Below are 72,089 nucleotides of genomic sequence, written 5' to 3' on the forward strand. Positions count from 1 at the left end.
AAATAAAAACTTGAAATATCAAATCAATAAGTTTACTTGCTTGCAAGGAAACAGCTGCAGCGATCTAGAAGTTGAGATAAGTAAATTAAGAACTAAGAATGGCAGAGTAAATGCATATTACCAGACGATGAGGTCTGAGAATCAGAAGCTATCAATTCTGGTGAATACATGGAACAAGCCTTCTGTTTCATTAGAGAAGATGCAAGAATTACATAAGCAATCTGGAGACAGGAGTGGTATTGGATTCAGTAATGATGAAAGCACTTCTGAAATAAGTACAAAGCCAAAACTGGATACGAGCAAAGGCAAATACATTCACTTTGTTAAATCCAATGTGGTACATGAACCATTAGTACCAAATGTTCAAGTTGAAAGGTTTGTAAATCAGACGAACAGAAGTAAGCATCATGCTCTGGTTATGTTGAACCTAAGAGAATAGTCCATCAGAGTGCTCGATCCAGTAGAGGATTCAACTCAGGAGGACAACCTTCTATGAAGGTTAGAAACTACCAGTAGTATAACTGCAGATCATTTCAGAAGAGATACAGACCAGACGATTAAAACAGAAGGAAAGAACAACATCCTAAAATGCATTCTGTTAGAAATAACATATCCTCTGTTGCACACACCTCTAGGGATACCCGAAGTACAAGGTCACCTAGAATTGTACAAATGTGGATTCCTAAAGGAGTGATAAGGCTTGGAACCAAATAGATTGGGTACCAGTTACTAAAACTTATGCTTACAGAAACAGGAGAAGAATGCCAAGATAAGCAGCTCTACATGGTATCTGGACAGTGGATGTTCTAGACAAAAGAGTCTACTTTCAGAAATAATGAGTTGTACTGGACCAAAGATAACTTTTGGGGACAACTCAAAAGTAAAACCGTGGGTAAGGGTAAGATTATCCATGGTAATATCACTATAAATGATGCGCTCTTCGTTGAAAATCTCTGTTACAATTTAATTAGTATTAGTCAACTGTGTGATAATGGTTACTCAGTAGCTTTTCAGAAGCACACCTGCACAGTTAAAGATGCCAATGAGTCTATAGTCTTAACCGGAAAAAGAGAAGGCAACATCTACAAAGTATCATGGAACAAAGATCATGTTAATGTTCCTACATGTTTAGTTGCCTCTCTTAGTGATAAACATTGGCAATGGCACAAGAGATTGAATCACCTTAACTTCAAGTCTATCAATAATCTCAAGAAGCAGAACATAGTTGATGGTTTACCTGATATTAATTTCGTTAAGAATCATGTATGTTCTGCATGTCAACTTGGCAAACAAGTAAGATCTAGCTTCAAGAATAAAGGTAGTAAATTAACATCAAGATGTTTGGAATTATTGCATATTGATTTGTTTGGTCCAATCCCTATCATGAGCTTAGGGGGAATGAAATGTACTCTTGTTGTTGTTGATGACTTTTCTAGATTTACTTGGGTAATATTTTTTGCTGGAAAATATCAAACCAGTAGCCTCCTGATCAAGCTTCTGATAAAGATTCAAACTGAAAAATCAATTTCTGTCATTAAAATCAGAAGTAATCGGGCACTGAATTTACTAACAAAATTCTTAGAGTTATATTTTGATGAATAGGGTATTCATCATGAAAATTTAGATGCCCGAACGCCCCAACAAAATGGAGTAGGTGAGAGGATAAACATAACTCTTAAGGAAGCTGCTAGAACAATGCTAGCAGATGCAGACATCTCTCACCGCTTCTGGGCAGAAGCAATCAACACAGCGTGTTATACACAAAATAGAACCATGATCAACAAGAGGCATAATCAGACTCCATATGAGATATGGAAAGGGAGTAAGCCTAATGTATTATATTTTCATGTGTTTGATTGCAGATGTTTCGTGCATAACAATGGTAAAAATTATTTGTCTGCATTTGATTCAAAATCAAATGCCGAACTTTTCTTGGATATTCAGTAGTAAACAAAGAATATATAATTTTAAATAATAGAACTCTTAATGTTGAAGAATCTATTAATTTTGTTTTTTTATGAAGATATTAGTGCTCCTGGGATTTCTAACATGTCAAATCTAAGTAACATATTAGACAGAATTCATCTGGAATTGGATAGTGAAGATGATGCAGTACCAAGTGTCAAAGATGCTCAATATCCAAAAACAGACATTCTTCTGGTAGAACCAGTTGTTCAGACATAGGACATACCAGAAGCTAACATTCTAGAACTTGCTACTGCTTTAGATGAGCATGATCCGAATCCATTAAATCAGCAAGAAATCCCTCTAAAGCCTTTTGTTTGGAGAAAATGTCACCCTCCATCTTTGGTTCTTGGAAACCCAGCGACTCCATTAAGAACCAGAAGGCAAATGATAAATGAATATATGCATACTGCTTTTATTTCTCAGTATGAACCCAAGAAGATTGAAGAAGCTATTCTTGATCCCAGTTGAATTGAAGATATGCAAGAAGAATTGGATCAATTTAAAAGACATGAACTGTGGTTTCTTGTACCTAGACTATCTCATCAAGCACTTATTGGAACTCGGTGGGTATTTAGAAACAAGCTAAATGAAGAAGTTACTGTTGTTAGAAATAAAAAAAGATTGGTGGCTCAAAGTTTCAGACAAGAAGAAGGAATAGACTCTGATAAGACCTATGCACCAGTAGCAAGGCTTGAAGCAATCAGAATATTCTTAGCCTTTGCTGCTTTCAAGAACTTCAAAGTTTATCAGATGGATTTAAAAAGTGCCTTCCTAAATGGTCTACTACAAAAAGAAGTTTACGTTGAACATACTCCAGGTTTTATTGATAATTTCTTACCACATCATGCCTTTAAATTACACAAAGCCCTGTGTGGTTTGAAACAGACACCTAGAGCTTGGTATGACAAACTCTCACAATTTCTTGCCAATCATGATTTTACAATCGGCACAGTAGACAAGACTTTATTCACTTTAGTTAAAAATAAGCACATTCTATTAGTACAGATTTATGTTGATGACATTATCTTTGGGTCAACTAACCCCAAATTGTGTGAAAAGTTTGGTAAGATTATGCAGTAACAATTCGAAATAAGCATGATGGGAGAATTGACATTCTTCCTAGGACTGCAGATCAAGCAACTCAATACATGAATCTTCATAAATTAGGCTAAGTACACTAAGGAACTACTGAAAAAGTTTAGCATGGAAACATGCTCTGCTGCTTCCACTCCAATGAGTTCGTCTACTAAGCTTGATAAAGATGAAAATGGAATTTCAGTAGAGGTAACTAAGTATCGTGGTCTAATTGGTTCATTGTTATATCTTACTGCCAGTAGACCTGATATTCTATTTGCTGTTTGTATTTGTGCGAGATTTCAGTCTAACCCTAAGCAATCGCATTATATTGCTGCTAAACGAATTCTGAAATACTAAAAAGGTACTCAAAATGTCGACCTATGGTATCCCAATGATTCATCTTTCAATCTTATTGGATATTCAGATGCTGACTATGCATGTTGCAAACTTGATAGAAAAAGCAGTAGTGGTTTTTTTCAATTTCTTGGTGATAGGTTGATCTCCTGGTTCAGTAAAAAGCAGACTTCTATAGACACATCTACTATAGAAGCAGATTACCTTGCTGCTGGAAGTTGCTGCTCTCGATTACTTTGGATGCAACCACAACTTAAGGACTATGGAGTTCAAGCCTCTGAATCACTTATTTTCTGTGACAATACCAGTGCTATAGCAATTACACACAATCTAGTATTCATTCCAGAACGAAGCTCATTGACATCAGACATCATTTTATTAGAGATCATTTTTAGAAGAAGGACATTCTTCTAGAATATGTCCCTACTGATTAACAAGCAGCAGATATATTTACAAAGCCTCTACATGAGAATAAGTATTCTTATTCTCGTAATTTTCTCGGTTTTATTGATTTATCGTAACTACTGATTACTATCTTATGTTTTTTTATGCATTAAGTAAAAACAGTAGATAACTTATGTTTTTTTATGCATTAAGTAAAAACAGTAGATAAAAAGAAGTAAGACAAAATGAAATATTTCATTCATAAAATCAGATGCGTTACAATAGATAAGCTATTACGATTGTTGATATCAGCATTACTGATATTTACAGAGTAAACCCTAACTAAGACCTACTGGAATCACCCCTTCTCTTCGCATGATCGTGGTTGTTGAAGGGGATGATTCTGCAGCTTAGATTTAATTATATAGAATAATCTAACGATTATTCAGATTACATGTCAAGGAATTTCTTCCAAGTCTTCAACTCTTGGAGAACGATGTCTTCAAACATCTTCTTACTATACGTCGGGAGTTGCATTTGGAAATCCTCTGCTGCATCTGACTCAGGAGAAGACTCAGATGAATTACTTGCAATATCCATTTGTTAAGAGACTAAAATGATTTCACGTGTGTGTTTGCAGGTATTTATATTCATCCTCGGGGAAGTCGAAGAGTTAAGTGACTACTCACCTCCTGCACGAATATCAAGAGTCATATGTCATTCTCTCGGATCTCGAATATTCGCTTTTAATATTTATTTATTTGCATTAATTTAGGGGAAATATTTTTATTGAATAATATTTCTGTGCTTTGTCAAAAACAGAAGGAGAGTTGTCTTTTGGACAAAACAATATGTCTACTGGTTTTTATCAAGGTGCTGGATATATTTCAGTACTTTATGATTTCCAGTAGATATTATCATAAAACGACAAATCCTCTTCTGATTTCTTTCAGTAACCGCTTGGACAGACCGCTCTTTTCATTGATTTTTAAAAGTTTTAAAAACATTGATGCACCTGACACTCACTGTTTAACTTTGCAAAACTCAACCGTAAACATATTGACATGTGTCCCTATGTTTTCACTGACGACTGTACATTTTGAATATTAACCGCCTCTTCTCTCTCATTTAAACTTTTTACAATTGTAGACTATTGTATAGTAGCTACTGCTTTCTCTCGCATTTCTCTACTATAGAATCTACTTCGAATCCATCTTATTCGCAGAAATGACTGGAGCTTCTACACTCAATGCTTACCAAGTCAACTTTTCATAAGTTATGACCATCAAGGATGAAAACCTTGTTAAGATGTTCAAGGCCATTGAAAAATCTGGTCTCAGAAGATTTCTGGAAGCACCCGCTATCATCTACAAGACTACCCTCTTTGATTTCTATGCTAAAGCGATCGTTGAGGATGGGAAGATCATTTACTCACAAGGAGATGCATCCGTAAACATTGATACTGCACTACTGGGGCCAACTTTCTTTCTTCCATTCTCAGGTACTTTTGAATGTTCAGTTGTTTCTAAAGAGGAGATGTCTTCTACACTTACCACATTCTCAGCTTCTGGAGAAAAACTCTCTCCCTCTTGCTTCAGGAAGCTTCTGAAGATGAAGTACCAAGTACTCGCCGATATTTTGGCAAAGGTGCTTGTAGAACCCGTAAATTAGACTACGTATAAGCCATGCATAATTCTAGTATTTAAATTAAAATGATTTTATTGCTTAAGTATTTAAATTCTTCCTTTAAATTTAATTATTTTATGCAGTAGTTTAACTATTGTCTTTCAGTTAATTAAGTGAGGCCGGACTGGAGTTGGAGTTTTGAGATAAAATTTAATATTAAGAAAGCATTCCCAGAATTTATTTTAGCTAACTAATAAGTTGATTTAAGTTAAAAGAAGGTTTAAGAAATTATTTAAGTAACTTGAAGTAAGTAGGAAATAAGTTCATTTAGGTTCTATAATTAATGTGTTAATTCACTAAATTATTTAAAGGATAGGTAAGGCTCTAAAGGTTTAAAATACACTAACTAAGCAATATTTTCCCTCCACTTAATAGCATGATCCGGCCACCTCATCGATGACTTAGCAATTCTTTGACAACTCACCACCTTTGACCCTTTCCTTATTATTTCTTGGCATGATAATCCTTTCACTTTTAATCACCATTAATTATTAATAATAAATCATTATCCTAGCCTTGAAATTACATGATGAATCGGTCATTGCACCTCCTATATCCCTCCAAGAATATTTGATATCAAACTATTTCAAATTCAAAAGGGAGCAAGACTTGGTCATGCCATTTGAATCCCTTTTATATTGCAACTCCCCTCCATCTCTCCTAACCATCATTCCCCTTCCTCACCACCAAAATTCAGAGAGGATTTAGAGCTAAAATCGTGAGCCTCATAGCAAGAACAAGAGAGAAATCGATTAGAAGCAAGAACAGGAAGAACACTCCGTCTCCTCCGCGCCGCGTCGTCATATTCGTTCGTTTTCTTTTCAAAACGAAACCAAGGCATGTATATGTTTTTATTTTCTCTTCAATCAAGCCATACTAGTATTTTAAACAACATACTCATGATTTTATTCAAGCAAAAACCGAAATTTTTCCATGCTATTTTCGAAACATGAAGTGCAGATTTCTTCGGCCCTCTTGTTCTTCACGGTTTGATTGTTTCTTTGAGTACAGGTGGTTGGCTCGTGTCCAGGCTCCCAAGGCTGCATCTAGACATGTACTAGGACATGTTAGGATCATATTGGTCCATTCTTTCAAGCCCCATAACCGCTGGAAACCAGAAATGACAGCAACTCCCCAAACATGTCCCATTTGCATTCGATTTTCTTGATTGCTGTCAAAGATTGATGGATCTGATCTTGGCTGCCCTAAGGGCTATAGCCATGGTTAGAACATCTCCTAATCATGTCTAAGACGTGACCAAGTCGCCCTTTTGTGGCTTGGTCCATGGTGTAATCGGTTTTTAACCAAAACAAACAAGAACAGCCCCTCGGCCCCTTTCCCCTTATTGCATGTAATGTTTCGGTTTTGTGGAGTGGTGTGGATCTTGTTTGGCCTCTGGTCCTTAGCCACGGTTCATACCATACCTCTTGATGTCTAAATCGTGCCATGGTCAATCAAATGACCACTGGAACGACACAAGACAGCAAGCGAAGCAATACACCTAACGCACGCAAGGGTGCTCTCGGGTGGGACTTCTCGGCTGGTTTCATGGTGTGGTTCGAATTATGGCTGCCTAGGGCCCTTAGCCATTGTTCAAATCATTCTTTAGGACGTTGGTAAGAGGTTCTGGTCCGTGGTTCAAGCCCCAATGGCCGGTAGTCTCGAAAAAAATGCAAGTAATCAAAGGCGCTGCTGCTGTATTTTGACAGCAAATGACGTCGCGGTTCAGAGGCGTGCTCCGGGTACTTGGTTGGCTTTTAGCCTATTGCCTTGGACTGGAAAGTGCCTCATCAAGTTAGGAAGGTCATGTTTTTGGCCGTTTGTGATTCGGATCATTTTAGAGGTCGTACGAGAAATTACGGTGCGATGTGCCAAATTGACTCTCGAAAGAGCTTTTCATGTTTTGGCCTCCATTCACCAAAATTTCGGCCCTTATCATTTTAGGAGCATTATTTCATCATTTTAAGTGTATTTTAATCATGATTAAATGATGGTTTGGTGTTGGTTCGGGTTGGCACGGAGTCATGATTAAATACAAAGTCGTTGGGCGTAATTGTCTCGTTTTTAGATTCAATTACAAAGTTTAATCAAGAAAATCATTTGCATATTTTTCATGTTAAATTTAGGTCGCAGCGAGCCTGGGAACGATCCAATCCATGTGGTAAAATAATACAGGATATTTAATTATGCCATTTAATTATATTACGTGCATAAAAAATATAAAATATTCATCTTTGAGATTTATGCGATATTGCTTGTGGCCATTTCACTATCATGGGATTATTGTATCATCCGGTGGTCACTTACCGGTTCAGTTCAGTTCCACCCTGTATACTGTGGCATTAGTCTGATCAGACGATCATTACTTCACCCGGTTGTCACTTACCGGTCAGTTCAGTTCAGTGCAGGGGCCACTTGCGTAGACCATAATCTCACCGGAAAATTGTTACAAGCTATTTCATTATAGGGCTCCAAGGAGCAAACATTTTCACTATTATTCTCAGTTCAGTTATGCACGTATTATAATTGCTCATGATAAGTTATTTTCACGTTATGCCTCATGACATGATATTTTTAATCTCATGCAACTTTATTATATTATTTACTCGTTATTTACGATATATGCATGCTGAGTCTTTAGACTCACTAGACTTGATTGTTGTAGGTACTGATGAGGTCGGGACCGAGGGCGGGGACCAGTGAGCTAGCTTGGGTCAGCAGTAGTGGAACCCGAGGACCTCATTTACAGCATTTACCATTTTTATGCTCAAACATTTTTATCAGTTGTTGGATTACTTTAACTTGTTATTTTGCGAACAATAATTTCTTCCGCTGCTATTTTGAACATTAAACTTTATTTATCAGTTTATTTTATGAATGAGGCATTTTAATTACTTTAAAAAGAAAATTTTAAATTTTTCCGCAAATTTTCAAACACGAATTTTCGGACCATTATAGCGCTTCTAGTCAAGGCTAGTACTTTTGATAATCTGACCAAAGAAAAAGTTCAAATGATGATAGTCCTCACTTCTGAAGCCAAAGTGGATTGAAGTCGTTTTCTGTTCAAAATAATGAAGGATATGATTGTGAGAAAAGGTACTGGTTTTGCTGTTCAGATCAGCATGATGTTGAAAAATGCTGGTTTTCCAGTGACTTCTGAACATGTTGGTTCTTATGTCACAATGGCCGATGCTGATAATGTACTTGCTTTAAGGCCAAAGCCAACTGTGGCTGAATTTGTCGCCCTCAAGAAGGAGATTGGCGATGCTCAAACTGAGGCTTAAGCACCTCAGAAGAAAATCAAGAGGAAGAGAGTAGTTGTCGTGACTGATTCAGACAAGACCATATCTGAGAGTCTGTTGTTCCAACCAAAGCCTCACTCCCAACCACCCAAGAAAAAAGAAACCCAGAACCACCATTTGTATCAAGAAAACATTAGCCATTGCTGACCTTGATATTGTCCCGCTGAGACAAGTTTCTCCAGAAGTTACCTCATCAAAACCAGAATCTGTCCCCTCCTCAAAACCAGCAGCCACCTCTACTGCAACAACTTCAACTTATTTTTCGACTCTCAGACCAACGTCTGGAGTTGTTTTAGAGAAACACTCGTAGGGTCTTCTGCTTTTAGACTCGTGTTGTCTGCATCATCAGACAAAGGCAAGGGAAAAATCAATGAAGAACCACAAATTCATGGGGCCAAGTCATTTGTTCATACTACTATTGATCTTCACTTGGACAAAATTGATAAATATTCCGGTGAAGATATTATCTTCTTCGATGATTGTCTTTAGGTTAGAGTTTTCCACCCAATTACATATCTAACAACACCAGGTGCCTACGCAAAAATGGTGAAGAATGAAAAGCGGGTTTTTGTTTCTCCTGAGACCAAAAATGTGATTGAGGCTATCAAGAGAAGGAGTTACATTCTTGATCAGCTAAAGCGTCAAAAGTAGGATTCGGTTTTAAGAACTTTAAAGTCAAATTTGGATCTAATGAATCATAATACTGTCCAAGATCTGAATGTGATTAAAATTCTAACTGACCGATTGTGAGTGATGAATGAGCAACTTCTTTCTCAAGAACAGGCTTTTGCGGAGCCTTTGCAGTACCAAGTAGGTTTTGTCCCAGACATTCTTCAGCTTAAGCCAATTGAGGAAAGGACTGAACTCCTTCAGAAGCTAAGGTTTCCAGTACTCCTGCATCCCCGACATTGCCTACTCAGTCATCATCTCTTATTTCTGAAAGGGATCGATTTTAGGTGTCCGAATGCGCAACGGAAGTTTCAAAATTTGTTTTTCAAGATGAAAAATTCGAACACCTCATACTAGATGTGTAGCAAATACAAAACACCAAAAATGTCATACATAGGGTGTTTATAGAAATGTACCTATCAATCTTAAAAGATTGATGATGACTCCAACTAAGGTGTAAACACATTAGCTCTTGAATGGCAAGACAATCTTCAAGCTTTCCTTTGAGCCCACCTTGCTCAAATATTAAGCCCACCACCAACAAGCTAGAACCACTCTAATTTTGCACTAGAAAAATTAGAGCATTTTTCTTGGAGAAGTGTTTTCTTTCCTCAACTATTGAAGAAGAAAAATGAGAGAAAAACTTGGAGAATCCTCTATGCAAGTTTCGGCCATGCCCCTTCAAAAATAGGAGGAGAGAAGACTAGTCTTGTTTGTGAGAAAAGGTGTGAATTCCAAAGGCATGCCATGCCTTGGATGTTGCAAAAGTTGTCTCCCAACTTTTCACCTCCCATGCATGCAAGTCTTATTTGATTTTTAACAATTAAAAATCCATTGACTTATTTTAATTATCTCAAACATATTTGAGACTAATTAAACATTACTTGAATTCACTCAAGTCACTAGTTGAATAATTATTTCTAATTGGGCTCTACAAGGCCCAATATTGTTTAACTAATCCAACACTTGAATTAATTTAATTATTTGGTCTCTACTAGGTCCACTAGTGTTTAATTAATTCAACACTTGAATTAATTTAATTTAGTCCATAATAATGTTTATGAAAATCACAATTTTCAAATACATTATTTACTTGGCCAACTTTTAATTTAGGAACACATTCATAAATTAAAAGTTACATTTTTCTCATAGAAGTCATACTTCTATTTTTCTTTATGCCTATAAACTCATTTACAAGCCGTTCAACACATTGAACAATTTTACTTCTCAACGGGATCTAGAAAGCTAGTACTTGTGTGGCCCTCAATGGTTCATTGATACAATTAGCCGTGGATTCACATCTCCATGTGATTCGGACTAAACATGTCCTTATATGAGCATACCCCAATTGCTCCATTCTTAATTATCAACTCTTTGATAATAAGAACGTCAGAACTCAAGTCTGATAGTACCCAACGTATCATGTTAAACGCCTAGCAGCATCGCTTACATGATTCCCTAGGTATCAAATGATAGTGCTTGCAAGAACCATTCAATTATGGTTAGCGTACAGTACGGTCCCTTCAACTCATATATCTCGACCGATTCGACAACCATTGGTTTATCGAGAGTTTTCAATGAATCGATACTATGTGTCATGTCGTAGTTGCATCGATGGTGTAATCTATGAAACCCTTTTCATAATTACCACCATACTCTGATCAGATATTTCAACCTACATACACATGAGAACACATAGGATATCCATACCCGAAGGTAAGCGGTGAATCCCCGACTACAATGCATCGACTCCTATATGTTTCGACAGAACACCCAACCTTGCCACCTGATGACCCCATGAGAGTCGGTAAACAAGTCAAAGTGTAATTCTAGCACATAGAGTCTCAATGTTGTCCCGGGTCATAAGGACAAATGGTGTACAACCATAAACTAGGACGTTTCCACTCGATAAGTGAGAACCACTTGGAAAGTCCTTTATGGAGGGTTGTTCAGTGCATTCTACCAGGAGCACGTATCTGCATGCTCGGACATCACAATGTCCCCTACCAATGAAACATGGTACTCACATCGCAGATACTAGTCTCTAACTCGAGCGGCCTATATCCTTCTTAGCGGCGGCTGAATCGACTAGGAACTGTTTAGAATATACAGTATTCCAAATATGAGTTTCATGATACTCATCATATGAGCATCTCATATTCTTTCTACTATTTGTATATTCAAGGGCTTTATCTATGCAACTAGCATGTGTATTCAGATAAAGATGTGCCAATAATAATTTCAAATATTATTAAAATAAAGATTGTTTATACATAGAGTTTCATTGTGAACACTCGACCAACACTTGGCTGGACGGGCACCTACTCTAACAATCTCCCACTTGCACTAGAGCCAACTACCCATATGCTTCAAACCCATCAATTCGCGATGCTACTCGAATAATGGTCCAGGTAAAGGCTTAGTTAGTGGATCAGCAACATTATCTGCGGAGCTGACTTTGTCAATCGAGACATCTCCTCTTTCCACGATCTCTCGGAGGATGTGGTACTTTCATAATACATGTTTGGACTTCTGATGAGACCTTGGCTCCTTTGCTTGAGCTATAGCTCCCGTGTTGTCACACAACACCGGGACTGGAGCAACTCTATTAGGAATGACGTCCAACTCTTGGACGAAATTCTTTATCCAAACAGCCTCCTTTGCTGCATCTGATGCAGCAATATATTCGGTCTCATTGGTGGAATCCGCTGTACTGTCTTGCTTGGAACTCTTCCAAGAGACAGCAGCACCATTGAGCATGAATATGAACCCAGAGGTTGAATTCGAGTCATCGATATCGCTTTGGAAGCTAGAGTCGGTATAGCCTTCCAATTTCAGTTCTCCACCCCCATAGACCAAGAACAACTTATTGGTCCTTCTCAAATACTTGAGGATGTCTTTTACAGCTTTCCAATGTGGAAGACCAGGGTTCGATTGATATCTACTCACTACACTTAGCGTGAAAGCCACGTCATGACGTGTAGGTATTATCCCATACATGATGCGACCAATCGCAGATGCATAAGGAATGCTTGTCATCGCCGCTATCTCTGCATCAGTCTTGGGAGACATAGACTTGGATAGGGACACGCCATGACACATTGGTAGATGTCCTCTCTTGGACTCATCCATCGAGAACAGCTTCACGATGGTATCAATGTATGTGGATTGGGTGAGACCAAGCAATCTTCTTGATCTATCTCTATAGATATGTATTCTCAATACAAAAGATGCTTCACCCAAGTCCTGTATCGAGAACTTACTTGCTAACCATATCTAAGTTGATTGCAACATTCCTACATCATTCCCAATGATTAGAATGTCATCAATATAAGACACCAGGAATGTCACAACACCCCCACTGACCTTCTTATACACACAGGGTTCCACAGGATTCTTAGCAAAACCAAACTCTTTGATTGTACTGTCGAATCTGAGGTTCCAACTCCTAGATGCCTGCTTTAGACCATAAATAGATCTTTGAAGTTTGCATACCATATGCTCACTTCCGATAGATGTAAACCCTCCAGGTTTGAGACATGTAAATCTCTTCCTTAATATCCCCATTAAGAAAGGTTGTCTTGACATCCATCTGCCATATCTCATAGTCATACCATGCAGCTATGGCTAGCAAAAACTTTATAGACTTGAACATTGCAACTGGAGAAAAGGTTTCCTCAAAGTCAACTCCTTGTCTTTGAGTATATCCTTTTGCCACCAATCGCGCCTTGAAGTTCAATACCTTCCCATCCGCCCCAAGTTTTCTCTTGTAAATCCATTTACACCCTATGGGAACAATTCCCTCAGGTGGATCCACGAGATTCCACACTTGGTTCGAATGCATGGAATTCATCTCAGATTCCATAGCTTCAAGCCATTGAAGGTCCTTGGATCACATTCAAGGATAGGCTCATCATGGCCCTCTTCAAGAAGCAGACCATACCTCATAGGTGGTCTCGAGACTCTCTCGGATCTTCTAGGAGCTTGTATCTCCTCTCTTGGCTCCTCGGGTGTGGGTTCTACAACTGTGGGTGTCTCTCGAACCTCTTCGAGTTCTATCATCTCGCCTTTTCTATCTAATAGAAATTTCTTTTCCAAAAAAGTTGCATTCCTAGAAACAAACACATTTGTTTCTTGGGGATGATAGAAATGATATCCAACTGAATTCCTTGGATATCCCACAAAGTAACATAAAATGGATCGACAATCCAATTCATCTCCCACTACCTGCTTCACATAAGCAGGGCACCCCCATATTCTAAGACAAGAATATTTGGGTGGCTTACCCATCCATATCTCATATGGTGTCTTGTCAACTGCCTTTGAATGGACATTGTTCAACAACAGTGCCGCTGTCTCAAGCGCATATCCCCAAAAGGATGGCGGCAACTCCGTGAACCCCATCATAGACCGAACCATGTCCATCAAAGTCTGGTTACGACGCTCCGAAACACCAATCAACTGTGGTGTAGCGGGCGGAGTCCACTGCGAGAGAATCTCATTCTCCCTAAGATACTCTTGGAACTCGGCACTCAAGGACTCACCACCTCGATCCGATCGAAGTGTCTTGATGCTTCGTCCCAACTATTTCTCTACTTCACTTCTGAATTCTTTGAACCTTTCAAAGGCTTCAGGCTTGTATTTCATCAAATACACATACCCGTACCTCAAAAAGTCAGCGGTAAAGGTGATGAAGTAGGCATGTCCATGCTTAGTGGTGATGCTAAGCGGACCGCACACATCGGTATGGATCAAATCCAATAACCCTTTGGCTCGCTCCACGTGGCCCTTAAAGGGAATTTTGGTCATCTTTCCTTTTATACAGGATTCACAAGTCGTGAGAGCATTAATATCAGACATATCAAACATGCCTACTCCCACTAGCTTGTTCATCCTTCTTAGGGAAAATATGTCCTAATCGAGCATGTCATAATTGTGCCGAATTTAGAGTATCTTGTTTTCGCTTGTTTGTTGTTGTTATTGCTTGGACATTGTTTAGCGGAATATCTTTCAATTTTAGGGTGTAGATATCGTTTTCAAGTTCTCCAGTACCAATTAAACATTCATTCTTGTAAATATTGCAAACACCTTTGCTAAATAAACAAGAAAATCCATCTTTATCAAGCATAGAAATGGAAATAATGTTTTTCTCCAAGTCTAGTACAAACAAAACATCTCTTAAAACAAACTTAAAATCATTGTTCAAATGCAAGTAAACATCTCCTACAGCCTTGGCAGCAACCCTTGCTCCATTGCCCATCCTCAAGAAGGCCTCACCTTCCCTAAGTCTCCTACTTCTTCCCATCCTCTGTAAATCATTACAGAGATGTGAGCCACAGCCGGTATCCAATACCCAAAAAGTAGAGTTAATTGAAATGTTTACTTCAATATAGAACATACCGTTTCCAGAACTCTTCTGGGCCAGATAGTCCCTGCAATTACGCATCCAATGTCCAGGCTTCTTGCAGTGATGACATATGTCAACAGTCTTGTCAGCCTTTACTGGTATGGCTGCCACAGCGGGACTCGAAGATTGCCTCTTCAAGGGCACGTTCTTCTTGGGACGTTGGAAAGAACGCTTCTTTCCCTTCCCACGTGGATCGGTCTTCGTACCAGATGAAGAACCCACATAAAGAACCGACTTCTCATTTTTCATAGAAGCCTGCATATAACACTTGGCTTTTCAAGTCATGGTCACACCATTCCTTGTAAGTCTGCAATTCATCAAGACTGCAGTCAGTCGGAGCCTCAACAGGGGACGACTCAGTAAGTGTATACGCTATACTTTCCGAATTCAAGACGTTTTTCAAATTTCTTAGCCAATTGAGGTAATTAGGTCCGGTTAATACGTGTTTGTCGAGTATTACAGATAGCGGATTGCGAATCGAAGACATTGTCAAATTTTTACTGAAAAGTAAGAACAGATAAACGTTGATGACTATTTTAAAATATTTAGTAAGATATAAAGTATGGACTTTTACTTTATAAATGTTTACTCCCACTGTTTTGACATCTTTTACTACCCTCTAGTGAAAACGAGAAACTCCTTTCCTCAGTAGGTACGTAAGGTCCAATTAGCGAATTATGATCCCGAATAATATCAGCCAATCACAATTTCTTAAGGTAGTTTCCAATTGCATCACAATGCAACCCTCTACGTAAACTTTTGTCTCACGTTTGATTAGGACCCAATAATATGACGTCGTTCATGTTCACGTGTCAAGCCTTACCCATCGATGTTGAACCTTAATGGACGGTCGCCATGAGTTCCCACAATAATATGAGCCGAAATCATGGGAGTTCCATGTAGTTCACATCACCATGTCAATGGATGTCACAGCTTTCCGGCACCCAGGGCCCCCCCAATAATATGAGCCGAGCCCCTTGTACGGGTAGCGTTCATCATGCACCCATTGTCGATGGAAGACATGGAAATTATAAACAAATTTATAATTCCCCTTTTCGGGCTTGATATTAATTTTGAATCTTATTCAAAATGAGGGTTTTTAATTTTGAAAGGTCTCATCATTAATTTTATTTAAAAACTCGCCATGTTTGATCGTATATTTGCCGGATTCATGCAACTTTGTTATTATCATAATAATAATGCACATACTCATTATTTATAACATATCATGCATATATTATAAACAGTAAACAAAACAAGGATGATCAATCGCCCCAATACTAATGGCCCGTGTGAGCTAAGCACGGGCCTAGGTCCAATCCTAGGGAAATGCAAGGGATGCAAATGCAACTATTACATTAGCTTCCAATATTTACATGTCTTCGATCTTCATAATCATCATGGCCACCATCTTCCAATCTTGATCTTTCACTATACTAATATTTACAAATAAATATCCATGGCAAATAGGGATACATCTCATGGGGTGGGAACGGGCCATAAACCAAGCCCACTTTATAAATTGATAATTATTACAATCATTCAACACAAAATATCCTAGCATACACCTAGCAAATTGAGCTTGGGCTTTTGATCATCCTTCATTCATAATATCACATATCATACACCATCAATTAATTATCACAATAATTAATTGATCCAATATTATATATCTTGATCCAATCACTAACCGCCACGATTATAAACTAAATTAACAAATTATACAAACACCTTTGCCTACTTTCTAATTAATTTATTTATAACCGAATTTCTTGTAAATCACCATTTACTATAAATAATTAAAGTCCAGTTTCAATTATTTATTTCATGAGAAAATATTTGCAACTTTTGTAATTTTAAACTTAAAGGCCCAAAAACTCATTTTTCACCAAAAACATTTTGGCCCATTTAAAATTCACAAATATGTTAGTCATCCAATGGCCCAACAACTAAATGCCCATGACACTTAGATATTTCAAAACACCTTTTGAAAACCCTAGTCGTCATCGTCGTCGTCGGAGCTCCCTCGCCGGATTCCGGCCAACTGTGCACAAAAAAAAAAATTTATTAAAATAGGGGGGCTGTTCGGGCAGCCCCTTTGGCTGCCCTTGCTGCCCGTTTCGGGCAGCCCTCGGACATCCCAAGCTGCCCGAAATGGGCAGCAACTTGCTGCCCAAAAGCCGCCCCAAATCCGGCCTTGAATCGTTGCAACAAATCATCTCATGCAGTTAGAAATCGACCTCAATATAATATCATGTAAATGCTACACAAAATAGTATCCATAGCTTTGATACCACTTGAAAGGGATCGATTTTAGGTGCCCGAATGCGCAACGGAAGTTTCAAAATTTGTTTTTCAAGATGAAAAATTCGAACACCTCATACTAGATGTGTAGCAAATACAAAACACCAAAAATGTCATACATAGGGTGTTTATAGAAATGTACCTATCAATCTTAAAAGATTGATGATGGCTCCAACTAAGGTGTAAACACCTTAGCTCTTGAATGGCAAGACAATCTTCAAACTTTCCTTTGAGCCCACCTTGCTCAAATATTAAGCCCACCACCAACAAGCTAGAACCAATCTAATTTTGCACTAGAAAAATTAGAGCATTTTTCTTTGAGAAGTGTTTTCTTTCCTCAACTATTGAAGAAGAAAAATGAGAGAAAAACTTGGAGAATCCTCTATGCAAGTTTCGGCCATGCCCCTTCAAAAATAGGAGGAGAGAAGACTAGTCTTGTTTGTGGGAAAAGGTGTGAATTCCAAAGGCATGCCATGCCTTGGATGTTGCAAAAGTTGTCTCCCAACTTTTCACCTCCCATGCATGCAAGTCTTATTTGATTTTTAACAATTAAAAATCCATGGACTTATTTTAATTATCTCAAACATATTTGAGACTAATTAAACATTACTTGAATTCACTCAAGTCACTAGTTGAATAATTATTTCTAATTGGGCTCTACAAGGCCCAATATTGTTTAACTAATCCAACACTTGAGTTAATTTAATTATTTGGACTCTACTAGGTCCACTAGTGTTTAATTAATTCAATACTTGAATTAATTTAATTTAGTCCATAATAATGTTTATGAAAATCACAATTTTCAAATACATTATTTATTTGGCCAACTTTTAATCTAGGAACACTTCCACAAATTAAAAGTCACATTTCTCTCATAGAAGTCATACTTCTATTTTATTTATGCTTATAAACTCATTTACAAGCCGTTCAACACATTGAACAATTTTACTTCTCAACGGGATCTAGAAAGCTAGTACTTGTGTGGCCCTCAATGGTTCATTGATACAACTAGCCGTGGGTTCACATCTCCATGTGATTCGGACTAAACATGTCCTTATATCAGCATACCCCAATTGCTCCATTCTTAATTATCAACTCTTTGATAATAAGAACGTCAGAACTCAAGTCTGATAGTACCCAACGAATCATGTTAAACGCCTAGCAGCATCGCTTACATGATTCCCTAGGTATCAAATGATAGTGCCTGCAAGAACCATTCAATTATGGTTAGCGTACAGTACGGTCCCTTCAACTCATATATCCCGATCGATTCGACAACCATTGGTTTATCGAGAGTTGTCAATGAATCGATACTATGTGTCATGTAGAACCCGTAACTTAGACTACGTATAAACCATGCATAGTTCTAGTATTTAAATTAAAATGATTTTGTAGCATGAGTATTTAAAGTGCCTTTCTTTAAAGTTAATTATTTCATTTCAGTAGTTTTAATTTTATTCTTTCAGTTATTTCAGTGAGGCCGGACTGGAGTTGGAGCTTTGAGATAGAATTTAAGATTGAGAAAACATTTCCGAAATTTATTTTAGCTAGCAAGTAAGTTCATTTAAGTTAAAAAGAAAGTTTGAGGATTTAATTTAATTACTTGAGGTGAGTAGGAAAATAAGCTCATTTGAGTTACTTAATTAATGGATTAATTCAATAAATTAATTAAGGGATAGATAAGGCTCTTAAGGTATTAATATTTAGTAACTAAACAATTTCTCCCCTTCATTTTATTGTATTTTCGGCCCCTTAATAGATTAAGCATTACCATGCCAACTCATCACCCTTTTGACCCATTCTTTTTGGTGTTAACATGCTAATCTTTTTTTTATGATTAGTCCACCTTAATTAATTAATTATTGAGCATTATCCTAGTCTAGAAAGCTTAAGATTTCTGCCCCCACCTTCTAGAGCCATCCATCAACTCATTTGATATCAAACAACAATTCAAAATTCAAAATGAGGGAGACTTGGTCTTGAGTTGCCCCTTATATTTTGCACCCACTTCCCTCACTCCCCTAACCATCTTCCCCTCTCCCTAAGCTCGAAATTCAGAGTCATTTTAGAGGCAAAAATCGTGAGGTGCTAAGGGAAAACAAGAGAGAAAAATTCAGAATCAAGCTAAGTAGCAAAGCGCTCCACCTCTTCCGCGCCGGATCGTCTCTTCTTTTCGTTTTTCTTTCAAACGAAACCAGGCATGCATATATTCTTCCTTGACTCTTCAATCAAGTCATACTATCATTATTTTTATGTTTTATGATCATCATTTCATGTATGAACCGAAATACATCAAAGAATTTTCAGAAAACATCACATGCAGATTTCGGTTTTCTTGTGCAGTTCACGGCTTCCTCTTGTTTTGTGGTTTCAGGTGGATGGTTCGACTCAAGGCTCCCAATGCTGCATCTAGACATGTACTAGGACATGTTAGGATCATAATGGTCCATTCATTCAAGCCCCTCACCTGCTGGAAACGAAAATTGACAGCAACCCCCATTTCTGCCCAAGTGTGTTCGAAAAATTCAGTTTGCTGTCATGAGGGGAAAGGATCTGATCTTGGCTGCCCCAAGGGCCTATAGCCATGGTTAGATCACTTCCCTAGCATTTCTAAGACGTGACTAAGTTGCCCTTTTGGTGGCTCGGTCCATGGTGCATCGGTTTTTAAATCAAACGCAAGAACAGCCCCTTTCCCCATTTCGGCCCTTCCTTGGTACAGCATATGAGTTTCGGTTTTGGGTGGTTTGGTGTGGATCTTGGTTGGCCTATGGCCCTTAGCCACGTTTCATACCATACCCCTAGATGTCTAGGTTGTGCCATGGTCAATCAAATGGCCACTGGAACGACACGAGACAGCAAGCAAAGCTAAACACCACACGCGGATGAAAAGGTGCTCTCGGGTGAATCTTGTCGATTATTACTGGAATATTCCAAATTGTGGCTGGTTTAAAGCCCTTAGCCATGGTTTTAATCATTCCTTGGGATATTGGTAAGAGGTTCTGGTCGGTGGTTCAAGCCTGAATAGCCATCAGCCTCGCAAACGACGCAAGCAAACCAAGCACGGTTGCTGTATTTTTGGGACAGCAACTTGCTGTGACGGTTCAGTGGCTTGTTCGAGTTCTCGGTAGGATTTTAGCCTATGGTCATGGACTGTACAATGCCTCATTGAGTTAGGAAGGTCATGGTTTTGACCGTTCGTCATTCGGATCATTTTTGAGGTCGTACGAGAATTTACGGTGCGATGTGCCAAATTGACTCTCGAAAGAGCGTTTCTTGTTTTGGCCTCCATTCACCTAGATTTCGGCCCTCACCATTTTAGGAGCATTATTTTATCATTTTAGGCGTATTTTAATCATGACTACATGACGGTTCAGTGTTGGTTCGGGTTGGTTCGGAGTCATGATTAAATACGAAGTCGGTAGGCGTAATTGTCACATTTTAGAATGTTATTGCATAGTTTGGTCCCATAAATCTATTGCATATTTTTCATGACGTATTTAGGTTGCAGCGAGCCTGGGAGCGATCCAATCCATGCAGTAAATTATTACAGGATATTTAATTGTGCCATTTAATTATATTACGTGCATAAATATATAAAATGTTCATTTTTTTGATATTATGCGATATTGCTTGTGGCCATTTCACTATCATGGGATTATTGCTAAATCTGGTCGCCAGTTACCGGTCCGGTCGCCAGTTACCGGTCAGTTGAGTTTGTTTCACCCAGTATACTGGGGCTACAGTCTGATCAGACGTTTACTATTTTATCCGGTCGCCAGTTACCGGTCATGGGAGCATTTTATTATCCGGTCGCCAGTTACCGGTCAGTTTCAGTGCAGGGGCCACTTGCGTATACCATAATCTCACCAGGAAAATTATTACAGACTATTTCAGTACAGGGCTCCAAGGAGCAAGCATTTTTACCATGATATTTTCAGTTCAGTTATGCACGTATTATAATTAATCATGACACGACCCTTTTACGATATGCCTCATGACACGACATTTTTATTCCATGAAATTTTACTATAGTATTTACTCGTTATTTACGATATATGCATGTTGAGTCTTTAGACTCACTAGACTTGATTGTTGTAGGTTCTGATGATGCCGGGGCCGAGGGCGGGGACCAGTGAGCACGCTCGAGTCGGCAGTAGTAGGACCCGAGAACCTCAGTTCAGCATTTATTTTTAATTGATGGCTCAAACGTTTTAATTATTGTTGGAAAAACTTTTTACTGTTATTTCAAAAATGTTAATTCTTCCGCTGCCACATTGAACATCAAACTTTATTTATAAGTTCATTTATGAAGGAGGCAATTTTAATTATTTAAAAAGAAAAATTTTAAATTTTCCGCAAATTTCCAAGTAAGGATTTTAGGCCCGTTACAGATGGTATCAGAGCGGTGGTTCTTTATAGGGTTGTACTACTACTGACCACAAGAAGCTCATGAAGTCACGTCTTCGGTCTGTAAGTTTATATTTACGCATTTTCTTTAAAGCATGAATTATTTTCTTAACAGCATGATTTCATGAAGCATTGTATGTCCAGATTCATTTTATTTTTTCAGTATTTAAATTTAAATAAATTATGGAATTATGCATGTTAGTTACGTATGGGTTATGTATGGAACAGTATGCCCCCTAGACGCATCCTTGAGCGCCCTACTGAGGATGAGCCTCGCCGAGAGGGCAGAGAGGAGCCGAGGCAGGATAGAGACTTACCACCTCCACCTCCACCGGACATGAATGCCCAGATGTTAGCTGGGATGACTCAGTTCTTCGCACAGTTTGCGGGGAACAATGCTGTGGCGACCAGGCCGACAGGGCCCGAGGCAGTCTATGAAAGATTCAAGAAGATGCGTTCGAAAGAGTTTTCTGGGACGTCTGACCCCATGATTGCCGAGGGCTGGATCAAGTCCCTCGAGGTTATTTTTGATTTTCATGGAGCTTGGCGATGCGGATCGAGTTCGTTGTGCCTCTTATCTTTTCGGAGGAGACGCCCGCTTAAGGTGGGAAGGAGCTTCAGTAGCCCTTGACTTGGCTACCCTGACTTGGGCACGTTTCACGGAGGTGTTCTACTCCAAATAATTTGCTAAGGAAGTGCACACCAGGTTGACCACTGAGTTTATGAGCTTGAGGCAAGGAGATATGACTGTTACGGAGTTCATCCGTAAGTTCGAGAGGGGTTGTCATTTTGTACCCTTGATCGCAAACGATGCTAGAGCCAAGATGATACATTTTCTGGTGGGTCTACGGCCGATCTTGTGCCGTGATGTTAGGGTGTCTGACTCTACTTCTTATGAGGTCGCTGTCTCCAAAGCCTTAGCCGCAGAGCAAGATCAGCGTGATATCGAGAGAGATCGCTTGGGAAAGCGACCAGCCCAGGTACCGCACCGCCCTCCTCCTCAACAGCATCAGCAGCAGAACAAGAGGCCTTTTCACGGGCCGCCTAGAAACAGAGGCCAGCAGCAGCAGCAGCAGCAGCGGGGACGCCCAGCCCCGAGGGCTCCTGAGCGCCCCGTCTGTCCTAAGTGTTCACGTCACCATCCTGGAGCATGTTTGTACGGCTCAGGAAAGTGTTATAGGTGTGTTAGTCCAGACCACTTATTTCTGCAGTGCCCTCAAAGGAACCTGCCTACCCAGGGCAGAGTGTTTGCTCTCCATGCGACGGAGACGAACCCCGATACTATGCTGATGACAGGTACCTTAAGCTTTGAGTCTGCATTTGGAACTTAATGTTTTGGGTTAATATTTTGAACATAGAATTGCGTTAGGATTGCATGCTCTACTTTGTAATATTTTGGAAATTTAAGTTAGAAGAACTTCAACCTTTGCATGTCTATAAGTTTAGTCTTTGTAACTATTGGGTTCAACTTAGAGTTCCGATCTTTCAGGGAGAATTTTTATATTCGGTTTCGCTACAAGGACTTGATAGATTCAGGGGCCACTCACTCATTCATTTCAGAGGTCTTTGCTAATTTCCTCAAAGTTAAGACCATTGGGCTAGATATAGCCTATTCCGTAGTACTGCCGTCTGGCGAGGAGATGGCAGCCTCCAGTGTGATCCGAGACATAGATCTTGAGCTCCATGGCAAACTTTTTTATGCGGATCTGATCGTACTGCCGATGCCAGAGTTTGACATTATACTAGGGATGGATTGGCTACTGCGGAACAGAGTTTTGATTGACTTCCAGTGGAGATCTGTTCTAGTCCGACCGCCTGGAATGACGCAGTTCTTATTTGAGCCAGACAGGTACTTTCCTCTACCACGTATTATTCCATATGTTTAGGCTAGGAAGCTCATGCATAGAGGGTGTCGGGCGTTTCTAGCAACCTTTGTATCTGTCCCCGAGGCACCCAGTCAGTCAATCTCAGATGTTCCGATTGTTAGAGACTTCTTAGACGTTTTTCCTGAGGACGTCTCTGGTATGCCACCTGAGAGAGAGCTGGAGTTTTCCATAGAGCTTATGCCAGGTACGGCTCCGATCTCAAAAGCACCGTACCGACTTGCACCGAAAGAGATGGCAGAGCTTAAGAAGCAGATTCAGGAACTTCTTGACAAGGAGTTCATTCGCCCTAGTTTCTCACCTTGGGGCGTGCCAGTCTTGTTTGTTAAGAAGAAAGATGGCACGATGAGGCTTTGTATTGACTATCGAGAGTTGAACAGGGTTATAGTGAAGAATAAATACCCACTTCCGAGGATTGAGGATCTGTTTGACCAGTTGCAGGGAGCTTCGATTTTCTCTAAGATAGATCTGCGTTCCGGTTATCACCAGTTGAAGGTGAGAGATGCTGATGTTTCAAAGACAGCTTTCAGGACTCGTTATGGTCACTACGAGTTTCTTGTGATGCCGTTCGGTTTGACGAATCCGCCAGCGATCTTCATGGATCTCATGAATCGCGTATTTCAGCCATACCTCGACCAGTTTGTGATAGTATTCATAGATGACATTGTCGTCTACTCCAAGAATCGGGAGGATCACAGCAGGCATCTGGCCACAGTGTTGCAGACATTGCAAAAGCACAAATTATTCGCAAAGTTCAGTAAATGCGAATTCTGGTTAGAGAAAGTGGCGTTCTTAGGCCACATTGTATCTAGCAGTGGTATTGAGGTAGACCCAGCGAAAGTTACAGCAGTCAGAGATTGGGTTGTGCCGCAAAATGCATCAGAGATCCGCAGTTTTCTTGGCTTAGCAGGATATTATCGGAAGTTCATTAAGGGATTCTCTTCGATTGCAGTTCCACTCACAGCACTGACCAAGAAGAATGTGAAATTTGTTTGGAGCGAGGAGTGTCAAAAGAGCTTCGATACTTTGAAGCAAGCTCTTATCTCAGCACCAGTTTTGGCCGTGCCGTCAGGGTCCGGTGAGTTTGTTCTGTATACCGATGCTTCGAAGCTCGGTCTTGGCGCAGTATTGATGCAGCATGGGACGGTGATAGCTTATGCTTCTAGACTGTTGAAGACTCATGAGAAGAACTACCCTACCCATGATCTAGAGTTGGCCGCAATAGTTTTTGCCTTGAAGATTTAAAGGCATTATCTGTATGGAGAGAAGTGCCAGATCTTTACCGACCACAAGAGCCTCAAGTATTTCTTTACGCAGAAGGAGCTGAACATGCGTCAGAGGCGCTGGTTGGAGCTTGTGAAGGATTATGACTGTGACATTAGCTACCACCCAGGTAAAGCTAATGTAGTTGCAGATGCATTGAGCAGAAAAGTCGCAGTGATGGCTCATTTGACAGTGTCGAGACCTCTTCAGATTGAGATGCAGAGGTTTGATCTTGAGACTTATCCTCAAGGTAGAGTTCCCCGTCTATCTACCTTGACCATTCAGTCTTCTCTTCTGGACCGTATTCGCAGTGGTCAGTCATCAGATGAGCAGTTAGCAAAGTGGAAGAAGAGGGATGAGGCCAAGGGCAGTGTCTTGTATTCAGTCAGTGATGGTATTGTGAGATACCGAGACAGGATATGGGTTCCTAGCAGTGATTCTATCCGAGCAGATATCTTATCAGAAGCCCATACGTCGCCGTACTCTATTCATCCAAGGAGTACGAAGATGTACAAGGATCTGCAGCTATTGTATTGGTGGCCAGGGATGAAGAAGGATATCAGGCGATTTGTGTCCGAGTGTCTGACTTGCCAATTAGTGAAAGCGGAGCATCAGAGACAAGCAGGTTTGCTCAAGCCTCTCCCTATTCCCGAGTGGAAGTGGGAGAATGTTACCATGGACTTTGTGACCGGATTGCCGAGGTCAGCCAGAGGATCGAATGATATCTGGGTGATTGTAGATCGTCTTACCAAGTCAGCGCACTTCTTGCCTATTCAGTATACAGAGCTGTATATCCGAGAGATAGTCCAACTCCATGGTATTCCAGTTTCTATCGTATCTGACAGAGATCCTAGATTCACTTCCTCATTTCGGAAGAGTTTGCATTCGACTATGGGTACGAAGTTGCTGTTTAGCATAGCCTTCCATCCGCAGACAGATGGGCAGTCAGAGCGAGTCATTTAGATTTTAGAGGATCTTCTCCGTGCTTGCGTCATTGATTTCTCAGGGAGTTGGGAGTCGAACTTGCCATTGGTTGAGTTCACCTACAACAACAGCTTTAAGTCTTCCATTGGTATGGCTCCGTATGAAGCACTATATGGCCGCAAATGTAGATCTCCTGTTCATTGGGATGAAGTAGGAGAGAGAGCAGATTTGGGTCCAGATATTATTCAGCAGACTGTCAATGTAGTAGCCCGGATCCGTGATAGAATGAGGACTGCTCTGAGTCGACAGAAGAGTTATGCCGATCAGCGGAGGAGAGATTTAGAGTTTGCTGTCGGCGACCATGTCTTTGTGAAGGTGGCACCTATGAAGGGTGTCATGAGATTTGGCAAGAAAGGGAAGCTCAGTCCGAGATTCATTGGACCATTTGAGATCCTCGACAGAGTTGGGACGCTAGCTTATCGTGTGGCTCTTCCGCCGAATCTGGCCGGAGTACATAACGTGTTCCACGTCTCCATGCTGAGGAAGTACATGGCGAACCCTTCGCATGTCCTGAACTTTGAGCCGTTGCAGCTTACTCCGAACCTATCTTATGAGGAGAGGCCAGTGCAGATCCTAGACAGGCAGAAGAAGAAGCTTCGAAACAAGCTGGTTAAGCGAGTCAAAGTCAGATGGCTCAACCATTCAGAGGAGGAAGCTACATGGGAGTCTAAGTCGGAGATGAGAGATCGTTACCCCGAGTTATTCGGTGAGTTTTAATTTCGAGGACGAAATTTTTTTTAAGGGGGGAAGGATTGTAGAACCCGTAACTTAGACTACGTATAAACCATGCATAGTTCTAGTATTTAAATTAAAATGATTTTGTTGCATGAGTATTTAAAGTGTCTTTCTTTAAAGTTAATTATTTCATTTCAGTAGTTTTAATTTTATTCTTTCAGTTATTTCAGTGAGGCCGGACTGGAGTTGGAGCTTTGAGATAGAATTTAAGATTTAGAAAACATTTTCGGAATTTATTTTAGCTAGCAAGTAAGTTCATTTAAGTTAAAAAGGAAGTTTGGGGATTTAATTTAATTACTTGAGGTGAGTAGGAAAATAAGCTCATTTGAGTTACTTAATTAATGGATTAATTCAATAAATTAATTAAGGGATAGATAAGGCTCTTAAGGTATTAATATTTAGTAACTAAACAATTTCTCCCCTTCATTTTATTGTATTTTCGGCCCCTTAATAGATTAAGCATTACCATGCCAACTCATCACCCTTTTGACCCATTCTTTTTGGTGTTAACATGCTAATCTTTCTTTTATGATTAGTCCACCTTAATTAATTAATTATTGAGCATTATCCTAGTCTAGAAAGCTTAAGATTTCGGCCCCCACCTTCTAGAGCCATCCATCAACTCATTTGATATCAAACAACAATTCAAAATTCAAAATGAGGGAGACTTGGTCTTGAGTTGCCCCTTATATTTTGCACCCACTTCCCTCACTCCCCTAACCATCTTCCCCTCTCCCTAAACTCGAAATTCAGAGTCATTTTAGAGGCAAAAATCGTGAGGTGCTAAGGGAAAACAAGAGAGAAAAATTCAGAATCAAGCTAAGTAGCAAAGCGCTCCACCTCCTCCGCGCCGGATCGTCTCTTCTTTTCGTTTTTCTTTCAAACGAAACCAGGCATGCATATATTCTTCCTTGACTCTTCAATCAAGTCATACTATCATTATTTTTATGTTTTATGATCATCATTTCATGTATGAACCGAAATACATCAAAGAATTTTCAGAAAACATCACATGCAGATTTCGGTTTTCTTGTGCAGTTCACGGCTTCCTCTTGTTTTGTGGTTTCAGGTGGATGGTTCGACTCAAGGCTCCCAATGTTGCATCTAGACATGTACTAGGACATTTTAGGATCATAATGGTCCATTCATTCAAGCTCCTCACCTGCTGGAAACGAAAATTGACAGCAACCCCCATTTCTGCCCAAGTGTGTTCGAAAAATTCAGTTTGCTGTCATGAGGGGAAAGGATCTGATTTTGGCTGCCCCAAGGGCCTATAGCCATGGTTAGATCACTTCCCTAGCATGTCTAAGACGTGACTAAGTCGCCCTTTTGGTGGCTCGGTCCATGGTGCATCGGTTTATAAATCAAACGCAAGAACAGCCCCTTTCCCCATTTCGGCCCTTCCTTGGTACAGCATATGAGTTTCGGTTTTGGGTGGTTTGGTGTGGATCTTGGTTGGCCTATGGCCCTTAGCCACGGTTCATACCATACCCCTAGATGTCTAGGTCGTGCCATGGTCAATCAAATGGCCACTGGAACGACACGAGACAGCAAGCAAAGCTAAACACCACACGCGGATGCAAAGGTGCTCTCGGGTGAATCTTGTCGATTATTGCTGGAATATTCCAAATTGTGGCTGGTTTAAAGCCCTTATCCATGGTTTAAAACATTACTTGGGATGTTGGTAAGAGGTTCTGGTCGGTGGTTCAAACCCCAATGGCCATTAGCCTCGCAAACGACGCAAGCAAACCAAGCACGGTTGCTGTATTTTTGGGACAGCAACTTGCTGTGACGGTTCAGTGGCTCATTCGAGTTCTCGGTCGGCTTTTAGCCTATTTCCTTGGACTGGACAGTGCCTCATTGAGTTAGGAAGGTCATGTTTTCGACCGTTCATCATTCGGATCATTTTTGAGGTCGTACGAGAATTTACGGTGCGATGTGCCAAATTGACTCTCGAAAGAGCGTTTCTTGTTTTGGCCTCCATTCACCTAGATTTCGGCCCTCACCATTTTAGGAGCATTATTTTATCATTTTAGGCGTATTTTAATCATGACTTCATGACGGTTCAGTGTTGGTTCGGAGTCATGATTAAATACGAAGTCGGTAGGCGTAATTGTCACATTTTAGAATGTTATTGCATAGTTTGGTCCCATAAATCTATTGCATATTTTTCATGACGTATTTAGGTTGCAGCGAGCCTGGGAGCGATCCAATCCATGCAGTAAATTATTACAGGATATTTAATTGTGCCATTTAATTATATTACGTGCATAAATATATAAAATGTTCATTTTTTTGAGATTATGCGATATTGCTTGTGGCCATTTCACTATCATGGGATTATTGCTAAATCCGGTTGCCAGTTACCGGTCCGGTCGCCAGTTACCGGTCAGTTGAGTTTGTTTCACCCAGTATACTGTGGCTATAGTCTGATCAGACGTTTACTATTTTATCCGGTCGTCAGTTACCGGTCATGGGGGCATTTTATTATCCGGTCGTCAGTTACCGGTCAGTTTCAGTGCAGGGGCCACTTGCGTATACCATAATCTCACCAGGAAAATTATTACAGGCTATTTCAGTACAGGGCTCCAAGGAGCAAACATTTTTACCATTATATTTTCAGTTCAGTTATGCACGTATTATAAATAATCATGACACGACCCTTTTACGATATGCCTCATGACACGACATTTTTATTCCCTGAAATTTTACTATAGTATTTACTCGTTATTTACGATATATGCATGTTGAGTCTTTAGACTCACTAGACTTGATTGTTGTAGGTTCTGATGATGCCGGGGCCGAGGGCGGGGACCAGGGAGCACGCTCGAGTCGGCAGTAGTAGGACCCGAGGACCTCAGTTCAGCATTTATTTTTAATTGATGGCTCAAACGTTTTAATTATTGTTGGAAAAACTTTTTACTGTTATTTCAAAAATGTTAATTCTTCCGCTGTCACATTGAACATCAAACTTTATTTATAAGTTCATTTATGAAGGAGGCAATTTTAATTATTTAAAAAGAAAAATTTTTAAATTTTCCGCAAATTTCCAAGTAAGGATTTTAGGCCCGTTACATGTCATGTCGTAGTTGCATCGATGGTGTAATCTATGAAACCCCTTTCATAATTACCACCATACTCTGATCAGATATTTCAACCTACATACACATGAGAACACATAGGATACCCATACCTGAAGGTAAGCGGTGAATCCCCGACTACAATGCATCGACTCCTATATGTTTCGACATAACACCCAACCTTGCCACCTGATGACCCCATGAGAGTCGGTAAACAAGTCAAAGTGTAATTCTAGCACATAAAGTCTCAATGTTGTCCCGAGTCATAAGGACTAATGGTGTACAACCATAAACTAGGACGTTTCCACTCGATAAGTAAGAACCACTTGGAAAGTCCTTTATGGAGGGTTGTTCAGTGCATTCTAACAGGAGCACCTATCTGCATGCTCGGACATCACAATGTCCCCTACCAATGAAACATGGTACTCACATCGCAGATACTAGTCTCTAACTCGAACGGCCTATATCCTTCTTAGCGGCGGCTGATTCGACTAGGAACTGTTTAGAATATACAGTATTCCAAATATGAGTTTCATGATACTCATCATATGAGCATCTCATATTCCTTCTACTATTTGTATATTCAAGGGCTTTATCTATGCAACTAGCATGGGTATTCAGATAAAGATGTGCCAATAATAATTTCAAATATTATTAAAATAAAGATTGTTTATACATAGAGTTTCATTGTGAACACTAGGCCAACACTTGGCTCGACGGGCACCTACTCTAACAATTTCTGTTCGTGAATTGGCTTCAGTTGATGAAGTTGAAACGTCATGCCCTTTTTATTGCTTTAAAAGTACAAAAAAAAATTTTTTTTTTTTTAACACTCAATTTTCGGCCATTTACCTTTCTCACATGAAAATATTTTTATAAAATATTTAACCCTTTAAAATTAAACATTAACCAGCTAGCATTTTAAAAACCAAGTGCAATAGTGATAAAATGAAATCGTCGCATATTTTACCAAACCTAAAAAGCAATAATTTGAAAAGAATAGCCCATACTAAACCTCTCAAAAATCTCTCAAATGCATAAATAAATAATCTGAAAAATCTTTAATCATAAAGCATGAGTCAAAAGTCATAATGCGGAAAAAGTAGAAGCGCTGGTCCTCGGGTTGTGTGCGCCTTCAGTCCAGTCAAATCACTCATCAAGTCCTCTCTCAATACCACCTGCATCCATCACACCTAGTGAGTCTAAAGACTCAACACACCATAATCTTTATAACGAGTAATACGTAATACAGTCAACATATAACGGTGAAAAATACTTGTACTTAAAATATCCTTTTCATGAAGATGCATAAACATAAACATTTTCGTAAACATTTTCATGATGCCTAAAACTTTAAACATAAACATTTTCATGACATGCAAACATGAATTTCCTTTTCCTCAACATGACATGACATAAAACCTTAAATATAATCATGAACTTTTCTTTTTTTTTTCCCTTTGTTGAATTCAGATCGTTAATTGTGACTTTCCTGACATGACATGACATGACGATGGATCCATCTACATAAAACCACAGTACTGGGCGGCGGGGACATCAGCGACACTCTCACCGGTCAACTGAGCCTTGGCCTAACATGATCGAATAGAAATACGATCGTCGGGGCTCCCTCTGGGGCCTTCTCCCATAAATGGGCTCCCTCTAGGGCCTTCTCCCCTCACGATATTCTCATTCTTCCTCAAACCTCATAACCTCATATTCGCAATAATGGAAACACGATCGTCGGGCTCCCACTGGGACCATAACCCTCACGTCGCCATTATCAACGAATTAGTCACAATCACTTCACTTCCTTCAACATTTTTCATTCACATCACTTTATAAAAATCATGCATAACATAACATTTTGTTTTCGAAACCAAGCATGCAACATGTCTTTTAAATGTCTTCCTTAAATCATAAAAATCAAATAGACATTTTAAAATCATAATTTAATCATAAGCATTTCATAAACATTTAAAAATAATCATAATATCATAAAAACAGTATTTAGGGCACTGCCATGACCTTTACTAATTTTCCGGTGTAAAAAGACCGTTTTACCCCTGGACTAAACATTTTACGTTTTCGACTTTTTTCTTGATTTCTTGACTCTAAAATGTCCCAAATAATTATTTAAGCTTACAAAAAATTTTTCATAATTTTATTTAGCTTAATTCGATGAATTTTAGATTTATCATTAAATATAACGTTTTAATGCGTTTTAATCCTGGATTAAACCAAACTTTCATATAAAATTCCCAAATTAAAAAATTAGACTTATAATAATTATTTAAGCTTAAACCTAATTTTTCATAATTTTATAAAGCTTAAAACTAGGCTTTTCAATTAACTTGTTAATTGACGTTTCGTGCGGCGATTAAATTTCGAATAAATCCAAAACTCGTTATTTTGATTCCAAATTTTTAACATAACCTTTTTATGATTTATTCTACCCTCCCAAGTCGTTAGCCACCCCCGTACACCCTCGGATCAATTTTTCCTTCTTTAATTTTCGAAATTGACACGTTATCGAACCACCCGAGCCATCTCTCGATTTACTCGAGCCACGCCCGAGCCACCTCAAGCCAAAACCTAGCCAACCCATCTAAGGACCCTATTGACCAAGCCCGGCCCCATAAACATGACCCTAACCCGCTCAACCACCTGCTGAACCTTGCCCCAAATTCTGTCCATGTATGTGTGTGTGTCTCCTAACCACATAAGGACTCCTAGCCAACCTAGGACACTTCCAGCTGAGCCACCACCGAGCCCACACGACCCTAACCTTCCCTAGACCACGCCCAGCCCAAGCCCAGACTAACCCAGCCCCTGAACCCGTGCAGCAATCTTCCTGAACACAGCAACAGCCTGCGCGCGATCATCCTCCTTGCTGCCATCCTCACGGTCACCACTTCAGTTCAAGCCAGCAGCGAACCACACCGCCCAAGCCCCTGGCCCGACCCTTACCCATCACCTTAGGACCCTGATGGACCACTAGCTAGCCCCTAGACCGAGCCATAGCACCTGAAACCCTCGGCCACCCTGAAAGTTACGCGTGAAGAGTCCCTTCTCGCAAGGGCTCTTCCTCACCCTCCTCCTTCGAACCTAGCCACCCTAGGACCCTATCTAGGACCTAGCCACATCCCAACCGAACCCTCCTCAAGCCCTGGTCGAACCCCTAAACCCCATGCAAGACAACCGAAACCTTGCACTTTGACAACCCAACCAAAACCATTGGCCTTCTCTGTACGTATTCCCCTTGGATTCCAGCCTTTAACTTTCATGTTTGTGCAGCGTTTTGGGGTGATTAGGACTCTTAAAACTTGTGTAAATCATCCTTAATTATATCCTAGCCATGACAGCCCCTTTACCAACCATATAAACATGTTTTTGGATCAAAATTCATGGATTTCATACATGTATGTGCAATATTCCGAAATTAATTCAAAGAATTTCATGTTTTTCATGCACACGATATTTAAAACGATACTATGATGTGATAGATGAGAAAAAAGAGATGTAATACGCTCGAATAATCGTTGACGACGAAGAACGGGACGCAAACGTTGGCTTGTTTCTTCTTGCTACCTACGAAATCCTCAAGAAATCCTCTCTAATATGATTGTGTGTTGTGCCGTGAAGTGTAGGGTTGGGAGAGAGAGTTTTTCAGATTTAAAACTTGAGTGGCCGAGACTTGGTTTGCAAGGTAGACTAGGTTTTGATTTGATTAACAAATTAAATATTAAACTAATCACTAATCTAGACTTTAGGCCTAATAAGCCATTAAATTAGGCTCATTAGTCTATTTAGGATTTAAATAAAATATTAGCAATGTTTTTGTTTAATTAAGTTTGTGAATTTATTAGCCGGGTTGCCAAAAAGTCCAATTTTTAATTGAAAAACCAACATCGATAAAGTTTACGTCCCGGCGTATAAAATCACCTCAAAACCCTTTATTTTCAAAAATACTTAAAAGCATCGGCCATATTTTAAATAATTAAGAATAATCATTTAATAAAAATCCTTTTCTATTTTTCAGCCCTCGGTCCCCGTTCCTCGATCGTCACTTGAATAACCTTTTAAAATTACATTTTAATGCAACCATGTAGAAAAATATATTTTATACATGCAAATATTGACAACATAATTAAATAATGCAATTAAAACATTTAATTAAGATACAAAGGAATTTAATAATTGCATGCATGTGGTTCGCGTGGACCTTTAAATTTTCGGGGCGTTACAGAAGTAATTCAATCTATTGTTCTTGCTGCTTCTACTGCACCAGAAGCAGCTCAGGCTATTGATATGGTGCATTCCAGAAGCTCAACAGGCAAATCAACCAATGGAAGAATCAGATACTGCTTTATCCCAATCACTACCAAATTTGGACAAATTTTCTGCTGAACTTCAAGCAGAAATGGAAGCTCTTTTAAATATTCCATCTGAATCTATTCCAGCTGTTGAACCACTGGAAGCCACTGAAGCTGCCCAACCAGAAGAGGGTGCAGCTCCTGAACAAACTACTGCTGTTAGAGGAACTTCTACAGAACAGTCTACTGCTCCATTTGATGCTCCACCAGAAACTGTCACTTCTACTGCTTTGATTGTCCCTCCTGCTGGTTCTCCTGTTCACATCGTTCATCTTGCAGAGATCAGATAGCGTATGCTAGATAGAACTCCATCCCCAGAAGACAAGTTTGATCTTGAATTTCAGATATATATTTTGCAAAGAAATTTGAACAATCTTTCAGAGATAGTTAAACAGTTGTCTTTTGAACATGCTGGTGAGGTTAGTGCCACCAAATTCTTCCGTGACCGCATCTCTAAAGAGGTCACCCGCACGGCAAAATCGTTGGCCCAGCTCCATGTTGAAACCAATATTTTCAGACAATCTGTTTTCACTAATCAGAGTTACATCTTGCTCAGTCAAGCTGAGGTCTCTAAACTTGTCTCTGATCATGATTCATCTATTCGCTCAGTCTCCAGCAAAGTTGAAGCTATGGATTCGAAACTGGAACTTACTGATACCAAGATTGAGTCCCAATCTCAATCTACTCTTGCTCTTAATGAATGAGTTTCGAATCAGGCACCATATCTGACGATGTTGAATCATGGCATTCTTACTCTGATTGGCCGAGTGGATGACTTACTCACTCAAATTCAAGTTCATGATGGAAAAAAGGGGGAAGCAGAAGGCATGAGAGAAGAAGGCAGAACTGGAGGACATCATACAGAATCTTCCTTCAGAAATCAAGATCCTCAGGATCAGGAAACGATGTTCAGAGATATTGTCACTGATGATTAAACTTTTGAAACTATTTTGAACTATTTCGTTTATTTACTTATCAATTATATTGTTATAATTGCGATCGGTTTTTTTGTAATAATTGTTGTTCTTCATCGTTACTAACATCCAGGTTTTGGAATCACCACAAAGGGGGAAATTGTTAGACTTAATTTAATTGTGGAGATGAGAGTCAAAACCATTAAGTCGTGATAGTAAAACCAGAAGACAGTATTCGCAGAAGCCCTCGTATCGCTTTGACAAAAGCAGTACTTTTCAAAGTACTTATCGGCTTATAAAAGAATAAACAAAACTCGGCTTATAAAAGCAGGACCAGAACTTAGAAAAGCAGAAGCAAAACTTATCAGAACTTAACATCTTTTGCTTGATCGTTACAGTCTTAAATCTTACCGTTACTTTACCTAGTACTAGTATTAATTGCACTATTAATGTTGTACAAAGACATTTAACGCTCCTTACTAGTTTTGATATGAAACAAAGACTGATTATTTTGAAGCTTTTTGCAGGACCCTTTTCAATGATATAACTGATTTGCTCAGAAGTCAAAGAAGCCGTTTTGTTTATAGACGTTGGATTCAAAGCTTTCTATATATAAATATCAACCCTATATAGAAAACAACGATCATTATTATCAAGCAACACATTCTTCCAACGCTATTTTTGAGCAATCAAAAAACTACTCGTTATCTTCAAAGCTCAACATATGGAAAAGCAGCGCACTCGTTATAGCAATTATCAGATCTTCTGAGATCATATTGTGCTGCTATTTCGTTATATCTTCACAAGCTATACACTTTACTACATCTTGTTGAAAAGAGTCTGTAATCTGGAAAAGAGTCTTTTCCAGAACTTTGTTGTGTTTGTTCTATTGTGTTGTGAAACTAAGAGTTTCAGTAGGCTAAGGGTAAGTCTTACTGAAGTGGGTGTGTACAAGATTTGTATTGTAAAAACCAAATTCTTTTAGTTATACCTTTTGGAAACATAAGAAGGGAAGACGTAAAAGATTTCATCTTCGAACTTCCAGAAACAACAATTGTCTACTGCCTATTATTTTATTGTTTTCACCCCATACCATCAGATCGTTTTCGCACTTATTAGTGATCTGCTGGATATTTATTTGAACAAGATTAGCTATAATCTCTAACAGGATTCTAGCAACCTTTGCAAAAATGTTCAACAAAAGAACGAGTTTATTCACCCCCTTCTAAACTCTATATCGATCCCCAACACATTTAAAGTGGATGCCTTGATTTATTATATATGAATATATCATAATAATAATTTCTTGTTACCATTTAAATGTTAGTTTTGTTTTACCAACCATTTAAAGTGAGAACATTGATTTAATGTTTACAAATATATATATAGCACAATAAATACTTGAAAACATTTATAATTTTTGGTGTATATACTTATAAGATAATAATATATAACATAATATAAATATGATTATTTAATATATTGGAACCATTTTATTAAGTGGATTTCAATAATATTCATTAATGTTAACTTTATTAAAATATCAAGAATGGATCCTTTAATCTTAACTACTTAATTTAAAAATTTAACAATTAAAAATTATCAATTAAAGATTCAAACAATTAAAAGAAAAAAACAAAAACAAAACAAAGAGATATTGTAGTGTACTTGTAATTACCTTAGCTTCCCTGTGAATACGATATCGGACTCATCGAATTATACTACTTGTGGAAAACCTACTCTTGAGAGTGCAACAATCAAAGTCGTATCAATTTTTTGGCACCTTTGCCGGGGAAGTATAATTTAATTTCAAGTCTATTTAATTTTGTTTATAGTTTGTTTTTCTTTCTTTGAATTTTTATTGCTTTTGCGTGTTTTTCTTTTGCATTTGTATGAGCATTTGGTCACGTACACTTAGTAGTCGACTCATTCAAAATAACCATTTATTTTCACAAAACATGGCGGAACAACCCATCCAAGAAAATGAAGATGAAATTCAATCTCAACATGATCATGATAGACGAAGAACACTTAGAGATCACATGAATCCTACACATATTAGTGCACCTTCATGTTTAGATTTTCCACCTGATGCATCTCATTTCAATTTTATGTCTGGTATTATCCAAATTTTACCCAACTTTCATGGCTTAGATTCTGAAAATTCATACATGTAATTACGAGAGTTTGAAGAAGTGTGCAACACATATAATCATCTAAATTGTAGCATGAACATCATTCGACTTAAGCTTATTCCATTTTCTTTAAAAAAATAAATCTAAAACTTGGCTACAAAATCTTGTCGGGATCCATTCGAACTTGGGATGAATTACATCAACAATTTTTGAAAAAGTTTTTTCAATTTCATAGAACAAATTCTTTCGAAAGGAAAATAATCAATTTCACTCAATAACAAGGAGAAACGTTTTATCAGTGTTGGGATAGATACAAAGAATTGCTTAATTTTTGTCCACATCATGGTTTGGAAATTTGGAGAGTTGTTTCTCAAGACGAACCACCCATATTGGAGGCAAAATATGAGAACAAAGACGAGCCACCCATGTAAGGCCCGAGATGTAATTACTGTAATCAGACGTTGATTAATTGACATGATTGAGGTTATACGAACTCAAATGAAGAAGCAGGGCATCGTTACAGTATAAGCCAAGATGTTGGACCGAACATCTGGCGCCAAAATGTTGAACCGAACATCTCAAGATGTTGGCCAAGATGCTGGACCGAACATCTCGCGCCCGAGCGGTGGAAAAGAACCGCCCGAGCGCCAATGAACCATGAGTTGGACAGAATGTTTGGCGCCCGAGCGGTAGAATATTACCGCCCGAGCGCCAGGAGATTTTCAACCGAGTATCTCGACAGAAATTTCCGCGCCCGAGCGGTAAAGATTAACCGCCCGAGCGCCGAGCAAGCGCCCGAGCGCCGAGCAAGCGCCCGAGCGGAAATTCATGACCGCCCGAGCGCGAGACGTGCAGTAGGCACACCGAGCCACTTGGCTTATTGCATGTACGTGGTTGTATATATATATATATATATATATATATATATATATATATATATATGCACGATTTCTTCAAGAAAAGAAAGGAAACGAGAAAGCTACGGAAATCCTTACGCCTTTATATTTCGATCCGTCCGTCCGATTGTGAATCCGACTTCGGTACTGTGTTCCTATCGACGCAGGCTTCAACTGGACGTAAGTTTTGTTACGTTTTTTCATGTCTTGAAATTATGATGTTGTCAGAATCGAATATGATTCAAATATGGTGTTCTTGACATATTAGACATCATAGAATCGAAGTCAGATTAAGAAACAGATTGATTATGGAATTGTTATGATTTTCAGAGTTAAATTGATTGAGATTTGATATCAGAATTGAGTTATTACTGATCTTAAGTGTACCGATATAGAGATTAGGAATTGTATTGGTACTGATTATGAATTCTGGTAGTATCTCTGTGATGTTGAGATTGACGGGGTTATCGAGACTGTATCATTATGCCGTCGAAACATCAGTTGATTTAAATTGATCAGATTCAGTAATGATTTCGATTGTATCGTGATATCATTGATATGAATTAGATTGGGCCTTGTGCAGATATGGATCAGATTATGTACTGATTTGAGTATTGATCAGAACAGATTTTGAATTGAGTTATATACTGATATTGTATTTATGCGATTGTCATTGCCAGACTGGGTATGGACAGATTGGAATACGAGACTTCGTCTTCATCAGATCGTGAAGATAAAGGTATAAATAAATGTGGATTCGGGATTGCACAACTTGAGTTAGGTTTGACTTGAGTTTCCCAAAATCACATACTTTATTTTATTGCATTGATATTTGCAGATTATCAGATTGATATGTTTAGTCTATTGAATTATAGCAGAGCCAGAGTTGAGTCTAGGGCAGATCAGCCTAGCTAGGGCAGAACCGCCGAGTCTTTGTCAGAACCGCGTAGACTCTAGACTTACGGTGTATCGATGAGCTTAGATGTAGATCGACGTCTATTGTAGACATTCGATACAGCATACCAAAGTCTAAATTAGATCGGGATCCCTAGATTAGAATGAGAGATGAGTCGAGTCTTAGATATCGAGACTAGAACTCGATTTACAAATCCGTATTGATTTATGTTTCGTAGATTACGATTCATGTTTTATTTACAGACTGGTATTGATACATGTGTTTGATTATGCTACATGTGATAAGATAATTCATGCTTTTATGTTAATTCAGTTAACTGCATGTATACATTGTTTATACTGGGATTTATTCTCACCGGAGTTATCCGGCTGTTGTCTTGTTTTGTATGTGTGCATGACAACAGGTGGGAAAGGATCAGGGTCAAGAGGATGATGAGAGATCGAGATTAGAGTGGTGATTCCGGACTTGGATTAGAGATAGGGTTGGACACTTGATATTAGCTGTTAAACCTTAGTTGAATAAATGTATGTAGTACAGGACTTGTACTCTTATACTGAGATACATACATGTTTTATTTCACTACGTTCCGCACTTATGTCTTAAAAAGAAAAATTTTTAGACCCTGTTTATCTTAGTTGATAATTAAATCCCAAAGATGATTAAGAAGATGATTAGCGTCCGGGTCCGAGCGGTAAAGATTAACCGCCCGAGCGCCGAGCAAGCGCCCGAGCGGAAATTCATGACCGCCCGAGCGCGAGACGTGCAGTAGGCACACCGAGCCACTTGGCTTATTGCATGTACGTGGTTGTATATATATATATATATATGCACGATTTCTTCAAGAAAAGAAAGGAAACGAGAAAGCTACGGAAATCCTTACGCCTTTATATTTCGATCCGTCCGTCCGATTGTGAATCCGACTTTGGTACTGTGTTCCTATCGACGCAGGCTTCAACTAGACGTAAGTTTTGTTACGTTTTGTCATGTCTTGAAATTATGATGTTGTCAGAATCGAATATGATTCAAATATGGTGTTCTTGACATATTAGACATCATAGAATCGAAGTCGGATTAAGAAACAGATTGATTATGGAATTGTTATGATTTTCAGAGTTGAATTGATTGAGATTTGATATCAGAATTGAGTTATTACTGATCTTAAGTGTACCGATATTGTGAAGGGCCTAAAACTCCTTTCTTGAAAATTTGCGAAAAATTTAAAAATTTTCTTTTTAAAAGAACTTAAATGGCCTCATTCATAAAATCACTGGTGAATCAAGTTCAATATTTCAAAATATTGCAGCGGAAGAAAATCAAAGTTTTGCCAACAACAACGATTTAAAAATATCCAACGACTGATAAAATTGTTTGCGGAAAAACAACTGCTGCACTGAGGTCCTCGGGTGCCACTACTGCCAACCCAAGCTGGCTCACTGGTCCCCGCCCTCGGCCCTGGCCTCATCAGTACCTACAACAATCAAGTCTAGTGAGCCTAAAGACTCAGCATGCATAAATCGCATCTAACGAGTAAAAATCTGAATTTAAAATATGCATGAGTTAACATATCCTGTCCTGAGGCATACTGAAAATAATCTGTACTGAGCAATTATAATACGTGCATAACTGAACTGGAAATCACTATAAAAATATTTGCTCCTTGGAGCCTGTACTGAAATGTCTGGTAAAATTTTCTGTTGAGATTATGTTTTACGCCTGTGGCCACTGCACTAAGCTGAACTGATCGGTAACTGGCTACCGGGGAGGCTGAAACTGAACTGAGCTGGCCGGTCACTGGCGACCGGGTGGTACCATACTGAACTGATCGGTCACTGGCGACCGTATAAAATAACACTCCCACATAGTGAATGAACCACAAGTCATATCGCATAAATCTCAAAAATAATCATTTTCTGTTTAATGCACGTAAAATAATTAACTGGCGTAATGAAAATTCCTGTAATTTTACCAACTGGATTGGATTGGATCGTCCCCAGGCTCGCTGCAACCTAACTGTGCCATGAAAAATATGCAATAGCTTAAACATGACCAACTACGCAATTTACATTCAAAAGATGCGACTATGACGCCTAATGACTTCGCATTTAATCATGACTCCGAGCCAACTTGAACCGACACTGAACCGACGTATAGTCATGATTAAAATACGCTGAAAAATCATAAAATAATGCTCCTAAAATGATAGGGTCGAAATCTAGGTGAAATGGAGGCCAAAACACGAAACGCTCTTTCGAGAGTCAATTTGGCACATTGCACCGTAAATTCTCGTACGACCTCAAAAATGATCCAAATGACAAACGGTCGAAAACATGACCTTCCTAACTCAATGAGGCACTGTCTAGTCCAAGGTCATGGGCTAAAAGCCAACCAAGAACTCAAACGAGCCTCTGAACCGACACAGCAACTTGCTGTAATTTCCAGCAGCTGCGACCTAGCTTGCATCGCGTCGTTTGCGAGACTTTTGGCCATTGGGGCTTTAACCACCGACCAGAGCCTCTCCACAACATCCCAAGGAATGATTTGAACCATGGCTAAGGGCCCTAGGCCAACCACAATTCGCCTCATTCCAGCAACCACCCGAAAGTTCTCACCGAGGGTCCTCATGCGTGCGTGTGTAGTGTTTATGCTATGATCGATGTCTTGCGTCGTTCCAGTGGCCATTTGATTGACCATGGCACGATCTAGACATCTAGGAGCATGATATGAACCGTGGCTAAGGGCCATAGGCCAACCAAGATCCACACCAAGCAACAAAAGAAACGAAACCAAATGCTGAAAAATGGAAGGGCCGAATGGGGAAAGGGGCTGTTCTTGTTGATTATTTAAAAACCGATGAGCCATGGACCAAGCCACCAAAAGGGCGACTTAGTCACGTCTTAGACATGCTAGGGAAGTGATCCAACCATTGCTAAAGGCCCTTGGGGCAGCCAAGATCAGATCCTTCCTCCTTGACATCCAAACTGAATTTTCGAATCACATTTCTGCACTTATGGGGAACTTGCTGTCATTCTGAATTTCCAGCAAGCATGGGGCTGGTTTGAATGGACCAAAATGGTCCTAATGCATCCTATTACGTGTATACAAGCCGCCTTGGGAGCCTGGAGTCGATCCAATACCTGAAACCATCAAAACTCAGAAAAACGTGAAGCTTGTCAAGGGAAGTCGAAAATTCTGCATGTGTGTTCCAAAATATTTTGACATGTATCTCGGTTTTTGCTTGCTAAAACATGATCCTGTACTGAAAAATAAATGATAATATGACTTGATTGAGGTTTGAAAGAAATCTAGACATGCCTGGTTTCGTTTCGAAAGAAAACGAAAAGAAGAGACGAGACGGAGCGGAGGAGACGGAGTGGCTTGCTTCTCTACCTTTCTTGGCTCTCGATTTTTCTCCCTTTCTCCCTAGCTGTTATTCACGTTTTTTTCTACTGAAAAGGGGTCTTATTTTCGGTGGAGGTGGAGGGGGAGTGATGGCTATGAAGGTGAGGAGAAGGGTGCACAAAAATAGGATCATATCAAGACCAAGTCTTCATGCATTTGAATTTTGAATTTTGAATTGCTATCAAATGATCTCTTGGGTGATTCTAGACTATAGTGGCCGATTTTATCATGCCAAACAAGGGTTAGGATAGTGGTCTAGTATTAATTAATTAAGGTGGAAAAATAGCTAAAAGAATTAGCATGCTAATCAACCAAGAATGGGTCAAAGGTGAGTTGGCAAGTCCTAGTTTGTTCTTCTAGGGGTGTGGCCGAAAATGCATGATAAATGGTAGGGGGAAAATTGATTATCTAGTAATTTAATAACCCTTAAAAGCCTTACTAATCCTTTAATTAATTTAGTGAACTAACCCCTTAATTAAGTAACTTAAATGAGCTCATTTCTTAATCACCTCCAATAATTTAAATTAAAATCCTCAACTAACTTAAATAATTCCTTAAACTTCTTTTTAACTTAAATGAACTTACTTGCTAGCTAAATTAACTTCTGGAAATATTTCTCAAATCTTAAATTCTATCTCAAAACTCCAACTCCAGTCCGGCCTCACTGAAAATACTGAAATGCTAAAAATCAAACTACTGAACTGAAATAATGAATAATTAACTTCAAATAAATGCATTTAAAATAATCATGCAATGAAGTCAATTAAATTTAAAAATCTAGAATTATGCATGGCTTATACGTCTACTGACTTACGGGTTCTACAATCCTTCCCCCCTTAAAAAAATTTCGTCCTCGAAATTAGAACTCACCGAATAACTCGGGGTATCGACTTCTCATCTCCGGCTCAGACTCCCACGTAGCTTCCTCCTCTGAATGGTTGAGCCATTTGACTTTGACTCGCTTAACCAACTTGTTCCGAAGTTTCTTCTCCTGTCTGTCTAGGATCTGCACGGGTCTCTCCTCATAAGATAAGTTCGGAGTAAGCTGCAACGGCTCGAAATTCAGCACATGCGAAGGATTTGCCATATACTTCCTCAGCATGGAGACGTGAAAGACATTGTGTACTCCGGCCAGATTCGGCGGAAGAGCCACACGATACGCTAGCGTCCCAACTCTGTCGAGGATCTCAAACGGTCCAATGAATCTCGGACTGAGCTTCCCTTTCTTGCCAAATCTCATGACACCCTTCATAGGTGCCACTTTCACGAAGACATGATCGCCCACTGCAAACTCTAACTCTCTCCTCCGCTGATCGGCATAACTCTTCTGTCGGCTCTGGGCAGTCCTCATTCTATCACGAATCTTGACTACTACCTCTGCTGCCTGCTGAACAATCTCTGGACCCAACTCTGCTCTCTCTCCTACTTCATCCCAATGAACAGGAGATCTACACTTGCGGCCATACAGCGCCTCATACGGAGCCATACCTATAGACGACTGGAAACTGTTGTTATAGGTGAACTCTACCAATGGTAAGTTCGACTCCCAACTCCCAGAGAAATCAATGACGCAAGCACGGAGAAGATCCTCTAAGATCTGAATAACTCGCTCCGACTGTCCATCTGTCTGCGGATGGAAAGCTGTGCTAAAAAGCAACTTCGTACCCAAAGTCGAATGCAAACTCTTCCAAAACGAAGAAGTGAATCTGGGATCTCTGTCGGATACGATCGAAACTGGAATACCATGGAGTCGGACTATCTCTCGGATATACAGCTCTGCATACTGAACCATGGTGAAAGTCGTCTTAATAGGCAAGAAGTGCGCTGATTTGGTAAGACGATCTACAATCACCAAGATAGCATTCGATCCTCTGGCTGACCTCGGCAATCCGGTCACAAAGTCCATGGTAATGTTCTCCCACTTCCACTCGGGAATAGGAAGAGGCTTGAGCAAACCTGCTGGTCTCTGATGCTCGGCCTTCACTAACTGGCAAGTCAGGCACTCGGATACAAAACGCCTGATGTCCTTCTTCATCCCTGGCCACCAATACAGTAGCTGCAGATCTTTGTACATCTTCGTACTCCCAGGGTGAATGGAGTACGGGGACGTATGGGCCTCTGATAAGATGTCTGCTCGGATAGAATCACTGCTAGGAACCCATATCCTATCTCGGTATCTCACAATACCGTCGCTGACTGAATACAAAACACTGCCCTTAGCTTCATCTCTCTTCTTCCACTGTGCCAACTGCTCATCTGCTGCCTGACCGCTGCGAATACGGTCAATAAGAGAGGACTGGATAGTCAAGGTAGATAAACGAGGAACTCTACCTCGAGGGTAAGTCTCAAGATCAAACCTCTGCATCTCGATCTGAAGAGGTTTCTGAATCGTCAAATGAGCCATCACTGCGACTTTCCTGCTCAAAGCATCCGCAACTACATTAGCTTTACCCGGGTGGTAGCTAATGTCACAATCGTAGTCTTTCACAAGCTCCAACCAACGCCTCTGACGCATGTTCAGCTCCTTCTGCGTAAAGAAATACTTGAGGCTCTTATGGTCGGTAAAGATCTGACACTTCTCTCCATACAGATAGTGCCTCCAAATCTTCAAAGCAAAAACTACGGCCGCTAACTCCAGATCATGGGTGGGGTAGTTCTTCTCGTGGATTTTCAGCTGTCGAGAAGCATACGCTATCACTCTCCCATGCTGCATCAAAACTGCACCTAAACCAAGCTTCGAAGCATCGGTATAAAGGACAAACTCGCCGGGTCCTGATGGCATGGCCAAAACTGGTGCTGAAATAAGAGCTTGCTTCAAAGTATCGAAGCTCTTCTGACACTCCTCGCTCCACACAAACTTCACATTTTTCTTTGTCAGTGCTGTGAGTGGAACGGCGATAGAGAAAAATCCTTGGATGAATTTTCTGTAATATCCTGCTAGCCCAAGAAAACTGCAGATAATTTGTGCTTCTGCAATGTCTGCAACACTGTGGTCAGATGCCTGCTGTGCTCCTCCCGACTCTTGGAGTAGACGAGAATGTCATCTATGAACACTATCACAAACTGGTCGAGGTACGGCTGAAATACGCGATTCATGAGATCCATGAAGATCGCTGGCGCATTCGTCAGACCGAACGGCATCACTAGGAACTCGTAGTGGCCATAACGAGTCCTGAAAGCTGTCTTCGAGACATCAGCATCTCTCACCCTCAACTGGTGATAACCGGAACGCAGATCTATCTTGGAGAAAATCGAAGCTCCCTGCAACTGGTCAAACAGATCCTCAATCCTCGGCAGTGGGTATTTATTCTTCACTGTAACCCTGTTCAACTCCCTGTAGTCAATGCAAAGCCTCAGCGAGCCATCCTTCTTTTTCACAAATAAGACCGGCGCGCCCCATGGAGAAAAGCTCGGGCGAATGAACTCCTTGTCGAGAAGTTCCTGGATCTGCTTCTTAAGCTCTGTCATCTCTGTCGGTGCTAGTCGGTATGGCGCTTTGGATATCGGAGTCGTACCTGGCATAAGCTCAATGGAAAACTCCACCTCTCTCTCTGGTGGCATACCAGAGACGTCTTCGGGAAAAACGTCTAAGAAATCTTTAACTATCGGAACATCTGAGGCTGACTGGCTGGGTTCCTCGGGGACAGATAAAAAGGTTGCTAGAAATGCCCGACACCCTCTATGCATGAGCTTCCTAGCCTGAACATAAGGAATAATGCGCGGTAAAGGAAAGTACCTGTCCGGCTCAAATAAGAACTGCTCCATTCCAGGCGGTCGGACAAGAACGGATCTCCGCTGGAAGTCTATCAACACTCTGTTCCTCAATAGCCAGTCCATCCCTAGGATGATGTCAAATTCCGGCATCGGTAGCACAATCAGATCCGCATAAACAAGATTACCGTGCAGCTCAAGGTCTATATCTCGGATAACATTGGTAGCTGCCATCTCCTCGCCTGACGGCAACACTACTGAAAAGGCTGTATCTAGCCCAATGGTCTGGATCTTGAGAAAGTTTGCAAAGATCTCCGAAATAAACGAGTGAGTGGCCCCTGAATCTATCAAGGCCTTGGTAGCGGAACCAGATATAAAAATTCTCCCTGAAAGAGCGGAGCTCTAAGTTGAATCCCACTACAAGATCTAAACTTATAGACATGCAAAGGTCTAGGTTCCTCTAGCTTAATTTCCCCGAAATAAATCTGAGTAGAGCATGCAATCCTATAACAGTTCTAAGTTCAAAATCTAAATCCCGATTCCCAAAATGCTGAAATTCAAATAATAGCTTAAAGTTTAAAGGTACCTGTCAACAACATAGTCTCCGGGTTGGTTTCCGCGGCATGGAGAGCAAAAACTCTGCCTTGGGTAGGAAGATTCCTCTGAGGACACTGCAGCAACATGTGGTCTGGACTGCCACACTTAAAACACTTTCCTGAGCCAGCCATACATGCTCCAGGATGGCGACGTGAGCACCTGGGACAGACTGGGTGCTCCTGAGTCCTCGGGGCTGGGCGTCCCCGCTGCTGCTGCTGCTGCTGCTGCTGGCCTCTGTTCCTGGGCGGTCCATGAAAAGGCCTCTTATTCTGCTGCTGATGCTGAAGAGGAGGAGGGCGGTGCGGTGCCTGGACTGGGCGCTTGCCCTGGCGATCCCTCTCGATATCCCGCAGATCCTGCTCTGCGGCTAAGGCCTTGGAGACGGCAACCTCATAAGTAGCAGGGTCAGATACCCTAACATCCCGGCGCAAGATCGGCCGTAAACCCACCAGGAAGTGCATCAGCTTGGCTCTGGCATCATTCGCTATCAGGGGCACAAAGTGACAGCCCCTCTCGAACTTACGGATAAACTCCGTAACCGACATATCCCCCTGTCTCAGACTCATGAACTCGGTGGTCAGCCTGGTGCGAACCTCCTCAGCAAAATACTTGGAGTAGAAAACCTCCGTAAAGCGGGTCCAAGAAAGTGTAGCCAATGTCAGGGCTACCGAAGCTCCTTCCCACCATAAGCGGGCGTCTCCATTGAACAGGTAGGTGGCACATCGGACTCGGTCTGCGTCTCCCAGCTCCATAAAATCGAAGATAACCTCGAGGGATTTGATCCATCCCTCGGCAACCATGGGGTCTGATGCCCCAGAGAACTCCTTCGGGCGCATCTTCATGAATCGCTCATACACAGCCTCGGGCCCTGTCGGCCTGGCTGCGGCTGCGGCTACGGCTGCGGCATTGCCCCCCGCAAACTGTGCGAAGAACTGTGCCATCCAAGCTAACATCTGGGCACTCATGTCCGGTGGGGGCGGTGGAGGAGGTGGTAGGTCTCCCTCCGGTCTATGCTCCTCTCTGTCCTCTCGGCGAGGCTCCACCTCTCTGTTGCGCTCTAAAATGCGTCTAGGGGGTATACTGTTCCAACATAACCCATACGTAACTAACATGCATAATTCCATAATTTATTTTAAATGAACTCTGAAATACTAAAAATCTGGAAGCATGCTGACAAACTAATTCATGCTTTAACTAAAATGCTGAACAAAATGCTGAACTGAAAAACTTACAGACCAAAGGCGTGGATTCGTGAGCTTCTCGCGGTCAGTAGTAGTGAAACCCTATACAGAACCACCGCTCTGATACCAACTGTGAAGGGCCTAAAACTCCTTTCTTGAAAATTTGCGGAAAATTTAAAAATTTTCTTTTTAAAAGAACTTAAATGGCCTCATTCATAAAATCACTGGTGAATCAAGTTCAATATTTCAAAATATTGCAGCGGAAGAAAATCAAAGTTTTGCCAACAACAACGATTTAAAAATATCCAACGACTGATAAAATTGTTTGCGGAAAAACAACTGCTGCACTGAGGTCCTCAGGTGCCACTACTGCCGACCCAAGCTGGCTCACTGGTCCCCGCCCTCGGCCCTGGCCTCATCAGTACCTACAACAATCAAGTCTAGTGAACCTAAAGACTCAGCATGCATAAATCGCATCTAACGAGTAAAAATCTGAATTTAAAATATGCATGAGTTAACATATCCTGTCCTGAGGCATACTGAAAATAATCTGTGCTGAGCAATTATAATACGTGCATAACTGAACTGGAAATCACTATAAAAATATTTGCTCCTTGGAGCCTGTACTGAAATGTCTGGTAAAATTTTCTGTTGAGATTATGTTTTACGCCTGTGGCCACTGCACTAAGCTGAACTGATCGGTAACTGGCTACCGGGGAGGCTGAAACTGAACTGAGCTGGCCGGTCACTGGCGACCGGGTGGTACCATACTGAACTGATCGGTCACTGGCGACCGTATAAAATAACACTCCCACATAGTGAATGAACCACAAGCCATATCGCATAAATCTCAAAAATAATCATTTTCTGTTTAATGCACGTAAAATAATTAACTGGCGTAATGAAAATTCCTGTAATTTTACCAACTGGATTGGATTGGATCGTCCTCAGGCTCGCTGCAACCTAACTGTGCCATGAAAAATATGCAATAGCTTAAACATGACCAACTACGCAATTTACATTCAAAAGATGCGACTATGACGCCTAATGACTTCGCATTTAATCATGACTCCGAGCCAACTTGAACCGACACTGAACCGACGTATAGTCATGATTAAAATACGCTGAAAAATCATAAAATAATGCTCCTAAAATGATAGGGTCGAAATCTAGGTGAAATGGAGGCCAAAACACGAAACGCTCTTTCGAGAGTCAATTTGGCACATTGCACCGTAAATTCTCGTACGACCTCAAAAATGATCCAAATGACAAACGGTCGAAAACATGACCTTCCTAACTCAATGAGGCACTGTCCAGTCCAAGGCCATGGGCTAAAAGCCAACCAAGAACTCAAACGAGCCTCTGAACTGACACAGCAACTTGCTGTAATTTCCAGCAGCTGCGACCTAGCTTGCATCGCGTCGTTTGCGAGACTTTTGGCCATTGGGGCTTTAACCACCGACCAGAGCCTCTCCACAACGTCCCAAGGAATGATTTGAACCATGGCTAAGGGCCCTAGGCCAGCCACAATTCGCCTCATTCCAGCAACCACCCGAAAGTTATCACCGAGGGCCCTCATGCGTGCGTGTGTAGTGTTTATGCTATGATCGATGTCTTGCGTCGTTCCAGTGGCCATTTGATTGACCATGGCACGATCTAGACATCTAGGAGCATGATATGAACCGTGGCTAAGGGCCATAGGCCAACCAAGATCCACACCAAGCAACAAAAGAAACGAAACCAAATGCTGAAAAATGGAAGGGCCGAATGGGGAAAGGGGCTGTTCTTGTTGATTATTTAAAAACCGATGATCCATGGACCAAGCCACCAAAAGGGCGACTTAGTCACGTCTTAGACATGCTAGGGAAGTGATCCAACCATGGCTAAAGGCCCTTGGGGCAGCCAAGATCAGATCCTTCCTCCTTGACATCCAAACTGAATTTTCGAATCACATTTCTGCACTTATGGGGAACTTGCTGTCATTCTGAATTTCCAGCAAGCATGGGGCTGGTTTGAATGGACCAAAATGGTCATAATGCATCCTATTACGTGTATACAAGCTGCCTTTGGAGCCTGGAGTCGATCCAATACCTGAAACCATCAAAACTCAGAAAAACGTGAAGCTTGTCAAGGGAAGTCGAAAATTCTGCATGTGTGTTCCAAAATATTTTGACATGTATCTCGGTTTTTGCTTGCTAAAACATGATCCTGTACTGAAAAATAAATGATAATATGACTTGATTGAGGTTTGAAAGAAATCTAGACATGCCTGGTTTCGTTTCGAAAGAAAACTAAAAGAAGAGACGAGACGGCGCGGAGGAGACGGAGTGGCTTGCTTCTCTACCTTTCTTGGCTCTCGATTTTTCTCCCTTTCTCCCTAGCTGTTATTCACGTTTTTTTCTACTGAAAAGGGGTCTTATTTTCGGTGGAGGTGGAGGGGGAGTGATGGTTATGAAGGTGAGGAGAAGGGTGCACAAAAATAGGATCATATCAAGACCAAGTCTTCATGCATTTGAATTTTGAATTTTGAATTGCTATCAAATGATCTCTTGGGTGATTCTAGACTATAGTGGCCGATTTTATCATGCCAAACAAGGGTTAGGATAGTGGTCTAGTATTAATTAATTAAGGTGGAAAAATAGCTAAAAGAATTAGCATGCTAATCAACCAAGAATGGGTCAAAGGTGAGTTGGCAAGTCCTAGTTTGTTCTTCTAGGGGTGTGGCCGAAAATGCATGATAAATGGTAGGGGGAAAATTGATTATCTAGTAATTTAATAACCCTTAAAAGCCTTACTAATCCTTTAATTAATTTAGTGAACTAACCCCTTAATTAAGTAACTTAAATGAGCTCATTTCTTAATCACCTCCAATAATTTAAATTAAAATCCTCAACTAACTTAAATAATTCCTTAAACTTCTTTTTAACTTAAATGAACTTACTTGCTAGCTAAATTAACTTCTGGAAATATTTCTCAAATCTTAAATTCTATCTCAAAACTCCAACTCCAGTCCGGCCTCACTGAAAATACTGAAATCCTAAAAATCAAACTACTGAACTGAAATAATGAATAATTAACTTCAAATAAATGCATTTAAAATAATCATGCAATAAAGTCAATTAAATTTAAAAATCTAGAATTATGCATGGCTTATACGTCTACTGACTTACGGGTTCTACAGATATAGAGATTAGGAATTGTATTGGTACTGATTATGAATTCTGGTAGTATCTCTGTGATGTTGAGATTGACGGGGTTATCGAGACTGTATCATTATGCCGTCGAAACATCAGTTGATTTAAATTGATCAGATTCAGTAATGATTTCGATTGTATCGTGATATCATTGATATGAATTAGATTGGGCCTTGTGCAGATATGGATCAGATTATGTACTGATTTGAGTATTGATCAGAACAGATTTTGAATTGAGTTATATACTGATATTGTATTTATGCGATTGTCATTGCCAGACTGGGTATGGACAGATTGGAATACGAGACTTCGTCTTCATCAGATCGTGAAGATAAAGGTATAAATAAATGTGGATTCGGGATTGCACAACTCGAGTTAGGTTTGACTTGAGTTTCCCAAAATCACATACTTTATTTTATTGCATTGATATTTGCAGATTATCAGATTGATATGTTTAGTCTATTGAATTATAGCAGAGCCAGAGTTGAGTCTAGGGCAGATCAGCCTAGCTAGGGCAGAACCGCCGAGTCTTTGTCAGAACCGCGTAGACTCTAGACTTACGGTGTATCGATGAGCTTAGATGTAGATCGACGTCTATTGTAGACATTCGATATAGCATACCAAAGTCTAAATTAGATCGGGATCCCTAGATTAGAATGAGAGATGAGTCGAGTCTTAGATATCGAGACTAGAACTTGATTTACAGATCCGTATTGATTTATGTTTCGTAGATTACGATTCATGTTTTATTTACAGACTGGTATTGATACATGTGTTTGATTATGCTACATGTGATAAGATATAATTCATGCTTTTATGTTAATTCAGTTAACTGCATGTATACATTGTTTATACTGGGATTTATTCTCACCGGAGTTATCCGGCTGTTGTCTTGTTTTGTATGTGTGCATGACAACAGGTGGGACATGATCAGGGTCAAGAGGATGATGAGAGATCGAGATTAGAGTGGTGATTCCGGACTTGGATTAGAGATAGGGTTGGACACTTGATATTAGCTGTTAAACCTTAGTTGAATAAATGTATGTAGTACAGGACTTGTACTCTTATACTGAGATACATATATGTTTTATTTCACTACGTTCCGCACTTATGTTTTAAAAAGAAAAATTTTTAGACCCTGTTTATCTTAGTTGATAATTAAATCCCAAAGATGATTAAAAAGATTATTAGCGTCCGGGTCCCCACAACCCATATTGAAGTTAAAACCTTTGCCAGAAGAATTGAAGTATGTATTTCTTGGAGAAGATGAAACATATGCGATGGTAATTTTTCAAAACTAGCAAGTGATCAAGAAGGTAAATTAGTTGATATAGTTAAAAGACATAAAAAAGCAATTGGTTGGACACTAAAAGATCTCAAGGGCATTAATCCACTAATTTGCACTCACAAAATTCACTTAGAAGAAAATGCTAAAATATCTCAACAACCATAAAGAAGAATAAATCCACGCATGAAAGATGTTGTGAAAACTGAAGTTCTCAAACTACTTGATGTTGGAACTATCTACCATATTTCTGCTAGTAAGTGGGTACAAAACAAGAATAAAAGCTTACGGTGACATTCATAAATGTCATCATATTCAATATTTAGTGACATTTAAGTTTTAGTGACACATCCAACAAATGCCCTATATTCCAATGTCGTCTTAATCTTCCTGACATTTTTTAATGTCATTTTAAGATGTTAATGACAACTTCATACGTGTTAAAAATTATTCATATAATGACAATTTTAAATGTCAGAAAAACTCTTGTTTTAAAGACATTTATACATGCTTTGTTATTATAGTAATAATGAAAAATTTATAAGTCATTTAAAATCATTTCTAATGACAACTAAAAGTGTCGTGTATGTTATTTATAGTGACAATAAATATTGTCACTAATGATAGGTTACATAGTTAATTAAAAATGTCTCATTATGTAATTTGTAATGGCACTTAAAAATGTCTTTTATACTAGTATAAAAAGACATTGAAAATTGTCATTAATAGTTGTTTATAATGACTTTTTGAAATGTCTCCATATGAGTTTTACAATGACATTTTTTATGTACATTATTTAATGTTATATTGTGACATAAAAAATGTTATATTTTATAAAATGACATCGATTTTCAATATTTTCATGATATAATATTCAAGGATATAACAAATTAACATAAATACAAATACAAAATTTTAAAATAAAAATTAAATTGCTAATCAATAATTATCAATAATTTTGCAATCATTAATGTATAAGACTGACAAATTTGTTATCTCGAAAAACATCTATACCCTACCAAATGTATCAAATGTATTTAGTTTAAGAACTAGCAAACAATTAAATCTTGTAAAGCAAAACATAAGCAAACTTGTGACGCATCTTCATTCTTCAACCATCTCATCTTAATCAAAATCCAATATTCTTGTAACCTACAATAAAAAATCATATATTTGTATGAATGAAATAAAATTAAAGAAGCACAAAATAAAGAGATTAAAATTTAATTCAAACTAGTGAATAGCATACCAAACGATGCACCTAGTAGAAATCTTCCTCGTTAACTGTCAACTGCAAATATAATTGATATTGGTTTAAAAAGATACTAACATGACGGACATAAAAATAAATACTAGTTAATTGAAAAGTTGAATATCATCCCAAATGTCAAGACCAAGCTATCATTCCTCCAATTGTGTACCCCAACCTTTTGTAAAAAATCATATGGCCTAATCAAACTCTCTTCCCGTTCTAGGACAACTAGAACTTGTATTTCACACCAATTTGGTCCCAACGTCTGTCTTCTTACTTCGGTATTTGGATCCATGCTACGAACCACTCCTTTTGCCACAATTTTCGTTGAATCAAATAGACTTTTTATTGAGACAGAACATCCAATCTACGTGAAAGTGCAAAAGAAAAGGTTTTGATAAAAACAATTATAAAGTACAATCATCAACAACCAAAAATCTCCAACTTTCAGATCATATTTCAATCGTGCATGGACATGAACAAATCAAACCCAACCAATCTTGTCGCCGTATAAATGTGTTGAGAAGAACATACTCGTACACAAGAATATACATACATAATCAAAAAATACACCAATTAATGCAGTGATATAAAAATATTGTGCTTTGTGTGGAAGAAAAGAACCACGCAATCAGTGAATTAAATAAAAAAATACTTCTACAGGTTGGTCGACTGAGAATAGATTGATGCAGCTTGGATTAAAAGTGAAATCGCTGCAACAACTAAACAACATTATAGGAGAATCAGAATTCTAAAAAATCTGTGCTGTAAAACGACATCACTTATCCGCTAGTCAGCTTTTGGGACGATAAAACTTACCAATCAAGTGTCTCTAAAATGAATTTTCTATCTCATTGCTTTTTCGGTTTTGAGTCTGCCAATCTGAATTTATTTTTTAAAAAATTGGAAAAGCCATATTATGATGATGATAAGTTTTGAATCCTTTACTTTCCTATGACGAATCATATATATGAAATTGTCATAGAAAACAAAATGATACTCAAAGCAAGAAGGCGGCAATAAAAAGTAACAATGCATGTATTGATCTCGTTATATTATATTTGAGAAACATACCTCTGGGACAGTACCAGCTGCCACACATAAGGAATGAAAAATTCCTCAGGATGACTCTCTTGTTCATAGGTGAAGCGTAGTTGCGTGAACATCTTTTCAAAAACCAAACAATGGAGTTAAGATGATAAAGCATAACAAATGTTGTAATTGACTGGTTCCCCAAGCATTTGTGTACCTTCATGCTTTCACCTTTCCATGATCGGCAGTTGTTGACTAAGAATTGAAGCACTTTCTCAACCAACCATTCACCATCCCTTTGCTGTGCATCAATTCGGCTGTTAAAGAAATCTAAAACCTTCAATATAAAATAAGAATAAGTACAACGATGTAACTCAATTTTGTTTGCTGAACATGAAAAGCCAATTTAATTCTCAAATTGAATGATTTGCAGAAAACATACAGTATATATGTTTTCCAACAGTTCATTAAAATGTGTACTTGAGTTTTTGGGTTGGCCAAAATACATCTAGCCGTAAAATAGGCCACTCCATCCACCACTTGCTCTTCACTTACAACTATAACATGCTCACTATTTTCGACTAACTTTTCCCGTCCTTGATTCCAAACAACACAGCTATTGTTTGATTCATTACAGCATGGGAGCAAACTACAGATGCATTAAGGCACATTAATTTAAGCAATCTTGACCAAACTACAGATGCCATTACATATTTATAATGAACAAATGCTAATGAACACACAGATACAATAACAATAGTAGGACACGATAGATCATGCGTACATGATTATGTAACACAATGATATTAATTGATAATACTATAATAGTCAATTGAAATTAGAGAAATAAGTTTCACAATCCATCTGGAATGTAATAACCCCATCTTCGTTTCCAGCAACCTCAAACGCCAAATTACAATTTGCTCAACACACAAGTCTAGAAACTACAATCAATGCATGAGCGACAACACACTCTAGACAAAAAGACACAAAAGAAAATATAAGATATTTGTGTAGACGAAATAAAAGAGAAAACAAGAAAATAATTAATATAAAAGATTCTTGGAAATTAAAGTAGCCACAACCTTGAAATCCATATCTCCTTAAGCATCTTCAACTCCTGTTATGTCAGATAGAATAAATGGAGTACCACCTCCTCCAAACTGTTTAGTCTTCAAGAGCATAGCCATTGCTATTCCAGAAATTGAACTCTTGACTGGAACGCCAGCATCTTGTAAAGCTAAGCCAAACCCATGGAAACGAGGTAAAGAATAGGAGATTCCACATTTTTTGGAATTAGTATTTTTCCTTGGAAGTAGCTTTTATGGAAGCAAATATACTATCAATAAAGCATGGAATGACTCGAGAACATTACGTCTTTCATCCTCGTTTCTAACTAGCAGCATGATGTCGTGATGCCTGTATTACAAGACTACGAGATTGCCCTTGTTTTAGAGATTTCATGCGGAATACAAATATATTTGCCTCCTCATCACATTCATCATGAACTTCCTGCAGCTGATGCGAGGTAAAACATTCTCGCTTATTATTTCTTTTCCCTTTATCTTTGTGTTTCTTCATAAGTTCTTCATATATTTCGCTGGAAGTTTTTATATATAACAAAGAGACTTAGTCGAGAGGAAAGATACAACAGAAAAGAAAAAAATAGAAGAAAATTATGCACCTCTTTTCATCACATCGCCTCTTCATCTCCTGCACGAACGAGAAAAGACAAAGTAGAAGTCTTAACTGGAGGCATAAATAACAAATATCAAACATCTCCACTGAATTTTTTATTTTAGAATGTGGATCCAGGGACTGTATGCCACATCACATACAAACCACAATGAATGAGCAAATGGTTTTGAACACTGAGTTAGCACAACTTGAGCGGCCAATGGCAGTCACGCATTGGGGAGGGACGGAGCACCGAAGAGAATTATAGATTCCAGTGTTTCCATAGAATACAAAATTTAAATCTGGAAAAATGGCAAAATATCAGCGCACAAGCAGTAGAAGACCCACGGGAGAAAGAAGCAAATTCACACAACCAACACAAAGTTCAGACAACTAATATTGTTTTTTCTTCTCATAATAACTAGTTCAACAATAAGAAGTCAAGCAACAATCAAAATCTCAAACCTGAAACAAACTTAACAAGAACAGAGAGTTTCGTCCCTTACCTTTCCGCTTAAATCCAATCCGTCGACTTTGTATGCAAGCCGCTAATTTTTCTGCCCAAATATTTTTTTTAAAGAATCGTTAATTGATTTTTTAAATGTCTTTCTCCCCAATTCCTATTGCGTGCCCTTCCTCTCCCGATAAGCAATTTTTTCAAATCAGAAACACTGGTTCACTATTTATAGTTCTCACAAATAAATAATTGTTTTTCCAACAGAATTTGTAAATACAAGGGGTAAACCGAAGGACATACTTTCACTTTTTGCATATTTACCTGGAATCAAATCGTAGGAGCAGAGAAAGGGGTCGGGTAGCGAGTCGTGGGAGCTGTTAGGGATGGATTAAACGAGACAAGAGAGACAAGAAGTGGGGAAGAAATAAAATAGAAGCACCAACTACGAGCAGCTCAGGCAACATCTATAATCTCTGCGGCATCGGCGATGGAGGAGGAAATAAAAGAGAAGGGCAAGGAAATAAAAGTGATTCGGGGATTTGGTGGAAGCTTATTATTGAGAATACTTACAGCGCTCATGTGAAGTACTCTGTTAGTAAATAATAATAACAGTGCGTCTCTAAAATACGCTGATGTTAGTAAATAATAATAACAGCGCGTATCAAGAAACACGCCCTAAATATAACAATGGCAGTGTGCATTTATGGCGCGCTGTAGATGTAAATATATCAATAACGCACGTAATGAGGAACGCCGTTCAAAATAATATCAACGACGTCTATTAAACACACATTAAACACACGTCTTTGATGTCGTGCGACGAAAAATCATTTTTATTGTAGTGTCAATATATTTGATATTGTATTAACTTTGATATTAAAAAATACATATTTTTAACGGATTTTTTGGATTTATTTGGTATTAATAATTATTTTAATTTACAACTCAATAATTATTTTAATTATACTAAATTATCGGATAATTAATTACAGGGCCTTACAATGAATATAATACTGTAAATTATTTACTAAAAATAATAACATATACCCATAAAATAAAAGTGAGAATATTTGGGTTGGACAAATATTGGAGAAGGGAAAATAATTGTTTCCCTCCATATAAAAAATGTCATCAATTAAAAATGTCAGGATAACTAATCTAATTTTTTTTTATTTTACACATTATTAATTTTTTACAAGTGTCATTATTAAGTATTTGTAACAACATTTAATTAAAAATGTCTAAAAAAATGTCATAATAGTCACTTATTGTTGTAATGGTAAGCACAACATAAGTAGTTCCAAAAAAATATGGATCACAGTGATTAAAAATGAAAAAGCTGAATTATTAACAAGTCGAGTCCCATCTAATTGGCGGATGTGCATTGATTATAGAAAATTAAATGACGACACTAGAAAAGATCATTTCTCATTACCATTTTTTGGATCAAATTTTAGAAAGAGTAGCAGGTCATCCCTACTACTGTTTTCTTGATGGATATTCAGGCTATTTTCAAATTCCAATTGCACTCGAAGATCAAGATAAAACTACATTCACATTTCATTTTGGAACATTTGCATTTAGAAGGATTTCATTTATACTATGCAATGCCCTAGCAACATTTCAAAGATGTATGCTAAGCATTTTTAGCGACATGGTTGAAAATTGTTTGGAGATTTTCATGGATGATTTAACTGTTTTTGGGAGTACATTTGATAATTGTCTTGAAAATTTGGAAAAACTTTTAAAAAGATGCGAGGAAAAAGGTCTTATTTTAAATTGAGAAAAATTTCATTACAAGATTATTTCTGGGATTGTTTTGGGACATGTCGTGTCATCTCATGTAATTGAAGTTGATAACGCCAAAGTTGATGTCATTGCCAATTTACCCTCTCCAAAAATCATTAAAGAAATTCGCTCATTTTTTGGACATGCTCGAGTTTTTAGGAGGTTTATAAAGGACTTTTGTTTAATCTCTAAACCCATTTATAAACTCTTAACAAAAGACACTACATTTGAGTGTACTCAAGAATGTCAAAATGCTTTTGATAAAATCATTCGACATTTAACATCAGCTCTTATCATGGAACCTCCTGATTGGTCTTTACCATTTGAAATCATGTGCGACGCTAGTGATTATGCAGTCGGTGCAGTAGTGGGTCAAAGAAGAAATGATAAGCATATATTATGCAAGTAGAACTTTAAACAATGTTCAAATGAATTACTCCACAACTAAAAAAAACTACTTGTTGTAATATTTGCATCAGATAAATTTAGTTCTTATTTGATTGGATCAACGACTATTGTGTTTATGATCATTCTACTATTAGATATTTGTTGACCAAACAGGATGCAAAGTCACGACTGATACGATGGATTTTGTTGCTATAAGAATTTGACATTGTGATCAAAGATAAAAAAGGAACCGATAATGTCGTAGCCGATCATTTACTGAGACTAGTAACAGGATCATCTTGTGAAATGACATCAATTAACGATAATTTTCCTGATGAACATCTATTTTCAGTTACTACTAAACCTTTGTTTGCTAACATAGTAAATTTTCTCGTGACAGGAAAAATGCCACCGCAATGGAGTCCCCAAGATAAAAGAAAATTTTTGAATGAGGTAAAAAACTTTTATTGGGATGATCTGTATCTGTTCAAGTCAAATTTTTCGACGTTGCATACCCGACAATGAGGTAAGTAGTGTCAATAAATTTTGTCATTCATAATCATGTGGAGGACATTTTTCTTCAAAGAAAACAACTGCAATAATCTTGCAGTGTGGATTTTATTGGCCCACTTTGTTTAAAGACATCCACGAAATCTGCAAGATCAATGAAAATTGTCAAAAATTGGGTGAATTTTCAAAAAGAAACATGATGACTTTGAAACCTATCATTGAAATTGAAATCTTTTACTGTTGGGAAATTGATTTTATGAGACCTTTTCCACCGTCATTTGGATACTTGTATATATTAGTTGCAGTTGATTATGTTTCCAAATGGATAGAATCAATTCCACGTCCAACAAATGATCATAAAATCGTCATAAAATTTTTGAAAGAAAATATTTTTAGTAGATTTGGAATTCCTCGAGCCATGATAAGTGATGGGAGAACTCACTTTGTTAATAAATCATTTGCTTCATTAATGAAAAATATAGTATTACTCATAAAGTAACTACTCCTTATCATCCTAAAACAAACGGACAAATTGAATTGGCTAATAGGGAGATTGAAACGTCTGCTTATTCGTTTTCTTAAAAAGTACTAGAAAATTTTTTTTTTTTAAACCTCACACCTTCGGCCTAACCATATACATATACATAAAAATACTTTTGCACCATTTTAAAATAAACCATCAACTAATAATTGAAAATCCAAAGAGAAAAGTCAAACAAGAAATCGTAAGACGTTTTACCAACCTAAAAAGCAACAAATGTTGAAAAGTGTAGCCCATACTAGACCTCTCAAAATCTCTCAAAAAGCATAAATAAACTGTCGTAAATATATTTAACTTAAACATAAACTTAAATGCGAAAATAGAAGCGCTGGTCCTCGGGTTATGTGCACCGACAGTCCAGCAAGTCACTCGTCAAGACCTCCAACATCATAGTTATTTATATCACCTGCATCATACACACCTAGTGAGTCTAAAGACTCAACACGTCCTATCCTTGATAACAAGTAATACGTAATACAGTTAACATATAACAGTGAAAAATACTTGTAGTTAAAATATCATTTTCATGAAGATGCATAAACTTAAACTTAAACATTTTTGTAAACATTTTCATGATGCATAAAAATATTTTTAAAAGACATAAACATATCACTTAAACATATTCATTTTCATATCCATATTCGTGTCCATATTCATATTCATATTCATGTTCATGTTCGTGTTTGTTGAATTCAGATCGTGATTGTGACTCGTATTCTTGATCGTATTGGGCGATAGATCCATCTAAAGAAAACCACAGTAGTGGGCGACGGGGAAAACCAGCAACACTCTCACCGGTCAACTGGGCCCTGGCCAACGTATTAACATATTCGTATTCGTATTCATATCAGTATCCAAGGAAACACGATCGTCGGGCTCCCACTGGGACCATAACCCTCACGATATTTCCAACATGTATTAGTCACAATCCCTTCACGTCCTTCAACATGTTATCATCCCTTTATAAAAACATGCATAATATCATTTTTATTTTGAAACCAAGCATGCAACATATCTTTTAATTGTCCAATTTAATCCTTGATAATCCATGACATTTAAAAAAATCATATTTCAACATATAAAAATTAATAAACATGTTACATAGACATATTAGCATATAAAACAGCAAATAGGGCACTGCCATGACGTTTACTAATTTTCCAGTGTAAAAAGACCGTTTTACCCTTGGACGTGACGTTTTACGTTTTTGATGTTTTCTTGATTTTCTTGACTTTAACATATCCAAAATAATTATTTAAGCCTAAATTAAAATTCCCATAATTTTATTTAGCTTAAAAACTAGGCTTTTTAATTAATTCGTAATTTGACGTTTTGAAGGCGTTTTAGTTCCGAAAAATCCCAAACTTTAATATAAAATTCCTAAATTCTAAATTTAGTCTTTTCATATCATTTTAGCCCTTATGTGAACCACGACCCGACCCCGGTGAGCCGTTTTTAAAGTTTTTAAGTTTAGGAAACCCGAATGTGACGCATAAACTTTGACCCCGAGCCATCTCTAGATTTTATCGAGTCACCCCAGAACCATAATGAACCAGACCCTGACCAACACCCTTAGGTACCCTACTGGAACTTAGGAACCCATGTAAACCACCCGAAACAGAAAAACGAAGCCCCAACCCCAGCTGTGTGTGTGTGGCCGAGAACCCCTTTAGGTATAGGACCCTTCATACTATCTTAGGACCGTGCCACCCAACCTAGCCCCTGACCCAGCCCCTGGTGCACTTAACTAGGACCCTAAGGTTGATCCCTGACCCAGCCCAAGCCCCCTGGACCGAGCCCATCAGCCTGCACAAGACCAGAACCCTGCACGCTAATCCCTTGATTCTCGGGTGGGAGTCCTTGCTGTCAAGGACTCCTCCCAGCCCCTTAGCTCGAGTCCTAGCTTTGCTAGGACTCTTCCCTAGACTCCCTCACGACCTTGGCTAGCCCCTGGAACGAGTCAACCAAGCCCTAGCCCCTGCAACAAAGAAACCGAACCCCCTTGACCATGACAGCAGTTGCTGCACCAGATTGCTTCCAGGTTCACGTGTGATGTTTAGGAGATTATCTAGGACTCTAGAGACCGTGTAAAATCATTCCTAAACATAACCTACATCATGGCAGCCCTTGTATACATGTAAACAACAAAAGTTTGAATCAAATTCATGTTTGAAGTTTCATGGATTGCATAAAAACGAAAATATCTCAAAGTGTCACTTGTTTTCCAAACTTTTCATGCATAAGAAAGATACTATGATGTGATGATGGTTTGAAGGAAAGAATAGGCGTGCCTTTGCGAAATTTACGCACGAAAAACCGTTGACGATGACGAAGAACGGAGCAAGACCTTTGGCTTGAATCACCTTGGCAAATTCTCGAAAATTTCTTCAATTACTAAGCATGTGTGTGCCGTGCAGTCTAGGTAAGATATTCAGAAAGTGGCCGTGTGTCTTGTGTAAAATTGTAGGGTTTTAGGAGACTTAATCATATATTATATATAATTAATTACTAACAAGGCTTTAGGCCTATTAAGCCAACAATTAGGCCCATTAGTCCTAATTAGGATTTAAATAAAATGTTAAAATAGTTTTGGTAAAATAAGTTTGTAATTTAAATAGCCGAGTTGCCAAAAAGTTCGTATTTTTGTTGAAAAACCAACACCAATAAAATTTATGTCCCGGCATATAAAATCACCTCAAAACTCCTTTTTTTCAAAAATATGAAAAACCCACAATCATATTATAAAAAATTAAAAACAATTATTTAATAAAAACATTTTTCAGCCATCGGTCTCCGTTCCTCGATCGCAACTCGAATAACCTTTTAAAAATACATTTTAATGCAACCATGTAGAAAAATATATTTTAAACATGTCAAAATGCACCATATAATTAATTCATGCAATTAAAACATTTAATTAAAATACAAGAGAATTTAATAATTGCATGCATGTGGTTCGCGTGGACCTTTAAATTTTCGGGGCATTACAGATATAAAGCAAATTTTGGAAAAAACTGTTATCACAAATAGAAAAGATTGGTCTCTGTGGCTTAATGATGCACTTTGAGCCTATCGAATAGTTTTTAAAACATCATTGAATATGTCTCCCTATAGGTTGGTTTACGGATATTGTCATTTGCTTGTGGAATTGGAACATAAAGCTTATTGGGCGATCAAAACTTTTAATTCAAGGATGAATGATGCCAACAAATTGCGCAAATTGCAACTTAATGAACTTGATGAACTCAGAAATGATGCGTATGAAAATTCAAGGATTTATAAATCAAAAATCAAATCATTTCATGATAAAACAATTCTTAGAAAATCTTTTGAGATTGGTAAAAAAATTTTGCTTTATAATTCTCGACTTCACATATTCCCAGGAAAATTACGATCAAGATGGACAAGCCCATATGTTGTAAATAATGTGTATCCTTATGGAGTTGTGGACATTGAAAGTCCTAAAAATGGTGATGCTTTTAAATTAAATGGACAAATGCTTAAACAATTTTTAGAAAATGAAATCTTTCAAGAAGAGTTTATTTCCCTTTCCGCTCCTTGATTTTTTTGTGTTGTATTTTTTTTTATTTGAGGTTTCCTTAATCTTTTTTTTCCCCAGTTAAATGGCGGATAACGGTACTCCGTGACTCTCATAGTCGGTTAAATCGGTTTCTCACAATTGCTGATTAAAATATTATAAAAAAAATCATTTCTTTTCTTTTCAAAATTGATGAAATTCTCTCAAAAATTTGTAAATATTTTCCCTCTATTTCTGAAAAATGTTCTAAGAAAAATTTAAGCAGGTAGGTGCGAAAGATTAAGATTGCTAATGCAAAAAAGATAGTAGATATTTGTAATGCCCGAATTTAAAAAAAAAAATTGGAAAGGAAAAAAAAAGGTTACTGTTCATCGTCACTATTCAAGCGCAGCGACGCTAGAATAGTAGTGTCTAGGCGCTAGAGTTGCGCAAATTTGGCGCTGCGGCGCTACAGACGGGAAAATTGACTATATAAGCTCACCTTCACCTCCTCCAATCATTTCTCCTCCTCCTTCTCCACCGAAACCCTCTTTCCTTCCATTTTCTACATTTCTTTCTTCAATCTATGGGAGATACGTTCAAGAAAATTGTGAAATGAAGTTAGATTTGTGATCCTCTCATCACGGGCTTCTCGAGGATGTAAGTATTTCCCATTTTTATTCAAGTTTGGAAATGGTTTGAAGTTTAGAATTGATATTTGAGATATTAAGATGTTGAAGATGTTGTATTTGAGTTGGTTTGAATTTAAAATGGATATGAGCATGGTTACTTGTTTCTGTGCAAGATAAGTTTTTATGCCTACTGTATTTCGGGTATATGGGATGGTTCTATTTGGATTTTGATGTTATGGTCTTCATCAAACTTGTAGAGCATCAAGTTATCTTCGATTTGGTTCAAGAATCACTCGGTCCCATGAAGCAATGAAAGAGATATGCTATATTTACTAAACCTGGTCTAGAATCCCGAGTTTGTGTACATGCCTTCTGTTTATTCTAACTCTGGGATTTATTGGTTGGGAATCTGGATTTGATGTTCAAATAAAAGTTATAGAACATTTTCATGTCTTCGAAATGATATAAAATGGGCTTGATTCCATTGAGTATTGAGGGAGTTATGATCCAAATACTAAACTATGCCAGGATTGTATTGATACAGGATTTTGAAAATTATGTTGTATGTTTCAGATTATGAAAGACTGAGTAAATGACTTTATTTGACAAAAGTTTGTGAAGAAAATTGTTGGAATTTGAGTTTTCTTGCATATCCAATTTGCGGATCTTGATTTGAAGCAGCATTGTATTTATTATGAATTTTGTACAAGGACTGCTCTGTTTTGATAAATGATCCGAGTTCTTGAGTTATTGTAGAATTCAGAGGTTCAAGACTTCTAAACTACACATTTCGATCTTCATTTAGTAATATTTTAAATGTATGTTACGGTCGGTAACATATGAGGTAAAAGTATCATTTTTTTAAAATTTGAAAATTCTATGGCTCGATGAATAACTTGTGATTTGATGATGATTGTTGTCTTGAGATGATGATATTGATTTGCATCATTACATTGCATATTGAGCCACTTGTCGATTCAGATTTCATATGGCAGAGGTCGCCTTGGTTTATTGATTTGTTGGACTTATGGGGCTATAGTTGAGTTGGCATAGTGTATGCGGAGGTCGCTGCTATTGCGTGAACACTCTCTATAGGCGCACCATAGTCCTGGAGATTGTATAACACAGCACCCCACCCCGAGCGGATGAGTCGGTGGATGTTGCTGGGTGATTCTATTCCCTTGGGTACCCCATGACCAGATGATTCACTTGATCTTGAGATTTATTGATAGCCCACAGCTTCTGATCATACATTGCATTATATTTCATCTTTGTGAGTTTATATGAACTATGTGAAATTTTAATTCTCATTTTGTAACGTATCGTACTTTTAACTACTGAAAATTTGCGGAAAAATAAAAATTTTCTTGAATAAAAAATAAACCCTCAAAGTTCTGTTTGGAATAAAGTGTCCATCCAAAAGTATTTGCAATGAAAGCGATCAACAATAAAGTTTGCTAACAATAGTACTTTTTTAGGCATCGTTAAACGAAACGTGAAATCAGAGTATTTGAGACGTGCATAAAAATCTTAAAACATGGGCGGTCCTCGGGTTTAGCCTCCCGCACAGTCCAAGCCAGCTCACTGTTCCCCACCTCTCGTCTCCTCAAACTCATCCTCACCTGCATCGATCAAGTCTAGTGACTCTAAAGACTCAACACGTATAAACTGGAAGTATCGACTAATACGTAGTAAAACCACATGCAACTTTAATATAGAGCGTACATACTTGAAACTTGAACTTGCAATTAAACTTGAACATACATGCATAACATAGACGTGCCAAAACGCGAAAACTTCTCATAAACATACTTGAATACTTGTACATACATAACTTCATCATTTTGCGTAGAGGCATGTTTCAAAGCAAGTGACCCATACATAAATATGCCTGATTAGACTAAACCACAGTATTAGGCTGACAGGGAATCTCCGCTGCCACATACATGAGATCCCCGTTCATGCTTTAATGGGTGGATTGCTCCCTGTTCATGCTTAACCACTTTCCAATCCTGATCTAAATCCGTTCACGCTTTAACGGGGTGGAGAGGTCCTCGGCCACGTTCGCCGACTTCCAAACCCATTCATAATTTGGTCACGAGACATTTAGCATACCTCAAAAACTTAAAATATTTTCTTTTGCACGTCGAACATACTTACTTGGCGTTGAGGGATTCGTTGGATCTCGCTTGGGGCCACTGCTGCAACATACTAACATGAATTCAAACACTTATCTTTCATAGCAGACGTAGGTACTCGAGCTCACCACCGAAGTAAATAAATGGCTTATGACATTCTAAATCTCTCGGGACTTGACCTCGTTTAATCATCGTACTAACCCATGACATAAACACCAAAACAATCAATATAATTTTACTCAAAACTGGAGTACACGGACCCCGTGCATGGGTCCGTGTAGGTACTGCAAAGTGCGTGTAAAGAAAAGAGAAGGCACGGACCCCGTGCCTAGGTCCGTGTAGGGGTCCATGTAAACACTGGAAAATGGAACTTCGGAAGAGACAAGGGCACGGACCCCGTGCCCAGGTCCGTGAAGGGGTCCGGGTACCTACTGTAATTGCAAACCCACGGAAAATTCAATACAGTTGTTGCTTAATAATCTCAACTCGATTGAACGGACTATGAACGGACACCTCGTGAAACGTCTGCCCTTTTTATTGCTTAAAAAGTACTAGAATTTTTATTTTTTATAAACACTCAATTTTTGGCCATACACATAAACCTCATGAAAATATTTTCCCCTTTAAAATATAACATTATCCAATTAGCATTTTAAAAATCAAGTGAAATAGTCATAAAAATGAAATCGTTGCATGTTTTGCCAAACCTAAAAAGCAATAAATTTGAAAAGTATAGCTCATACTAAACCTCTCAAAAGTCTCTCAAAGCATAAATAAATAGTCTTAAAATCTTTAGCATAAATCATAAATCATAATCGTAAATGCGGAAAAATAGAAGCGCTGGTCCTCGGGTTGTGTGCACCTTCAGTCCAGTCAAATCACCCGTCAAGACCTCCCTCAAACTCACCTGCATCCATCACACCTAGTGAGTCTAAAGACTCAAAACACCATCATCTTTATAGCAAGTAATACGTAATACAGTCAACATATACAGTGAAAAATATTTGTACTTAAAATATCGTTTTCATGAAGATGCATAAACTTCAAACATGAATATTTTCGTAAACCTTTTATGATGCATGAGTGCTACTACTTAAATAATAATTCACCCAAGTGTAGGTTGTCTGCAAGTAATATATTTCGTAAGTACGAGATCGATCCTCAGAGAGGTTATTTTGAGTTTAAATTTATTAATTTATAGATTACCAAATGCAAGAATGAAGTTTACAAATTATAAATTTTTCAAGGCTTGAGGATTTATTCTTTGTTTATATAATATTGTTTAACTAAAAGTAAAACAAAAAAAATCACCATAAATAATGGTTCCAAGAAAATTAAACACACACATAATATAATATAGTTCCCACCATAGAAAATATCGAATTAACCGATATTTTTTATATGGTACCTATGATTATAATTATAACTATATAAATAAATAATTGCATAAAGTAAATGTTAAATTAAATCATTATATTTCATTTAGAACAACCGGCAGAGCCACACTATTGCCTAAATGAAATATATTGATTTAATAAGTTAATTGCGGTAAAGTAAAAGTTAGTTGCGATAAAGTAAATGTTAATTGCGGAAAATTAAAAGTTAGTTGCGAGAAAGAAAAAGTTAGATGCGAAAAATAAAAGTTAGTTGCGATAAAGTAAATGTTAGATTGTTAGATGTTAGTATTAAATCATAATATTTCATTTAGAACAACCGGCAGAGCCACGCTATCGTCTAAATGAAATATTATGATATTATTATATAAATATAAATATATATATCTATATATATATATAATAATAAGTAATGAAATATTTATTGTATCAAAATTAAACAACAAATCAAGATAACCACTTTAATGCTATCAAGCATTTGATGTAAATTGATAACAACAAATAATTCATTTTTATACCTACAATAAAAATAAGTTAGCTAAATGAAAAGAAATAAAGAAAGAATATACAAAATATAAACAATCTTACTTCACCAAGAATGCATCCTCTTCACCTTGACATAATAGATTTAGCTTGTCATAATCTTACTTTTGATCAACACTAAAATATCACTCATAGTTGACAACAGGAAAGAAAATATATTGGAACTTAGAACTTTGATACACACTCACTGTGAAGGCCCTCGAACTACTTGCTTGAAAATTTGCGGAAAAATTTAAAATTTTCTTTTTAAAAGAACTTAAATGGCCTCATTCATAAAATCACTGGTGAATCAAGTCCAATATTTCAAAATATTGTAGCGGAAGAAAATCAAAGTTTTGCCAACAACAACGATTTAAAAATATCCAACAACTGATAAAAATTGTTTGCGAAGAAAATAACAACTGCTGCTCTGAGGTCCTCGGGTGCCACTACTGCCGACCCAAGCTGGCTCACTGGTCCCCGCCCTCGGCCCTGGCCTCATCAGTACCTACAACAATCAAGTCTAGTGAGCCTAAAGACTCAGCATGCATAAATCGCAGGTAACGAGTAAAAATCTGAATTTAAAATATGCATGAGATAAAATATCCTGTCCTGAGGCATACTGAAAATAATCTGTACTGAGCAATTATAATACGTGCATAACTGAACTGGAAGTCACTGTAAAAATATTTGCTCCTTGGAGCCTGTACTGAAATATCTGATAAAATTTTCTGTTGAGATTATGTTTTACGCCTGTGGCCACTGCACTAAGCTGAACTGATCGGTAACTGGCTACCGGGGAGGCTGAAACTGAACTGAGCTGGCCGGTCACTGGCGACCGGGTGGTACCATACTGAACTGATCGGTCACTGGCGATCGTATAAAATAACACTCCCACATAGTGAATGAACCACAAGCCATATCGCATAAATCTCAAAAATAATCATTTTCTGTTTAATGCACGTAAAATAATTAACTGGCATAATGAAAATTCCTGTAATTTTACCAACTGGATTGGATTGGATCGTTCCCAGGCTCGCTGCAACCTAACTGTGCCATGAAAAATATGCAATAGTTTAAACATGACCAACTATGCAATTTACGTTCAAAAGATGCGACTATGACGCCTAATGGCTTCGCATTTAATCATGACTCCGAGCCAACCTGAACCGATACTGAACCGACGTATAGTCATGATTAAAATACGCTGAAAAATCATAAAATAATGTTCCTAAAATGATAGGGTCGAAATCTAGGTGGAATGGAGGCCAAAACACGAAACGCTCTTTCGAGAGTCAATTTGGCACATTGCACCGTAAATTCTCGTACGACCTCAAAAATGATCCAAATGACAAACGGTCAAAAACATGACCTTCCCAACTCAATGAGGCACTGTCCAGTCCAAGGCCATGGGCTAAAAGCCAACCAAGAACTCAAACGACGCTTCTGAACAGCAGCATACTTGCTGTCAAAAAAATACAGCAGCTGCGCACTACAAGACTTGCATTGGTTTCGAGACTATCGGCCATTAGGGGCGTGAACCACCGACCAGAGACTCTTATCAACATCCCAAGGAATGATTTGAACCATGGCTAAGGGCCCTAGGCCAGCCACAATCCGCATCACACCAAATCTTAACCGAAGGGTCCAACCGAGAGCAACGTGCATGCGTGTGTAGTGTTTATGCTATGATCGATGTCTTGCGTCGTTCCAGTGGCCATTTGATTGACCATGGCACGATCTAGACATCTAGGAGCATGATATGAACCGTGGCTAAGGGCCATAGGCCAACCAAGATCCACACCAAGCCAACCAACTCGAAGTACATGTGCTGTCAAAACCGAAGGGCCGAGAGGGGAGGGGGCTGTTGTGACGTTTTGATTAAAAACCGATGAACCATGGACCAAGCCACCAAAAGGGCCACTTAGTCACGTCTTAGACATGCTAGGGAAGTGATCCAACCATGGCTAAAGGCCCTTGGGGCAGCCAAGATCAGATCCACAACCCTTGACACAAAACTGAAATTTTTCGAACAACATTTCTGCACTTATGGGGAACTTGCTGTCATTTCGGTTTTCCAGCAAGTATGGGGCTGGTTTGAATGGACCAACATGGTCCTAATGCATCCTACTACATGTATACAAGTCGCCTTGGGAGCCTGGAGTCGATCCAATACCTGAAACTCACAAACCAAAAGAAAACGTGAAGCTTGCCATGAAGAGCCGAAATTCTGCATGTGTGTTCCCAAAATATTTTGACATGTATCTCGGTTTTTGCTTGCTAAAACATGATCATGTACTGAAAAATAAATGATAATATGACTTGATTGAGGTTTGAAAGAAATCTAGACATGCCTGGTTTCGTTTCAAAAGAAAACGAAAAGAAGAGACGAGACGGCGCGGAGGAGACGGAGTGGCTTGCTTCTCTACCTTTCTTGGCTCTCGATTTTTCTCCCTTTCTCCCTAGCTGTTATTCACGTTTTTTTCTACTGAAAAGGGGTCTTATTTTCGGTGGAGGTGGAGGGGGAGTGATGGTTATGAAGGTGAGGAGAAGGGTGCACAAAAATAGGATCATATCAAGACCAAGTCCACTCCCCTTTTGAATTTGAATTTTGAATTGATATCAAATGAGTTGGTGGATGCTTCTAGGAGGTGGTGGCCGAAATTTAGCTTGATTCTAGACTAGGATATGTCCATTTATTTAATTAAATTGTGCTCCCAAAAATCCTAGAATTATCCTACTAATTACATGCAAAGAATTGGTCAAAGTTGGTGAGTTGGAAAATGAATCTTCTAGCACTAAGGGTGGCCGAAAAATGCATGATAAAATAAAGGGAAATGTTGATTATCTAGTCAACTAATAATCCTTGAAAGCCTTACTAATCCTTTAAATAATTTAGTGAGCTAACCCCTTAATTTAATAACTTAAATGAGTTCATTTCTTAATCACCTCAAATAATTAAATTAAATCTTCAAACCTTCCTTTCTAACTTAAATGAACTTAGTTACTAGCTAAATTAACTTCTGGAAATATTTCTCAAATCTTAAATTCTATCTCAAAACTCCAACTCCGGTCCGGCCTCACTGAAAATACTGAAATGCTAAAAATCAATCTACTGAACTGAAATAATGAAATAATTAACTTCAAACAAATGCATTTAAAATAATCATGCAATGAAGTCAATTAAATTTAAAAATCTAGAATTATGCATGGCTTATACGTCTACTGATTTACGGGTTCTACAATCCTTCCCCCCTTAAAATAAATTTCGTCCTCGAAATTAGAACTCACCGAATAACTCAGGGTATCTACTTCTCATCTCCGGCTCAGACTCCCACGTAGCTTCCTCCTCTGAATGGTTGAGCCATTTGACTTTGACTCGCTTAACCAACTTGTTCCGAAGTTTCTTCTCCTGTCTGTCTAGGATCTGCACGGGTCTCTCCTCATAAGATAAGTTCGGAGTAAGCTGCAACGGCTCGAAATTCAGCACATGCGAAGGATTTGCCATATACTTCCTCAGCATGGAGACGTGAAAGACATTGTGTACTCCGGCCAGATTTGGCGGAAGAGCCACACGATACGCTAGCGTCCCAACTCTGTCGAGGATCTCAAACGGTCCAATGAATCTCGGACTGAGCTTCCCTTTCTTGCCAAATCTCATGACACCCTTCATAGGTGCCACTTTCACGAAGACATGATCGCCCACTGCAAACTCTAACTCTCTCCTCCGCTGATCGGCATAACTCTTCTGTCGGCTCTGAGCAGTCCTCATCCTATCACGGATCTTGACTACTACATCTGCTGCCTGATGAACAATCTCTGGACCCAACTCTGCTCTCTCTCCTACTTCATCCCAATGAACAGGAGATCTACACTTGCGACCATACAGCGCTTCATACGGAGCCATACCTATGGACGACTGGAAACTGTTGTTATAGGTGAACTCTACCAATGGTAAGTTCGACTCCCAACTCCCAGAGAAATCAATGACGCAAGCACGGAGAAGATCCTCTAAGATCTGAATAACTCGCTCCGACTGTCCATCTGTCTGCGGATGGAAAGCTGTGCTAAACAGCAACTTCGTACCCAAAGTCGAATGCAAACTCTTCCAAAACGAGGAAGTGAATCTGGGATC

At 38.7% G+C, this 72,089-nt stretch overlaps 1 protein-coding gene across 1 annotated transcript; it reads right to left on the reverse strand.

The window, feature by feature from the left end:
• Positions 1 to 53,042: 53,042 nt before the first annotated feature.
• On the reverse strand, positions 53,043 to 55,281 carry LOC142532009 (uncharacterized). The gene is made up of 7 exons (XM_075638306.1): positions 54,834 to 55,281; positions 54,609 to 54,728; positions 54,434 to 54,525; positions 54,015 to 54,072; positions 53,535 to 53,726; positions 53,357 to 53,398; positions 53,043 to 53,259 (listed from the first exon to the last, which is right to left on the reverse strand). The coding sequence occupies exons 1-6, from the start codon at positions 54,897 to 54,899 to the stop codon at positions 53,369 to 53,371; spliced, it is 558 nt and encodes a 185-aa protein (XP_075494421.1). The 5' UTR covers positions 54,900 to 55,281; the 3' UTR covers positions 53,043 to 53,259; positions 53,357 to 53,368.
• Positions 55,282 to 72,089: the final 16,808 nt, after the last annotated feature.

The sequence above is a fragment of the Primulina tabacum genome, chromosome 17 (genome assembly GCF_025594145.1).
Source record: "Primulina tabacum isolate GXHZ01 chromosome 17, ASM2559414v2, whole genome shotgun sequence".
Classification (NCBI taxonomy): domain Eukaryota; kingdom Viridiplantae; phylum Streptophyta; class Magnoliopsida; order Lamiales; family Gesneriaceae; genus Primulina; species Primulina tabacum.

Coding starts and splice junctions, on each gene's coding strand:
- LOC142532009 (XM_075638306.1), bottom strand. CDS start 54,899: ATGTATTTTGGCCAACCCAAAAACTCAAGTACACATTTTAATGAACTG. Junction 53,727..54,014: donor CAGTCGACCAACCTGTAGAA/GTATTTTTTTAT, acceptor ACTTTCACGTAG/ATTGGATGTTCTGTCTCAAT. Junction 53,399..53,534: donor CATATGATTTTTTACAAAAG/GTTGGGGTACAC, acceptor TTATATTTGCAG/TTGACAGTTAACGAGGAAGA.